The sequence below is a fragment of the Mirounga angustirostris genome, unplaced genomic scaffold (genome assembly GCF_029215605.1).
Source record: "Mirounga angustirostris isolate CCGP_5_RB_7025 unplaced genomic scaffold, mMirAng1.0.hap1 SCAF_10, whole genome shotgun sequence".
Taxonomy (NCBI): Eukaryota; Metazoa; Chordata; class Mammalia; order Carnivora; family Phocidae; genus Mirounga; species Mirounga angustirostris.
Window position 1 is genome coordinate 29838933 of NW_026991718.1, and position 72089 is coordinate 29911021.

Genomic DNA, 72089 nt, shown 5'->3' on the forward strand with positions numbered 1-72089 from the left:
GTTGTCAAGGGTTGGAAGGAGGAGGGAATGGAGAGTTATTATTTAACAGATTCAGAGTTTCAGTTCTGCCAGATGACAAGAGTGCTGGAGAGAGATGGTGGGGATGGTTGCACAACAGCGTGAATGTAGTTAATGTCACTGAACTGTACGCTTAAAATTGGCTAAGATGGCGAATTTTATGTTCCGTAGATTTTCCCACAACTAAAAAACACAACAACAATAGGGCAACACTAACTCAGGAACTTACACCAGCTAGTACATTAATTAAAAAATATGTAACATCAAACATGAAGGAGGAATATAAAAATAAATATTAAATACAATTGCCTTGTTGACAAAACAGATTTTTCTTAATTTTCTCATTTTGTCACAGACTAAATAAGGATAGTCATGGACAAGTGTTAATAGGGAACTAGCATTTGGGAACTAATGGTGTTAATTACGTTAAAAATAGAAGCTGAGGGGCGCCTGGGTGGCTCAGTCGTTGGGCATCTGCCTTCGGCTCAGGTCATGATCTCAGGGTCCTGGGATCGAGCCCCGCATGGGGCTCCCTGCTCAGCGGGAAGGCTGCTTCACCCCCTCCCACTCCCCCTGCTTGTGTTCCTGCTCTCACTGTCTCTCTCTCTGTGTCAAATAAATAAATAAGATCTTTAAAAAAAAAAAAAATAGAAGCTGAGGGAAGAAGGGCAATAATTAAAGAAGGTAGCGTGCCAAAGCAAGATCATTGTCTGCCTGTTGTTATTGGGAGGCTGTGCTATTATATGCACTATGACAAGTCAAGTATTTCCTCGTATTTTTGGCAGGTCCTACTCTGAATAATCATAAGATATTTGTTTTCAGACATTCAATATTTTATTGAGAATTTCGTATGCTTCCAGGTCCCTGCTCTTGTAAGGATTATATTATCCAAACGTTTTGCACATGTAAAGTATATGCTAAAGATGCGTGTGTACTATAAAATAATAGTACTATGTAACTAGCTGCAGAATATAATAAACATGTGAAATACTAGCACACAGAGATGTGTGTAAGAAGGGTATTAGGTAGCCAGCATACCAAGTTTCCTTCATATTTTCAGTCTCTAAAAACCCTGAATAATAATTTTTCCTGTATCCTATGTATAGGGCATGGTCCTGAATGTCACGTATTTCCTGTCTGAGCCATTAGCTTGTTTTCTGATCGGTGTTTATTTTCTCTAATCTAAGAGTAGAGTTGAAAGAAAGGGGACCACTTGCCTCAGACTGCAATGAAGATGCACAATTCTTCTTTGGTCACTTCCTTTGCTTGCAAAATTTCCTCCCCGTCTGCTTCCTAAAATTGCAACTTTGTTTCTTCCTAATTTGTAATACAGGTTTAACCCTAGACTGTTGGAAAGATTTTCTTGGAAGACTAGATAAACATCATGAAAGACAATTATTCGATCTCTTTCACTTTCTTATGGATCTCTAAATTCAAACTTTAGTGTTGCCCATAATAGGCATGTGACTTAACGCAGTGAGAATCAGAAAAAAATCAAGGTTTGGCCAGGGACAGAAGGGGATTAGTCTTACTAAAATTGTATGCTGGGTAATTTAAGCTTCTTTTAAAGGGAAATTCAGGTATATTCTCGGCCTGGTGTTAATGACAACTCTGTTGAAATGCTTTTTCAAACATTAAAATTGAAGGTGGATTAGCTCATCTAATTTATTACGGTCTGAACAACGTTGTATATATAAACCGTAGGGTTGGAAAGGATTTTTTGTGACCTCAATCTGGGCTGTTTTAGAATTACTGAAACACTTGAAATACTTTGCTAATGTTTTCAGATATATAAATAAAACAAACATCATAAATTCATCCTAACTTTAAACCTAAATTTAAGCAAAACTAAAGATATATATAGGAGCATATGTGGTTTAAGGCAGAATTTAGGTTATGGTATCATGTTGCAGCTTTCTATCATTATTATTAATAGCTATGGTGGCATAGTCAATGTGTTGTTTTTTTTTTAAATGAGTGTTGCTATTTTCTGTATATTTGTGTCATATTTATTTGCTTTCTTAACATTTTATTTTGGAATCCTGCGGCAAGAGATTTTAGAGCCTTCCTTCTTCTTTCATTTGAGACTCCTGGGCCTAACCTGAATCTTAAAACAAGTTTTTGTTTGTTTGTTTCTTTGTTTATGACTTGAAAATGACTCTTGGAATTATTGTCCTTTCATGAAAAGTCAGAAAGGGCCTAATTAACAACCACAGTTAATACTGCTTTAGGATCACAAAACTGAGAGAAAGGGTGCTTTTACAGTTAACTCTGATTACAGACTGTGTAGCGTGATCAGTAGAAAATCCTCACAATTTCATACCATTAGAACAAAGATAAATAGAATAGAATACCTTAGAAAATCTGTAAGCGACCCCAAAGCAAAAGACAACCAAGTGCCTTAGCCTTGACTTCGGATTGTATTAGTTTATGTTGTGGTATTTCATTTTTTTTGAAAAAAGAGTCACGTTTCCCCTTCTAATAGGTATGGTGTTAGACATCTGATGAAGAGAGACAGCAACACAAAATGAGTATTCTGCTTAACACTTGTAAATAAAATAATTTCAAAGGTGTCTGGTTTTACCTTCAGGAAAAGCCTACCTTAATATATTAAAAATTTTATAACTACTTAAATTTTCTCCTTGGAAACTGGCAAAGCCTGTAGGTTACAGTGAACATACACTGCCTGCTGTTGAGTCGGCTTTGTGTGTGTCCAGGCAGGTTACTCGACCTCCCTGTGCTTTTATTTTCTTATCACTAACAAACAATGAGGATAATAGTAATATCTTTCATCATACTAATATATAGAATCAGAGGATCTTAAGAAACATATCATTGACATACCTACTATCTTTGATCATATTTTTACCTTGATCAAAATATTTAGTTAGTAACTTTGAATGGAAACAAGTTCTTACGCTAATAGCTTTTTGTCTTTCACATATTATCATTGACATTTTCCAGAAATTGGTGCCTTGTCACCTACTTAATCCTTAAAATGCAAAAAAAAAAAAAAAAAAAAGGAGACAGAATCTTTTAAGTAAAAAATCAAAATGAATCTACAAATACACAAACATACACTATTATGGATACATATTCTTCATAACAATTGGTTTATTGAAACTATATAGTCAATTTTGGTATCATACAGATCAGAGCTATCTATTCTGTGAGCAGTAAAGAGATGAACTTTTTGGGAGGGGGTTCTTCATCTTTTGATTCTCTCTACCCTCATCTCCTTGAGTAGATTAAAATTCCTTTTTAAGTGTATATGTGTATTTTTTTGGATCTTGAAAGCTTTTGGTTTTTAGAGCCTGCAGAGAAAAATTGATTCAAAAGCAGGATAAAATTAGTGAAGGAGTAAGAGGAATTTTGTTTGGAGGCAAGATGAGTGTCAGTGAAAGGAATCAGGGTTTTTGGGGAATGTTGCCCTCCTTTTCTTTGAGAGGAGAGTGAACTGTTATTCTAAAGGGCTGGGAAGGGAGAGGGCCACAAAACCAGAGGAAAGGAGATTTTTTTTCCCCTAACTTTTATTGCCACCTTTACTTGACCTCTGATAAGGTGAAAGGAGCTGGGAAGATTTACAGGAAATCTGGATTCCTGAGATTTCTGAGGAACAGCAAAGGTCTGACTCTGTACAGCGGAAGCAAACATTTTAGTTTTTCATTCCATTATTGAAAGCTGCAGTGGACAGATTTGGGCTGGGATATAAAGTGGGCGTCTTTATAGTCTCTGTGGCTACTCAAGGTACAAAGGGCAAGGTGTTTTGGCATGAGGCTTGTACACTGACAAAAAGTGAGGGGAGGGGCGCCTGGGTGGCTCAGTCAGTTGGGCGTCTGCCTTCGGCTCAGGTCATGATCCCACGGTCCTGGGATCGAGCCCTGGATCAGGCTCCCTGCTTGGCGGGAAGCCTGCTTCTCCCTTTCCCGCTCCGCCTGCTTGTGTTCCCTCTCTTGCTGTCTCTCTGTCAAATAAGTAAATAAAATCCTAAAAATAAATAAATAAATAAATAAAATGCAAATTTCCTTTAAAAAAAAAAGTGAGGGGGAAAGCAGAGAGTTTTGGATCTAATCTTGTCTACTTCATAATTTGTCTGGGACAGGCCCACTTTACCAATCTTTTTTTTTTTTTTTTTTTTTTACCATTGTCCTCAGGGCTTTCACAAAATGATTATTAATGTTATCATTAATCTGATTATATGGTTTTTACTCATGTGTTTCTCAGAGTGTGGGATTAATGCAATGGTTCTTAGCCCTGCTAGAATCACCTGGCAAGTTTTAAAGACATTGGATGTCCAGGCCACACACCGGACTAATCATATCAAAACCTGCAGGGGTGGCACTCAGGCATCATTATTTAAAAAAAAAAAAAGGGCTTTCTACATGATTTCACTATGTAAAGTTAAAACCATTGGCTTAATGTATTATCTTTCCCAGGTAAAATAATGTTAACACAGTGGTTCTCAAATGCTTTGGTCTCAGAACTCCTTTATTTCACTAACAATTATTGAGGAACACAAATAGCTTTTGTTCGTGTGAATTATGTCTATCAATGTCGCCTGTATTGAAAATTAAAATGGGCATTTTATAAATGTTTAATCATGACTAATTTAAAAATAACAGAAGCATTGCATGTTAAATGACACATTTTTATGGAAAATTTCTGTGTTTCTAAAAACAAAAATAATTTTGTGAAAAGACTGACATTTTTGAATATTTGAAAATTTTCTTTAAGGTCTGACTTATTAGAAAATAACTGGATTTGTTTATACAATCAGTCTGCTGAGATATGTTAATTTGGTTGAAGTATATGAAGAAAATTTGGCCTCACGCTGACATGTAGTAGGAAAAGAAAGAAGTATTTTAATAGCCTCTTCAGATAATTGTGGAAAATCTTCTTTGTTATTCAATCAAAGCATGATAGATGGTAATGTCATAAAAGTTAGCTACAATGCAGAATCTAAGACCATATGAATAAAATTTTTTACTTCATTATATTAAAATCCATTGGTCTCTCTCACACTTTGAATGGATCTTTTCTCTGTGATTTGGGCACTGAGCATGTGGAAAATATTGGTTCTTTGAGTTACACAGATACTCTAAATGTTGAACATTTTATTATGTTATTAAAAAATTACATTTGTTAAAATAACTGACTTTGTCAGAAAAGTTGTTACAGGTAAGGAAACTGTCAGGCTTGTAGTAGCTTATACCAGTTTTTCAAAATTCCAGTTTTTACCTGAAAGATCTAGTTTTATCATTGGTGATAAATACTGCCAGTTAGTTTCCTTGAAGGCATAGGCACACTTTATTTTTTAACAAATGTCTGCCAAATATCCAACTCTGAATAATCATATGTGATCAGTCACTTATTATTCTATCAGTAAAAGTAGAATCTTAGGAAAAAAGAAGATAGTTCACTACACATCTCAAACAGTAGTACGAGTACTTCTCCGTGAGACAGTTGTCCTTCAGTATGCAGGATGAGTACTTTATTTGTACTTCCCATTTTTTAAAAAGACTTTATTTATTTATTTGAGAGAGAGCAAGAGTGAGAGAGAGAGCACACGAGCAGAGCAGGGGGGAGGAGAGAGGGAGAGGAGAAGCAGACTCCCCCCCTGAGCAGGGAGCCCGATGTGGGACTCTATCCCAGGACCCTGGGATCGTGACCTGAGCTCAAGGCAGACGCCCATCTGCCCAACCCACTGAGTCACCCAGGCACCCATGTACCTCCTATTTTGTCATGCAGAATATAAAAAGATTCATACTCTCAACTTCTGCTTCTAGTCAAGATGGAGTAACAGAGACTAGATTTATCATCCCATCTTGAAAAAAAAATCAAACAACAATGTTCAAATATTGGGAAACAAGTATCACAAAAGATGGATGGCAGAAGGGAAGTAAGTGACATGAGCTAGATGCTTTCCCCATTTGCCATCTTGAGGAGTTTCCAGGATGCAGTGTGGATAGGAGGAATCCCAACAGAGGCAGGTGGTCTCTGTGAGATGAAAGAACAGAGTTGAGAACATGGGAAGGTGGCTAGAATTTGCAGGACAGAGTGGAGGAGAGAGAGATCATTTAAGGTTTCTCCATAAGTCTTCATCTGAGTATGGATCAACATGTGCAGGTGAGGAAATTCACCAAGGTGGAGGAAAGAGCTAACAAAAAGGAGCAGGCATAACAAGCTCCAGGGCACAGATAGGGTCAGGTATCTTTTGTGTTTCTACTAGTCAAAGTGGAGGGGCACCGGAGTGGCTCAGTCGGTTAAGTGTCAGCCTTCGGCTCAGGTCATGATCCCAGGATCCTGGGATAGAGTCCCGCATTGGGCTCCATTCTCAGCGCGGGGCCTTCTTCTCCCTCTCATTCTCCCTCTGTGCTCACTCTCTCTGTCTCTCTCTCTCAAATAAATAAATAAAATCTAAAAAAAAAAAAGGAAAAAGGAAAAAAAAAGTGGAAAAATCTCAACATACAAGAGGCAAGGGACAGGGGTGCCTGGGTGGTGCGGTCGGTTAAGCGTCTGCCTTCGGCTCAGGTCATGATCCCACGGTCCTGGGATCAAGCCCCATGTCAGGCTCCCTGCTCAGCGGAGAGTCTGCTTCTCCCTCTCCCTCTGCCTGCCGCTTCTCCTGCTTGTGCGCTCTCTCTCTCTCTCTCTCTCTCTCTGTGTCAAATAAATAAATAAAAATCTTAAAAAAAAAAAAGGCAAGGGGCAAAGTAAATGCCCAGAGAGTATTGCTTCAGCTAGGGGTCAAATTATACCTGGAATATAAATTGCTCTGCTTCAGCCTAACAAAATTAAAAGCAAGCCTCCAAAGGATCAAACTATTTTCACATCAACTGTGTTTCAAAGATTAAAAATCTTTAAAGGAAAACAAATATGCCCAGCACCCAAAAAAGTAAAATTCACAACATCTGATATCTAATAAAAAATTACCAGGCATGCAAAGAAGTGGCAATATACAGCCATAATGAAGGGGAAAAAAATCGATCAATAGAAATGACACAGATGATAAATTAGCAGATAAGGATATTAGAAACAGTTGTCATAACTATATTCCATATGTTCAAGAAGGTAAAGGAAAGGTTGAACATATTAAGGATGGGTGTAAAGAAAATCTAAATTAAACCTCTAGAGAAGGAAAACAACAATGTCTGGGATGAAAAGTAACCGGATGGAATCAATAACAGATTAGGTACCATAAAAAAATTAGTGAACTTGCAGACATAGAAATAGAAACTATAGATACAAGTGAAATAGACAAAGGAAAAAAAAACAGAAAAAAATATCAGAGCCCTGGTGAACTGTGGGAAAACCTGAAACAACTTAATATGTGTATAAGTGGGGCTCCAATGGAGGAGGGCAGATAAAAATACTTGAAGAAGTAATAGCTAAATATTTTCCAAATTTAACGAAAACTTAAAGCCCACTGATCCAAGAAACTCTGTGAACCCCAAGCATGAGAACATAAAATTCCACCAAGGCACATCATAATCAAATTGCTTAAGAATTGTGATAAAGAGAAAATATTTTTTTGTTTGTTTGTAAAGATTCTATTTATTTATTTGACAGAGAGAGACACAGCGAGAGAGGGAACGCAAGCAGGGGGAGTGGGAGAGGGAGAAAGCGGGCAGGGGGAGTGGGAGAGGGAGAAGCGGGCAGGGGGAGTGGGAGAGGGAGAAGCGGGCAGGGGGAGTGGGAGAGGGAGAAGCGGGCTTCCCGCCGAGCAGGGAGCCAGCCTGATGCGGGGCTCGATCCCAGGACCCTGGGATCATGACCTGAGCAGAAGGCAGATACCCAACGACTGAGCCACCCAGGCGCCCCTGTGATAAAGAGAAAATCTTAAGACAGACTGAATTGCATTACGTGCAGAGGAACAAAGATTAGGATGACAGTCAATTTCTCGGAAACCAAGCAAGAAGGCATTGGAGAACTATCTTTAAAGTACTGAAAGAGGGGCACTCCCTGTAGAGCAGGGAGCCAGACTTAGGGCCTGCTTCACCCTCTCCTTTTGCCCCTACCCCTGCTCACGTTCGCTCATGCACTCTCTCTCTCTCTCAAATAAGATAAATAAATAAAATCTTTATTAAAAGAAGTACTGAAAGAAAAAAGCTGTCACCATAGAATTCTGTACTCAGTGAAAATGTCTTTCAAAAATGAAGGGAAAATAAATTTTTTTCAGCATACAAAAATTGCTACTATACCTGTGCTACAAGAAATGTTAAAGGATGTCCTTTAGGCAGAAAGAAAATGATACCAGATGGACCTATGTATCTATACAAAGGAAGGAAGCGTATCAGAAATGGTAAATATCTGGGTAAATGAAAAAGACTTTTAAAGACCTTATTTTAACAATTTCTTTGAAAAGTAATTGTTTAATGCAAAGATAATCAAGTAAAATATATATAAAATATGTAAGTAAAATAGCACAAAGACTAAGAAGGGAAATAGAAGTATGCTACTGTAAGATTCTTTTTTTTTAAAATTTATATGGGGGGGAGGGGCAGGGAGGGAGGGAGAGAAGCAAACCCTGCTGAGTGGGAAGCCCAGCATGGGGCTCAGTCCCACAACTCTGAGATCATGACCTGAACTGAAATCAAGAGTCAGATGCTTAACTGACTGACCCACCCAGGCGCCCCATAAGATTCATGTAATATACATTGATATAATAAATTCTTGATGGTAGACAGTAATACATTAAAGATATATATTATAAATCCTAAAACAGCTACTAAAAACAGAGGTATAGCTGACAGCCTAACAAAGGAGATAAAATGAAATAATAAAAGTAATAAATTAATCCAAGATAAATCAGAAAAAGTGGTAAAAATGACCAAAGAACAGATGGAACAAATAGAAAAAAAACAATAGAGCGGTACATTTAAATTTGACCATGTCAATAATCACATCAGATATAAATAATCTAAGTACTCCATTTAAAAACCAGAGATTGTCCAATTGGATAAAAAGAGCAGGACCTCACTATACGCTGCCTACAAGAAACCTACTTTATATGTAAATAAGAAAATAGTTCAAAAGTAAAAAGAATGGGAAAGATATACCATTTTAACACTAATCAAAAGGAAGTTGGAGTGGCTACATTAATATTAGAAAAAAAGTAAATTTCAGAGCAAAGAATATTACCAAGTATAAAGAAGGTTGTTTTGTAATGATAAGGGTGTCAATTTGTCAAAAGGACATTGCAATTCTAAATATTTATGTACTCAATAAGAAAGCTTAGAAATACATGATATAAAAATTAATAGAACTATAAGAAGTAGGAAAATCCACAATTAGTCAGAGATTTCAGCCTCACTCCCTCAGTAATCAATAGACTGTACAGATGGAAAACCAGTTATTAACTGGAAGATTTGGAGAACATTATCAATGACCTTACCTAGTTGATGTTTATAGAACATTCTACCCAATAACAGCAAAATACATATTTTTTTAATGTCAAGAAGGAAAAATTTGCTAAGATAGATCAGATTCTGGGCTATAAAACAATTCTCAAAAATTTTTAAAGGATTCATCCATATCAAGTCTCTTCCCTGACCATGGACGGAATTAAATTTGAAATCAATAACAAAAAGATATCAGAGAAATCCTCAACTATTTGGAAACTAAATAACAGAATTTAAATAACCCGGGGTAAAAGCTGGACATTTTCATTTTCTTGATGGTGGCGATCATTTCAGAGGTGTAAACATATGTCAAAACTCATCCAATTATATACTTTAAATTTGTATGGTTTAATGTATTTTAATTATATCTCAGTAAAGCTGTTAAAAACCAGACATGTACTCAATCAAGGGTTGAGATTTGATAATAACCACAATTTTTATTGCTTCATTGTGATATTCTTAAGTGAGATTGGCTCTTTTGTTTTCTTTTGTCTGTTCTTTTCCTTTCCTTTTTTTTTTACTGTGCATATCAGTGAATAATACAATGACTTCTAAGTAAACAGTTTTTTTAATAGTACAGTTTTGTGTCCTGTCCTAGTAAGTGCTAAGGTACCAGCAGTTTTGCATCATCCGTGTAAAGTTAACACAGTAAAATAAGCTAATTTTGCTTTAGTATCATTATAAATATTGATTCAACCTTGCAGACATTCCAAAGGGTCTTGGAGAATCCCTAGGGATCCATGGGTCACATTTTGAGAACTACTGTCTTTTTTTTTTTTTTTTAAGATTTTATTTATTTATTTGAGAGAGAGACAGAAAGAGAGAGAGCACGAGCAGGGGAGAGGGGCAGAAGGAGAGGGAGAAGCAGGCTCCCCACTGAGCAGGGAGCCCAACGCAGGGCTCTAATCCAGGACCCTGGGATCATGACCTGAGCCGAAGGCAGACACTTAACTGACTGAGCCACCCAGGTGCCCTGAGAATTACTGTTTTAACAAACTTTCTGGTTATGACTGCATTAGTCTAATGGTGGGACTAGCTGTGGGAAAATCCTGCCATGGCAACTGCACGGGGATGATCTTTTATAGCAGTTGGGTCCTTAATATGTATCACAGTATAGAATCTATTCTCTAATAAAGATGATAACCACTCCACTCGTGATTAGTGTTGTCACTGCATACACAACTGATTTTTTTCCAGGATGAGAAATGGGGCCTGAAATTCTTTAATTGGATATAATAGTCATGGGAAGAGTGTGAAGAAGGGACAAGTTGCAGCAGGGGAAAAAAAAATAGCAGATCTAAGGGATTTCTGACAATTTCCAGAACGAAAGAGGGGAGAAAAGTAGAATGAGTAAAGCAAAAGGGAAGAAGGATATTTATTTAGTGTATCAGGCACAAGAAAAGATACTAATAAAGAAGGTAGTAGGGACACATAGAGGCCTGTGTCGGATTTGTAGTTTTATGGAGAGTTGTCAGAAGACCTCGCGTGTAAAAAACAGTTTACTAACTAAACTAAATTTACTTACTTACTAAAATCAGCGTCACTTATTTGCACGAGATGCACCCTGTGGATGCATTTGTGGTGGATGCGGAGAGGCACCACTCAGATGGCCCTTCAGGGAAGGACTCCTCTCCAGCTGGTGGAGTGCTTTTGGCAGACAGCCTCTAGCTGTCAGCTCCTTTGGCAGCAGAGCGCTGCTTGCAGGAAGTCAGTCCACTGTGGTGGGGGTAGAAAGCCCTAGACATTTTGGCTCACCCGTGTGACAGCTCCGATAGGGCTTTCAGCTCAAGGGCGCCCCACAGGATTAGGTGCGGCTGTGGAGGGGGACCCACTTCCCTGTTAGCCTTTCCCTCTGCCCAGTCCCTTTCCTCCCTCTACCCTCCTCAGGGGTTTGTCCCAAGGGCACTCCCTGAGACACACCCTGAATGCTAAACTCTGTCTCAGAGTTGGCTTCCTGTAGCTCCCAAACTACAGGAGCATCTATTGACTAAAATTGGAGAACGCTAGGCGATGGAAAATCATCATGAAATTCTGTGTTAACACTTTAACTCAAGTGTTTCCTTATTTCTCATTTCGATCTGCTTATACTTAGCGTGATACTACCTTTAACATTTTGTTTCATATCAGTTTGCTCTTCCTACCTTCCCTTTCTTTTTTCTTTTTTTTTTTTTTTAAGATTTTTAAATTTATTTATTTGACAGAGAGAGAGATAGCGAGAGCAGGAGCACAAGCAAGGGGAGTGGGAGAGGGAGAAGCAGGCTTCCCGCTGAGCAGGGATTCTGAGATCATGACCTGAGCCGAAGGCAGGCTCAGCCTAATGACTGAGCCACCCAGGCGCCCCCCTACCTTTCCTTTCTTACAGGAATCCTATTGTGGAAAGATAAAAAGGTAACAGGGTAAGAAAAACAATTAGGTGGTTTCTTCCCCAGCCACTCAGGAAATCCACTATTTCAAGGTTGGCTTAAGCAGCAAGAGAGGAAACATACTGGGAGATGTGGCAGTGGTTTTGTTCTCAATATTATACTAACAGAAAGTTCTGAAGTGGTCTGATTATTAGAAGAACTGCCCCTGAAGGTAATAAAGAATTTATTTTTAAGCCTGAAGATTTTAATTGTCACTCAGAATTCTGAGACATGAATAGGATTAGTGATTTTGAACATAAACAGGAAAGTAGGTACTCCATCCTGTCTTCCCCTGTAGCTCCAGAGGAGGGCAGAACAGTGGATTCCCAGGCCTGCCCTGTCTTTGAAACTCACTCTTAAGAGTTTAGGAGACAGAGTGGGTGAGTCTTTTGGCCAACTCCATTACCTTCAGACCTTCCATCTCTGGGAAATAAGTCTGTTTCAGTTTCCTTGCTTTGATTTTTCTAGGATCTAATATGTTACTAGGAGATGACTCAGGCAGACCATACCCTGATCCTCACTGTCTGGAAGAAAAAGAGGATGGTGAGGTAATTGAGGTATGTGACCACATACCTACAGACAAAATTGAGATATTGTTGTATTTTTTTCTAGGATTATCTTGAGAAAACTGATCTTCGATGTTACAAAGTAAATACAATTGTGCTTAGGTTTTCTTTTGGGAGGTATGCACTGGAGAAGAGGACTATCTAAAGAGCCACTGCGAACATTTTCAGATAATCACTTCGACCATCCCTCGCGGTTGGGGAGTATGATGTGCATACGGCAGGCAAGGCAATTATTTGTGAGAAAAAGAAAAGATATGCTGGGCTGTTATAAAGGAAATACTTTGAGGGTTTCTAGTTCAGGCTTCGTGCAGGGGGAGTCTCAGTTTGCTTGTCTGTGAAGTGGGGTTAATACGTACCCCACGTGGTTATGAAGATTACAGAAGGGACATCAGAAGAGCCAGGCACCTAGGACAGGGCCTGGTACAGAAGTATTCAGTAAACGTCGATTCCCTATGGGAAAACACTTCATAACCACACAGGGTCTGATGAACCCTCTCTCTCCCCTTTCAATTAATTCCCAGTTACACGGCCCTGGGGATCATAAAAAATGCCTCTTCCCTGTCTCTCCTCTCCAGGACAAGGCAGTGGCCCGCTCCCGTCCCTCCGTTCCGAAGCTTCTGCCTCCCAGGACAGCCCAGCCCCCCGGGGTGCGAAGGTCGAGGGTGGGCGGAGGAGAGCTGCGTCCTCGGCCTGCGCAGCGCAGTGGGGAGGGGACCCGGAGGCGATGGGGAGGCGGGCGCAGTCGTCCCAAGGGTGGAGAGGGGGGACGGCGAAGGACGCGCGTTCCCGGGCTCGTGACCGCCGGGGCCAGAGGAGCCGGCGCGCAGACAGTCTCGGAGATGGCAGGCGGCGGGGACCGGCGCGTCATGGACACCCTCCACCTGCTGCTGCTGGTGGCCGCCCTGCCCCTGGCGGCCCGGGGGCTCAGACACCGAGGCTCGTTGGACTGGATCCAGGAGAAGGTGAGCGGCTGCCGCTGCGTGACCGTACCTGCGCGGCTGGTGCGGCGTGCGGGCACGCGGGGCCGGGAGACCCCACCTTGGCAGGGTGGGAGGCGCGCAGAGCCGCGCTCGCCGGCCCAGGCAGCCGTGCCCGCAAAGGGCACCCGGAGGAATCGGGGCCCTGAGTCCTCGTCGGGCTGCCCCACTGGCCCCGGGGCTGCTTTGGAGACGCCACGGGAGCAGAGTGATGTCACCAGCCTCCCCTCGGCTGCGGTCTGATGCGGGCGGCGATAGGCACAGGAAGTGTGTCTAGCCGGCGGCGGCCGAGCGCGGAGGTGGGGGCGCTTCGCCGCGCCGCCGCCCACTCGGGACCCCGGAGGCCGGCGGCCGCGGGGGTGCCGGGCGCGCCTGGGGTGTGCTCAGCGCCCCCCCACCGCGGCATCCGCGGACGCCCTTGGGACGTTGGAGTTTCCGTGCAGTCTCCGGACAGATGTGTGTTACCGTTTGTTTTAGGTATTTAAGCGCAGCTGCTCTAACTGGAGACCAGCTTCACTTTAAAAAATATATATATATACACATATATATTTTTTTCTTAAAAGAGAATAAATGCAGTTGTCAGAGCGATGGATCTAGTTGTGGGTGAAAATTCATATAAATAACTTAGGTTGTAAGTTTCCTCTGTGTGAAGTAAATAGGTTCAAAGTTACTTCCTTTTTCTCACAGTTTTGAAATCAGGACATTGCTAGGGAATTATGCATACGTTAATGGTATTGGAGTAAAATGGTTTGCTTTTAAAAATACTAAGAAAAGGGGCGCCTGGGTGGCTCAGTCCTTAAGCGTCTGCCTTCGGCTCAGGTCATGATCCCGGGGTCCTGGGATCAAGCCCCGCATCGGGCTCCCTGCTCCGCGGGAAGCCTGCTTCTCCCTCTCCCATTCCCCCTGCTTGTGTTCCTGCTTTCGCTGTGTCTCTCCCTGTCAAATAAATAAAATCTGGGCGCCTGGGTGGCTCAGATGGTTAAGCCTCTGCCTTCGGCTCAGGTCATGATCCCAGAGTCCTGGGATCGAGTCCCACATCGGGCTCCCGGCTCAGCGGGGATCCTGCTTCTCCCTCTGACCCTCTCCCCTCTCATGCTGTTTCTCTCTCGCTCGCTCTCTAAAAAATAAATAAAATCTTTAAAATAAATAAATAAATAAATAAAATCTTTAAAAAAAATACTAAGAAAAGCAGTAAAGGGTTGTACACTTTGACAGTGTTGTGGAACAGATCTTTTAAATGCTTACGGTATGCTTGTATTTCCTGACACGGTGGGAAAACAGGGCACACTGGTGAATGCACCGGCCCTGTCTGGGTCACATGCAGACTTGCACGCAACCACCCGCATGTGTATATGAATAGCCCACTTCAGTTCTCTGTGTTGTTTCCTTTGCTTCACCGTTTAGACGGCACAGCGTGCCCCCGCTTACACATGGAGACCACCAGCCACAGGGACCCTGGAGAGGATGTGGGAAGGCAACTCAAGAATAACTGCATTAGAAGAAAAACTTTCCATGGGCGTTCAGTGGGAGTAACGTCCTTTAAGGGACATTGAGTCCCATACTTAAATCCTTTTCTTCTCCACTTCACCCTGAGTACCTTCCTGGTCAGAAATTGGGAAGGGGGCACTAATAACCAGAATATGGAGCCACACCAAATGTGTCTTTCTGATTCATCTAAATGGGTGAATAAGTAAGATGGGAACTGTTTGAATGAGCTGTTCTTTAGGAATCATTTGGAGGCAAGATGCATTTGTAGGTGGGAGAAGGTGTTGGATTCTGGACACGTTTTGAACTAATGAGAATTTAACTTTGGAGAAAAGTCTTTTAAAGCATGAATCCCTTTTATATTTATTTTAAGAAGCTTCTAATCACTGTTCTACTAGAAAGCTGGATGCTTTCAAACGGCATAAGCAAATGAAGCGAATGGCAAAATCAGCCATGACAATTCCCAATTTCTGGTCCCCTCCTCCTGTTTTCTGTAGGCCTACATAAAGTCCTGCAGGTGGCTGGTACAGTTTCAGCCTGGGAAATGAATTGGTCCATACTAAAATACACGCCTTCCTGCTATATATGGCATTTAATTATTTTAGTCATTGAGGTACACTGGTCTGCCAAAAGGTGAGGTTTAGTAAAGAAAACATTGATTCTGAAATCGTTTTCTTTGCTTTGAACTAAAGGTGTGTCTCTTTCAGTGGCATCTAGAATGTAAAAACTACTTGATGGTTGAGTTCAGAGGACTATGATTTGGTTATTTGAAATCTGCAGACATTTTCCCATTTTAATTTAATTTTAAGCCTGAAGATTTTAATTGTCACTCAGAATTCTGACACATGAATAGGATTAGTAATTTTGAACATAAACTGTTCAGTTAGTGAAGGAGAGTGGGACTGGTGGAAGGGTTGGGGGGCCAGAGGAAGAGCTTATTTCCCTTTTTCTGGGTTATAGTGGACCCTAAATAGAATTCCAAAATAGATAGTTTGTTTCTGGAAACTTCTCTCCTATTTCCCCCCTTTCCTGATCTCCCTCCTGGAGCTTAAAGGTTATTATTCTGGGGGTTGACCATATTCCCAAACTACTTCTCCGGAATCCTGTCCCAACTTTGATCCTCAACCCTGTTTCTTTGGTACAGATCCATTCTTTTGGTACAACCTTGTCAACTGGCTATTAAAAGGAATCTCATTAAATCAGTCCTCTCTTAGGTGTGAAAGACTGATGACTGTTAGGAAGTTTGCATATTTTTTTTAAAGGAAGCTATTAGTTAAAAAGTATGGCTTCTATTGAAATCTCCCAATTATAAAGTTAGCATGCTTATTTTAGAAAATTAGGAAAATAATAATAATCACCCATAATCCCACATTCAGAGATAATTGCTGTTAACCATTTTGGTATTTTTATTCCTAGTCTCTTTCTCTTTCTCTCTCTCTCTCCCCCCTTCCCTCTTTCTTTCTATACATATATATATATATATATATATATATATATCATATTCATATGAACACACATACACATGTGTATATATGATGTGTATTTTTATTTATAGAAATGGATAACAATTATACCAATCTTGTAGGTTTTTATGAGAATAGAGCTATCCATGTAAAGCATTTAGCACCTTGCTGCCCTATAGTAAATGCTCAATAAAGACTAATTGTTTATTTTTAAAATAACACACACAAATAATTCTTTCATACCAGAGATTATGCTGCATATATGGTTTTATATTTTATTAAGTCACTTAAAATTATGAGTATCTCCTTGAGCCAGTAAAATTCACTGAAATAATCACCTGATGATTGCAAAATCATCCATATTCTATAATTTATCCTCTTATTGTTGGATATTTAGGTTGTTTCCAAACTTGCTCTGTCATAAAGTTGGGAACCAATGTATTTTAATTGGTAGAATCTTCCTTTATTATAACAAAGGTGAACATCTCAAGTAATATTGGATGTGGAGGGACAGATTTTTTGAACAGAGGAACCGTATATGGGAGGGTTGGCCTCCCCTGGGGGTCCCTCTCTGGGATCATCTCTGCACACTGTTACTGCTGTCTTCAGCACTTCCCATTGTTCTGCTTCTGGAGTTACACATATTCTGAAAGTTTTTAGGGTTCCCCTCTTCCATGGTTTTAAAGTCCTTAACCATTCACTGTTTTACCTGCCATGATTCCTAGGGAAACAGCAATGGAGACTCCAAGGCAGGCACGAGGAGGGCAGTGGTAGGCGGGACATTGGTGGGGGGAGAAAGACAAAATGTGCCATTTTTGAGCTTCTACCACCTGGCGAGTAAGTACTATGACGTCCTTACAGATCATTAAGCCTTTCCTAGTCACAGCCAGTAAGTCAGGGACCTGGGATTTGACTCTGAATTGTCAGTTCAAAGCCTACAGGTGCTTTTCTTTTAGGTAGAGGACTCCTTGCATTGAAAGAAGACAGAACTTTATCTTACTCGGTTCTCAACTTTTCCACAACTGCATTTGTCATGTCAGAGGAATCGGACACACTGGAAGGATTTCTGTAAATGCTGGCTGGGTTGAATCTACCGGTACACACAGGAGTGAATCTGAGTGCTGTCTGGGAGACACTCATATGGGATGAGAACTGGAATTGAAATTGCTGGACTTCTATAATGATCTCCCTTTAATTCAATGGCATGGGACCTCAAATCCCCTTGCAAGTGGGGCCAACTCTACAAATTATGTAATTAAACCCCTCTTTGGCCTGGCACCATGTGATTAGTCTAGAGGAGATGTTTCAGGATATCTGGTTCACACTTCTCTAGCTAAAAGATTCTTGTCACCCAAAGCAGACTTACTGTCCTTTCTGCCTGGCTGAAAAGACAAGGCAGGGGCTGTAATAGAGACTTGTTCCTCTGAGAATGCCTATACCAAAGAAACTTGTCTATGTGCCTTTTAAGTGAAATAAGCCTAGACTAACTTGGGATTTGCATTTAACACTGGGCTTAACACTGTTTTTGCCTCATTTACTTTCCTCATGTCCAGCCCACACTTTCTTTCCAGGTTTCTCCTCTCACTCCTTCCTCTTATCTCCACATAGATTGTTATATTTCCTGGGTTCTGAGAGTGAGGCTCCATGAAAGCTGAATGGGCACCATTTTGGTCGGAAGAGTCCAGTCTTTATAACTGCTTGTACATTTAACTGATTTGATATTTTTAATGCTCATTTTACTTTATTATTATGTAGACACAGGCTTAGTGAAGACAATTTCAGAGAGACCTTTCATCTGTCAATTCCTTATTTGATGACCACACCCAGTATTGACTGAGTACTCAGTACGCCCCGGGGTGCCATGTGGCTGCAGGAGGGACTAGGATATAAAGACAGTCCTTGCCCTCGAAATCAGATGTTAAACAAGTCAACACACAGGAAAGTGGTCTCCAAGTCATAACCTGAGTAAGCAGGAGAGTCAGGTGAAGAGGGAGGAAAAAGCCTGCAAGCTGGAAGTCACCGCAGGTGCAAATGCTGTGACAGGGCAGAGTCTCCCACTGTTTTGGGACCGGGAAGGAGGCCAGGGCGACTGAAGCATGGTGAGCTGGGGTGAGTGGCCCTGCCTGGGGGCGGCGAGGCAGTAGGAAAGACCAGACAGGTTCCTGTCGGCCTGCTTAAGTAGTAATTAACCATAGATGTCATCCCACTTCTTGCCTCCAGTTCCTTCTTTGTCCTTTTCACATTTCTGTTGTTTTGTCTGTTAGAGTCAGCTTTCTTCCCAAAGTGCTGTTTGAGAGCTAACTTAAGGACTGCGATCCTGAATGTAGCAAGGAATTTAAAGGCTGCTGCGACAAATTTATGCAAGAAATATATTTAAAAATATATTATCAGTAAACAAAGACAAACCTTAAGAGGTTCAGCACAGCATCCATATTTGGGATTACCTCCAGGGTAATAAGGCAGAGAGGCAGGGAGGCAGGGAGGCAGAGCAGAAGGGCACGGGACTGGGAATCCACGAAATCCAGATATTTTCATTGACTTACCTGGAGCTCTCCTACCACCTTGGGAAAATCATCTGGTCTCTATGAACCTCAGTTTCCACTGACATAAATCCAGGAGGTTGGACTAGATCATCTCTAAGTCGTCTTTTCAGCTCTAAATTCTATACCTCTTTTGTATTTGATAGAAGGTAACAGAATGACAACTTGTTGAATGTTTACTATGACAGCTTACATCTATTAGCTCACTTAATTATAATTACTCTAGGAAGTAGGTGATATTGCCTCCATGATGATGAGAAGCATGTATGTAATTTTAGGTTTTCTAGTAGCTACATTAAAAAAGTAAAAAGCAATAGGTGAAATTAATTTTAATAATATGTTTTATGTAACTCAATATATGAAATTTCAATATGTAATCACCATAAAACTTATCAATGGGATATTTTTTCTTTTTTTTATTATTCAAAGTCTTTGAAATCTAATGTGAATATTACAGTTCAACTAGCTACATTTCAAAAGCTTAGTGGTCATATGTGGCTAGTGGCAACCATACTGGACAGTGAAGATGTAGCTCAAATTCCTTTATTAGTTTTTTTGAAGGGAATGAGAAGTTAAGGGACCTACCCAAAGTCATACAACCTATAAATGACAGCCAGACACTCCAAGACAGTGCTTCTTCTAGAATGCCACATTGCCTTTTATAAAGCCATTGTGCTAACAAAGTATAATTGTTCTGTTGGCTGCAGTTTTGTAAATGTTGGGTTTTCTTAAGAATAGGAGATCAATAATTGATATTTTAAATCTTAGTTTTACAAAGCACTTGTACTAAAATGATTAAAAGTTACACAGAAAGTGCCAAATACTAATTCTCAGGTTCAACGCATTACGTTCATTTTGTTTTTAAAATAAGCTGCCCAAACAGTGTAACTCTCTAGATCTGAGGGGCCAGTTTTAGAGTTGAGTAGTTTAATTTGCTTTATGACATAAGAGCTATCTTTTCAGTCTGACGTTCAAAGGAAATAGTTCTCTATTGCAAATGTCTCAGGGTTAAATCTTGACCATTTTATGAAATGACAGCCAGTTAAATGATGTTATTCAATCCTCAGTATTATCACCAACCAGCCATTTTGAACTCATCGTCTCTTCGACAAGTTGCAGAAGGCACCAATATTTCTGAAATGTGGGAAAACGACTTACAGCCATTGCTGATAGAGCGCTATCCCGGATCCCCTGGAAGCTATGCTGCTCGCCAGGTAAGGATGCAGCGCTCGAACGTGAAGGTTGTTGAACACTTTGCTTTCTTTTCTTTTCTTTTTTTTAAGATTTTATTTATTTATTTGAGAGAGAGAGAATGAGAGACAGAGAGCACATGAGAGGGAGGAGGGTCAGAGGGAGAAGCAGACTGCCCGCCGGGCAGGGAGCCCGATGTGGGACTCGATCCATGGACTCCAGGATCACGACTTGAGCCGAAGGCAGTCGCTTAACCGACTGAGCCACCCAGGCGCCCGAACACTTTGCTTTCACATGAGAGATATGACACATGTCCCAAGTTCTGAGTTGTCTGATACTCAGATCTGTCATCTCATCTTATTATTCACCAAAATGAGCAACCCAGACAACCAAACAACTGAGAGTGAATGCCTGTTCTGAGTGCTACCTGTTAATCTAAATCAATTTATGTGTGCAATCTCTGTCGGGGTACAGTAGGAGATAACGTACTAAGTATTCAACTCTTGGTCGTTTCTACAACACACCCCTAGGCACCCAACCACGTTTTCTTGGACCCTAACCTCCCCCTAAACAGCCCTAGGAGGTTCTTGCCTGAAAATTCTGTGCCAAGGGTGAGTTACTGTCCTATCAGGGCCTTCATTCCTCGTGGGACATTGTATTCTCCCTGGAGGGAAAGTTGAGATCAGTGATAAGCTATTTGTACCAGTGTAGTGATTCTGAAACTTCGGGCTCTAACCCTTGTTAAAAAAAAATAGTAAAAAATTTTTTAAAAATTACATTTTATACACACAAACATAAAAATGATTTAAATGACACAAAAGTCCCATGAAAAAAAAATCGGCACTCTTCCTACCTGCGTTACCTGTGATTGACTCTGATATTGTTAATTCTACTTTACTAGCTGTTTGGTTTTATTTTGTTTTTTAATGCTGGTCACGACCCAGTAAACTGATTTCAAGATCCACTGATTTTTACCATTGCAGTTTGAAAGACACTGCTATAGAGAGTAAATAAAACCATAGCTGGGCTAGACCTTGAATGTCTCTGCCTCCTTAGCGCCAGTCTGAAGTGATCTGATATCCTACCTCTGAATGTTTTTTTCAAAATAGCCCCATTTCAAGGGGCAGCTCGAGAAAGAATGGGGAGTGACTGGCCCCTCAAATCCTCCTCTGAGAGTACTCCACCTGCCTAATTCTCCAGGCAAAAGACCTTGGCACCCCACTTCTGTGCTAGAGCGATACCTGCAAGATCCAGCAACACAGCTGCTGGGCTCATCCTTTTGTGCCCAGTATATGGCTCCTGCCTTTTGTGTCTAGCCTACATAGCCATTGTCATTGCTCCATTAGGCTCCTGCCTTCCAAACGGCACCTGTTTCTCCTAAGGAATTAGACGGTGGAGACCCAAAGAGCACCTTAGTTCTTTCTAACCTTTAGGCAGAGCAAGGAATAATAATGATGATGGCTGACTTTCATGGAGCACTGTTTTTTTTTTTTTATCAAGCACTTTATGGAGTTCTTTGCATGGATTTTCTCATTCGGTCCTCACACAACAATGCTGTCATGTGGGTACTATTATTATCATAGTGCTACAGATTGAAAAGGCATGAGATTTAGGTAGATGAGTTAACTTTTTCAGAGTTATACACATAGTAGTGATGAGACCAGAATCTGGATCCAAGTCTGCTTGACTTCACTATCACTAAAGAGCAGGGGCTAGGAGGAACGAGCTCTGGAGTGTGTGTTCACAGTCTCCAGCTTTGGATCTTCTCTTGCCTGAGTTGGAGAATGAGACACATACCATTCATTTCAGTGATATTCCCTGGGCCTTAGCTCCCGAGCATTTTCTTAATGGAAGCCCAAGACGCTTATGGGGGCTTTCCAAAATCCTCAGTTCCTCATTAGAAAAAAAAAAAATTAGGTCTATAGATTCACTCATTCAATTCAACTTTTTTCATTTCCCCATACCATTTGATCAGAAGACTCTATATACCCAGAAACATTTATGAATACTTCAGACCTGAGGGTCCTTGCCTGTAGGCTTTAGAAATCCATAAACTCAACAAATATTGCTATTTGGATATGTATTTAGCTTTCGACAGAATATATAGCATAAATAATACACATAGACACTGTTGTGATTTAAAAATACATTAAATTGACTGAACCCATGACACTTTCCATGCCGTATGGGGTGGAGGCAAATGAGAAGTTTATTGACAGTATTTTGGAATGTGCTGGGACCTGTTTGCTGGGCTGCTTATGCATTTTCTAGCTCATGTGGCAGTAATCTGAACAGGATGGTTATGGTAGAAATGTCACTTGAGAGATTCAATTTTGTAATTTTTTGAGAAGAAAATCACCATGAATTTTTAGAGAGCTGTCCCCTAAGCTGTGAAAGATAAAATGTGTCCGCTTTAGAAGATGAGGTACATGATATTTAGGTTATGATGAGGGAATTATGCTAATGGATTCAATTTGACCAGGATCAGTACCTGTCACTCAGAACTAAGTTCAAACACGAATGGTGGAAAATCTACTTTTTTTCCTGAGACTTTTTTGAGCACCTGATCAGATGTTTTATCATTTATAGAGTTTCGGGTTTATAACTAGAGAAGACTCTCAAATCTAAAGATACGTGGACTTGGTATAAAGTTGATTATTGTGTTGACCTTTGCAGTTATCAATAAAGATATGCTTTGCTATAGATTCTTTTTCAGAGAATAATATGGGAACAATGTCCCGTAGTCTTCATTTTTTTAAGGGGGCGGGGGCAAAGGGAGAGGAAAAAGAGAGAATCCCAAGTAGACTCCACACTGAGTGCAGAGCCCAATGCGGGGGCTCAATCTCACAACCCTGAGCCGAAATCAAGAGTCGGATACTTAACCAACTGAGCCACCCAGGCGCCCTCCATAGTCTCCATTTTTATTGCCCCTGATCAATGAGCCTAAAGATACCTATTGGATTTTTAGAATATATATTTTTAGGAGAGATTTTATTTGTAAAATAAATAGTGAAATTTTGGGGTATTTCAGTGACTTCTCTCTGAGCTGGGAATAAAAAATGGTTTAAAAATCAGGATGATAAAATCTCACTAAGGAGCAAGCCAGAAACTTTGCCTAAAAGAGGCAAGCTAGAAACCTCAGGGCTAAACCCCCCCTATAGATGAACAGTACATCTGAGAAGCTGAAGCTGGGCTTCTTTAGCTGAAAGTATGGATATCCCTGGGTTAAGGATCTTGGGCGGAGAGTGTTCAGCGCGGAGCCGGAGAGACTTATATGTGTACCGTCCAAGAAGGAATAGGTACCCTGAAGTCCCCGGTGGCAGAATTCAGCATCCTGACAATGATCTGTTTGTAGACTTTGTGCAAATACTGTAGAATCTGCTTCCTCCAAACAAACAAACCTGGTCTACTACTATCATTGTTTCTTGGAACCTGGAAATGAGAATTTAAATGAAATTAAATTAGACCCAGAACCATTCACTAATGTTAACCTAAAATTCCCAGGCCTGCCCCCCATGCTGAAAGTAGAGTGTCCTATTTATGTCTTTCTCTCTTTTCCTCTCTCACTCTCTGTCTCTCTCCTTGTCTCTACCTTTATCTTTGTATCCTTTTTGGCTCTATGCAATGTTTGTCTATCTCTGTCTGCATCTCTCTCTGTCTGTATCTATCCATCTCTATCTCTCTTCATCTTTCTTTTTCTCCTTTCTCCACTCCAAAAAATAAATCAGTAATAATCCAAAATACAATCTGTGTCCTAAACTACATTTTGCACTCCTGGTGGGCCTGAGTTCTTGCTACCTGGCTTCAGGAAGCACTCCCTGCTTAGGGCATTCTAGAGAGCAGAACAGTAATTTTGGGAGCCTACTCTAGAGAATTGCAGTGGGAACTTGCAGATTAAGGCTGAAAGCCAAAAGCACAGCAAGGGATATTGGTGACCTAATTAGAGTATGGAGCCAATTCGATTGTTTATAAAGAAATTCGTTGCTAAGATAATTAAATATTTTTACTGCATAAAAAAGTTTGCTTCAGGGAGAACTCTTCCAGGGGCATTTGCTGATGCTTTTGTGGATTTTAGTGTCAACATAAGGTATCAGAAATTATGTCCACAACCTGTTTAGGAGTTGAGAAATGAGTTTGTGTGTGAGACCTTAGCTGAACAAAGCTAACAGATATATATATTTTTTAAATCTCAATTCATTTTTGTAAGCATACAGGCTGCTATTGGTTTTGGAGTAGTTCAGCATCTGGATACCAGATGTTTTGGAGTATAATGCCTTTTTTTTTTTAAGATGACCCTTTTTATGGAAAAAAATTTCTTTTCCTTGAAGTCTAGGAATAACTATTTTCATATTCTGTGGAAAGCTTATCTGAGGTGCACAGTGATTTCTCTCTATTCAAACTACCAATGTTTAATATCATCTACTTTTATGTATTCCCACTGAGACTAACTTATTAGTTATAATCAGCCCATATGTAGTGATAGCTTACTGTGAGCAAAGCCCCGTATTAAGAATCGTGGATGAAAAAACAAAGTGAATGAGATGTGAACGATGATTTCAAAAAGGTTAGAAACATTTCATTTTTATTACTTAAAAAAAGAACTTGTAAACTTGAAATCAAAAAGGTAAGGGACTCCACCAAAGTCCACCACACTAAAGAAAGCAGGGAGTGAGAATCAGGGGACTGTTTGCTTATTTGGCTTTTGCAGCGTTGAGTGGAGAATCACTGTTCTCTCTCTGGTTTGGTTATTTTCCTGGAAGCTTTCCTGCCACAGTTTTTCCAAAGCCTTTGCTTTTGTGTCATGTCACATTGGTTACGACAGGCCACACAAGAGTTGGCTGCGCTGGAAAATCTTGTTAATTCCTTGGGGGGGGGAGCCCCCCAAAAAACAAACAAAAAAAAGACAAAACCCTTCCATTCTTTTCCAGTTATTATGAGTTATTTATCACCTCAAAGTCCATCCCTACTGGATGTTAATTGTGGAACAAATTGCCAGTTCTGGAGATGGTTAGTTTTTCATTTGATGTTTTAAACCAATCCTTTCAGGCAAACTTACAAAGATGTATGCAATATTTCAACATAAAATAAAATAAATGAAACCTACTGAGAAAAATGAGGTGAAGGGAAAATGGAGGTGGGAAGGGACAAGGGAACAGCAGTGAGCTCACCATAGCTCCTCACACCACACATTCTAGACTCTTCAGGAAGACACTGCCAGACTCAGAAGCAGTGTTTCTTTTCCATCTGCAACCTATCAGCTACCATTTGCTGTTCTTGCCCTCAAAGAGCTGAGGGTAGGAGTTGAGACCTATAGGATCTTAGTATATCTGACTTCTCAAAATGCCTTCTTAGCCTCCTGAAATATTGCAAGTGGACTTTAATACGTACTGAATTCTACTGACATGTAGAAATGACGCTGCTTTATTGTTAAATGAGAATAGCGAGGGGCAGAATAATGTGTAATGTAGGTTCTATTCCTATAAAAGCATGTACCCCTTCGCCAATTACGTGTTTGTGTGCTAGTATATGTTCACATAAACAATAAGAATAGTGTGGAAAGATATACATCAGACTAATGGGGCGCCTGGGTGGCTCAGTTGGTTAAGCGTCTGCCTTCAGCTCAGGTCATGGTCTCATGGTCTCAGGGTCCTGGGATTGAGCCCCGATGTCAGGCTCCCTGCTCAGCGGGGAGCCTGCTTCTCCCTCTCCCTCTGCCCCTCCTCACTCTCTTTCTCTCTCTCTCAAATAAACAAATAAAGTCTTAAAAAAAGAGAAAGATACACATCAGACTATTAACATTGGTTAATACTAACAATTGATTGGGATTGCTTTGCAGGGTGACGATTAGGGGAAAGGGAGAGGGATAACTTTTCCTTTAATCATCCTTGCTATTAATTCTGTAACTATGTATTGTGCTTTTAACTTGAAAGGCATCACATAAAATTAAAAAAAATATATATTTATATAGTTAACCAATGGAAACTGTCCAGATCTGAAATTTTGGTTTTTCTTTTGATCAGCACATCATGGAGAGAATTCAGAGACTTCAAGCTGACTGGGTCTTGGAAGTAGACACCTTCTTGAGCCAGACACCCTATGGGTACCGGTCTTTCTCAAATATCATCAGCACCCTCAATCCCAGTGCTAAGCGACACCTGGTCCTCGCCTGTCACTACGACTCCAAGTATTTTCACCCTTGGGACAACCAGGTGTTTGTGGGAGCCACTGATTCAGCCGTGCCATGCGCAATGATGCTGGAACTTGCACGTGCCTTAGACAAGCAACTCCTTTCCTTGGAGGTATTTGTTTCCTCCTCGTAGATTCTTGGATAAAACACATTAGAAGAACTCAGAGTGAATTCTAGAATCCTTGGGGGGCAGTAAGAAGGCCATTTAGAAATGTAGACTTTCAGGACATTTTGTACTAATTTGTTGCAAAACGATGTGAGGTTGAATGAATATTAATTGGAAGATTACACTATGACACACGAAAGTGAATTTATTCACTGGCACTTGATTGCTTAATTTGGCATACATATTAAATGAAATGCCACATTTCTTTGCCATAAATGAAGCAGGTGGACGTTTGGTACAGGCGTATATATGAGAAGTATGTTTTTTTCTTCTTGTTTCTGTAGCCGTGAAACATCACAACCTTCTAATCTGAGAGATGTGGCTCTTGAGTTGGGGGAGGGGGCCGCTGTAAAGTGGTGCTGAGAGTGGGTAATTCAGACATATCAAGATGAAAAGCATGGAGCAGAAATGCATTATTGTTATTATCTGTGAATCTCGGCTCAATTTTATGTAGCATAGTAGAGCTTTTGTTATGTTCTCAGTTCAAAATACTTCTGGGACTCTCAGATGTTATTTCAGTCCCTGTTCTTAAGGGTATATTGGAAAAAAGTGCTAAGCTAGATGAAGACATTTTGTTCAGATATCACCCATAACCAAGTAAATACAACAAAGCAAAAACAAAAATCTTGGTTCGCAGGCAACAAATACCTCTTTTTCTCCCTCAGAGCTTTATGAAGGGGCCAGCCTTTGCTACAATGGGGGTAAAGAAGTAAAAGGTTTATCTTGTAATGGAAGTAATAGAGATATTGGATCTATTTTTGCTGGATATGCTGAACTTGAAGAAAGCAAGAATTGTTTGTAACCTCTCCGCATCCTTTTCACCATTTTTTGTTTTGTTTTGTTTTGTTTTGTTTTGTTTCTTGAACCTTCTATAATGTCTTTGTCTCATTCTCTGCTCTGCTTTCAACTAGTACCTTTCCCCAGCAATTGGGTGAGAGAGTTCAGAAGCTGATATAAAAGTTTAATTTTTCATGTTTGCATTCTAGGGTAAGGACTTTAAGTGAAAGGCATAGTCTGTATAGTGGGTGCGTTTTCTCTGGGTGAGCTCCTTTGCCTTTTTCTATGTAGTTCATACCTGCTTTTCGTGACTTGAAACAGAAAGGGCTGAGTGAGTTGTTGGTTGGACATCCCCATTTTAAAAAATACACATGCATTCTCTTAATTATCCTTTCTCATAGAAGTAGCAGTGATGTGGACAATTAAAAAAAAAAGGACTAGTTTTAATTGAAATGTGAAGAGTACCAGATTCATTTTTCCAGTCGTATTTTAACTAAACTTGTATTAAGGAGTTGTTTTAGTTCTTCAGCTGTCATGGATTGGGTAGGTGGTAGTGGAATGTGACGTGGGAGAGGACAGGAGAATAGACTGGATTATGGCTCCAACTCTGTGCAACCCTCCAGTGGTAAGATTACAGTTAGACATTCCCATCTTTTGCCTTCCCAGTGTAGCAGGTTCTAGGTTCTCATTCCTTGACTCTGGACTTGGTTGTTTGATTGTCTTGGCCAATGGGATGCTAGTAGATGTGACAAAAACAAGAGACTGGAGATGAGCTTGTGTAATGGGGCTTGATCTCTCGTGTCTTTGCCATAAGGGCATGCCCTGGTTGGCCTGCTGATCCTCTGGGGAGGATAAGACATGTGGAGCAGAGCCAACCTTAATGATGGCATGGTGAGGCAGAGCTCCTCCAACTAAACCCAGCCTAGATCAGTTGTCCCCCAGCTGATCTACAGACCCAGGAGGACACATGAGTGTTGCTTTAAGCCCCTGAGTTTGGGGTGGGTTTTTATACCTTATTATTGCGGCATTAGCCTTGGATGGGGAAAGACCACGATAATTCACCTACTTGTTGACCCTGGCAACTAGACATTTATCACAGTACCATGAAGGACTGAAGGACCTTCACAAATCAGGCTACACAGATTTTCCCAGCTCCAAGACTGTGTTACCAGAAATCGAGGGCCACAGTTATTTTCCTGCTAATCCTGAACAAAACAAAAAGAGCAGGGTGCCTCATAGGACTCAGGATCATTGTCTACACAGTCTACTCTTGTCTTAATGATTGGAACAGAAAGTAAACCATTGTACTGACCACTGGAGTCACTCAGCTGTTGAAATTTCAGTGAGGCACCTGAACATTTAAGCCTACAAAGTATGAAAGCTACCTGCTTTTGCTTCTGCCCTGGGCATAGCGGAATGTCTCTGGTCCCAGGCAATTTATTCTGCTCTGGTATTTCATTATTATGCTCTCTGGTTTGGAGCTAGAACTTTGGAACCAGTCAAGGCCCTTTAAACAACTGGAAACTTAGCATGTCTCCATTGAAGTATGTACCTTACACCTTTTGCCGATGAGAAAATCTGTTTAATTACTTAGTAGTTATTAAAACCTGAATACGTATGTATTGTACAGACAAATACATCCTGTGCTTAATGCTGTCAGGAGTTATGGAGAGACTCAGAGTGTAGTAAATTATCCTTTTCTTGTCGTCTAATTAAGGAGCAATATTAAAACAATTGCAATGATTAACATACAAAGATAACTTAGTTTTCGGATGATAAAGACATTTTTTTCCATCTTAGGAAATCACCCTAAAACAATCAGGAAAATTCCATCTTTGAAGAAACTAGGGAACATGTGTTAATGGGAACCACAATATGAAGACAGAAGGTAAATGGAGAAATGGCAAATGACATATTTGAGTAGAGAGAAGTCATTCCCCAGAGTGAGGAGGAAATGGAGAAGTCAGTGGTCCCCTGACAAAATCCTGGAGTGGCTCAGGAATTAGTGGAGAAAGTGAGGGAAGTAGAAGTAAGGCTGGGGCGGGGGGCAGCATTTATAAGTCCGCACAAAGAGCACTGGGATATGTAGAAAAATACCAACTGGGCACCCGATTGCCCTGCAGTGAAGCCAACCAATCTGTGTCTCTAATCAGTGTTTTAGTACATTATTCTTTACTTTTTTAAAGATTTATTTATTTATTTTTAGAGAGTGGTGGGGAGAGGGGCAGAGGGAGAAAATCTCAAGCAGACTCCCCGCTGAGCACAGAGCCCAACATGGGGCTCAATCCCATGACCTTGAGATCATGACCTGAGCTGAAATCAAGAGTTGGATGCTCAACCAACTGAACCACCCAGGCGCCCCTAGTACGTTACTCTTTAATATGAATGAACACAGAGGACGACCAGACATTGGAGGAGAGTCTCCAGCATGAAAGAAAGGGAGTAAAACAGTATGAATTGAAAAATGAATTCAAAGGAAATAAAGCACAAGGAGCAGGAGATAACTTAAGGGACACTGTTTTAAATATCCTTAGAAATTAAAAAAAAAATTAAAAAATAAATATCCTTAGATAAGACGAGACATGATATCCATAACAGATTAGGGAGATCTCAGATTCCGTTCAGTCTGATGGGAGCATATCCCCAGTACTGTGCTGAGGTGGAGAGAGTGAATGGTTGTATATTTTTCTCCAGGCAGGTCTGCTGCATGCAGGCATAAAGTAGGCAGAAAGTTGGTCTAAAGGTTATATTTTTGCCATGTGAGCTTGACCAAGGCAGAGAGATGCCAGGGAGTTGAGGATGTATGCAAAGGAGTGGTTAGAATGATTGTGGAACTTAAGCTGAATATGGAGTGAAGGACTTCATGGGGTTGAAGGACTGTGAACAGGTGAAGGATTCAATAGATCAGGGATTCCAGTGGGGCTGGAGGACTGTGGAGGGTAGGGTACCAGAAGGACTCATGTGAAAGGAGAGGAGACAGTGAAAAGTATAAAATCAAATGGGAATCCTAGTAGCCCTTCGAAGTTCTGCTCAAATATTGACTCATAATGTCTTCCTTGACACCCCAAGGATTTGACCTCTCATTCTTTTTTTTTTAATTTAGCTTTGCACAGTGGCAGTATCGTAGCCAATGAGGTTTATCTGAGGTGCAATTATTGCTAATTGAAAATTTTTTTTTAATTTTATTTTTTATTTTAGTCATCATACATTACATCATTAGTTTTTGATGTAGTGTTCCATGATTCATTGTTTGCATATAACACCCCGTGCTCCATGCAATACATGCCCTCCTTAATACCCATCACCAGGCTAACCCATCCCCCTCCCCCCCTCCCCTGTAGAACCCTCAGTTTGTTTCTCAGGGTCCATAGTCTCTCATGGTTCATCTCCCCCTCCAATTTCCCCCCCTTCATTTTTCCCTTCCTACTATCTTCTTCTTCTTTTTTTTTTTTTAACATATAATGTATTATTTGTTTCAGATTGACCTCTCATTCTATCCAATTCCCAGAAAAGTTTTATGTTGCATCTGTGACCCTTGGCACACTTTGTCCTGTTCACATATTTGTTTTATCTTTCCTGACCCAATTGACGTGTAGACTCCTTCAAAGGAGAGGCTGTAATTATTATTCTTTGAGTCCCTGTTGCATTCCTAAGGCAGATCCTTGAACCTAGATTCAGTGAAAAAATTACAGACTCAAATAAAGTGGGAAGCAAGGAAGATTTGCAGTTGTTTCAGGTTGTGTTCCCTGGGACGCACACTGACGTGGAGTTTAGCATTTAGGTCCTTTCTGAGGGAGTAGCCCTGGTTTAACAGCTGCAGCAAGGAGGGGAGAGAAGTGGGATTAGGCAGAGGGAGAAGTCAATCCTCCATGCAGGTTCAACAATAGGCTCAGCCAACCCTGGGGAGCTCTGGAGGTGGAATGGTCCTATAGAACCTGTAGGACCTGCTTAGATCAGTCATTGGATATAGGACACCCCCAGGGCTGAGGCAGTCCCTAAAAGGACTAACAGCTGAAGACCTGAAGACAGTTCTTCTGGTGGCAGGGGCAACACACCCTTCTGGAAGGAAACTGGGTGTGTATCACCTTGTCCACAATGACAGTTTCACAGTTTCAAATTTCTGTAAGGAATTAGAAAACATATAAAACTTCTGTATTCAGAGAGAGTGGGGAAAAGTGAAATTTACATGGGTGAAGACTGTGGGAAATGGGATGATTTTTGGAGGTGAAGTGGTACAAAATCCATTTTGGCAATCTTCACCTGCTTTGGTATCTTCCTTTTCTTCGTGGCCTATTTGTCTTTTTGCCGGGTTAATAGGAAACCATGCTGTTTTTTTAAATCCTCACAGTGTTTTTGCTGTCTTTTTACGATTCTTTTTTACCAGAATATTCCAGACTCCAAGCCAGATCTCTCATTGCAGCTAATTTTCTTTGATGGGGAAGAGGCTTTACTTCATTGGTCTCTTCGTGATTCTCTGTATGGGTCTCGGCACTTAGCTCCCAAGATGGCATCGACCCCGCACCCACCTGGAGCGAAAGACACCAACCAACTGCACGGCATGGTGAGTCTGGGGAATTCTCATGATGCTGCAGCTGCAGGCTCTGCCTCAAAGGAAACCAAAGCTAGCGCCAATTAAAGACCTAAAAATGCCACAGCATTCTTGGAGCAGAGTGTTTATTATAGAACATTCCTTGGCAAGCATTGGGCTTTTGAGGAATCCCAGAACTAAAAGGAATGAATGTGGGTTAGAAGTTATGTTTGACTGAGCATAATTAAAATGATGTAAAAAAATCAGATTAAGAAAACATCAGATTCAGTTCGGTCCAATGGGAGCACATTCCCTAGTTCTGTATAGAGATGGTGAGAGCAAATCCCTTCTTCGAGGCCTCTGTAAAGCCTGAGGAGGCTGGGGTCTTGGGAACTGGAGTGTGAGTGAGACATGGTATAGGGCATGGGAGTGAACTTCCTTGGTGTCCTCAAAGTGTTACAATGACTCCGAGTGTGTATGTGACATTGTGTCGGATGTGTTTTGGTCTAATATTGTTGCCATAGGGATGGAAATATTTTTGATGTTGCCTTAAAATCCTGCTCTTATTATCAAGTACTGGGTGCAACACATGGTTGCATTTTAATTCGCATTTCTGGGCCCACACTCCATCCCTAGTCCCTCACCTCACCTTTGAATTCTCTCCCTGCTCTGTTTCTTTTCCCATATTTGACCTCACGCAGTCTTACATTCTCACTAACCCCAGCTTGGAACCTCATGCTACCCTTGAGACTTCATTCATCCCTGTGCCTTCATCCATCCCTACCCTCACCCTACCTGTGAACTGAAAGCCTATTCCTAACTCCCTCCACGCATCCCTTTCCTTTGCCAGATCACTGACCTTTACCCTGTGAGTCCAGATGGCCACACTATATGTCCTCTGTGGCCCTAACACATCATGCCGGCATTCTCTCCACCTTGTTGTCTTTTGGCAGCTCATAATGGGGCCAAGGAGTATGGTTGGCTCCTCATTCAGTCCTTTGGACCAAGTGGCTAAAAAGCATTCAGAGGAGGAGGAGAGACCAGGTTGATCAGGAGGAGGAACAAAGTTATTTATCCGTCCAAATATATGAATCCATAGTTATGGTTAAGACCTTTTTTATTCCCAGAAAAAAACTCTTAGTAGCTTATCCAACCTTGTAAATATAGTCTTATTTCAAACAAACTTATTTTCCCTCAATGAATACATTTAATCATCATTCATGAGCTAATAGGTATTATGTCTTTAGAACCATAGACTCTGCAGATATTTATCTACTGTGTGTCAGGATCTGTGCTACATATCTACCCACATGTAATCTCATTTATATAAATCAGGAGTTCTTAATGTGGGGGTTAGTCTTCAGGGAGTCCTCAAACCTGCTGATGTTTTATGGCTCAAACCAGAAACATTGGAGTAATTATGGAGACTTATCATCAGAAGGGGCCTTTAAAAACCAGCAAGTTTGAGCCTCTGTTTGATGGAAAAGGAAATGGAGATCCAGAGACAGTAGGTCACAGAGCCCATAGTCAAGAAATGTTTCCTTTATGCTGCTTTGAGGAATAAATGATTACTACCCAAGTGCTTTCCTGTAGGGACCTGTAACATTTATAGACTATGGAGAAAAGGACTAATTAGAATGGAATAGAGAGGATTGGAATCCCATCTGAAAATAAAAAGTAAATGTATTCTTTTTTGATCTATAAAATATTATCTAAATGTCCTCTTTCTAATTTATCCTTAGTGATACCCTTTTGGGGTTACACATACAAAAAATCTATACTTTGCCATTTGTCCACATTGCATAAGCAAGATTTTTTAAAGTTCTTCAAAATATCTCCCTCTTCTACTCCGCCTGCTTGTGTTCCCTCTCTCACTGTGTCTCTCTCTGTCAAATAAATAAATAAAGTCTTTAAAAAAAGGGGGGGGGCACCTGGATGGTTCAGTCATTAGGCGACCTAATGACTCAGGTCATGATCCCAGGGTCCTGGGATCGAGCCCTGCATCAGGCTCCCTGCTCAGTGGGAAGCCTGCTTCTCCCTCTCCCACTCCCCCTTCTTGTGTTCCCTCTCTCACTGTGTCTTTCTCTGTCAAATAAATAAATAAAATCTTTAAAAAAAAAGTTCTTCAAAATAATCAGCTTACAATGTTATTAAACCTTTTGTTCATTTATAGAGCTCCCTGGATTATTCTTAATTGTTAAAATGTGGTTAGTTTTGACTGTTTTTTTCCATTGATGAATATGAAATGTATTTTGGTGATAGGGATTAAACAATTTTTTTTCTCTCTTAGGATTTATTGGTCTTATTGGATTTAATTGGAGCTCCCAACCCAACATTTCTCAATTTTTTCCCCAAATCTGCCAGATGGTTTGATAGACTTGAAGCAATTGGTAAGCACCACTGTCACTCCAGAGTCAACTTAGTTCCTTCCTATGGACACACACTACATTTTAAAATTTAAAATTTATAACAAAAAAAAAAAAAAAGAAAAAAAGAAAATTCAAAATCTATGACTTAAATATATGATTTGAAAATATACTTTGCTGGCTTTTTTTCTTGCTTTACTGATTAGTTTATTGTTCCTATTTATCTTTTTCAGTAGGCCCACTTTATTTCCCTGCATGAGACTGCATTTGGAACTGGAAACATACAAGGCTACATTTAATATTTGCATGTCCCTAGCAATGGTTTGAAAATATTTTCTCAGAGTCCTGTGTGCAGTGTATGGAATGCATGTCTAGGGAAAACTCCACTCAGAAAAGCATGCTGGCTATTGATGACTGTTATGATCCTTATGATACCAAAAGGCATTCTTTAATTTTTCATTCTTTTTTTTATCCCTGTCTTTGTCATCTTCTATTTCCTACCTTTTTCAGACATGATTTTCCTTTAAATCTATAACCATCTCAATTTTCTAAGGAAGTAAGAGATCGGAATGTAAGAGAAAGCCAGGATCCTTCAAAAGTCATTTAAGGGACAGTGTCGTGTTAGTTAAATGACAGTAGACTAGTCTGGACCAGGTCAAGCCAGGCCAGGCAAAGAAACAAAATATCTATGGCTCAAGAGAGAGAGATGTGGTGTTTGAAGAAGGAAAGGGGAAACAGCTTCTTTCCTTCATACTTGCACTACTCCTTCCTACCTCGTAACACACACACACACACACACAAACACACAGAGCCCATTGGCATCAGGGGGAGATGAAAATGAGATAGATCTTTAATGATAAATGATGAAATCCAGGCCAGAAGATCTGCTTTTGGGGCAAGAAACTTCAGGTTAGAATTCCTTAGTAGTTACATATACTTCCTGGAGTGGGATAGAATTGTATTTTTTCTAAGCAGCGGGGAAGAACACTACCCTCTCAATTCATACTTTTGCCATGAGTTTAGAATTTGCCAATATCCAAATCTAGAATATTATAAGAGAAACTTTTACCTGAGTCTCAGGCAAACCTGTGTCCCTCCCCCCCCCCTTTTCCTGTGGTTTCCTCATTCTCCATCTCTCCATTGTCCTACCCACTATCTACCTCTAAGGAGGTGCTTATGTGTAAAGCTAGAGCCCATGTGTGGTTTTTCTCTCCATGTATGTACCCAAGTTCAGCCCAGATGCTTATTGTCAGGGGTGTAGTTGGGCTCATGGCTGCATATTGTTTAAAAAGTGATGGCCACATGTGCTGAGAGTTCAAATTCCTTCTGCATTCTGAGCATTGTTCAGGTAAGAATTGATAATCATCTACTGTCTAATTGTCATCTGCAGAACACGAACTCCACAGATTAGGTTTGCTCAAGGATCACTCTTCGGAGAGGTGGTATTTCCAGAATTATGGTTATGGAGGTGTGATTCAGGATGACCATATTCCATTTTTAAGAAGAGGTAATGTGTGTGTATGTGCGGGCACATAGGCATTTTTTACTTACTGTATTTTGTGTATTTGCAACAATCTAGAAGAGTGAGGAGCCATTACATTTAATTACTCGATAGATTAAATCATCCACTAATCATCTCATGACTTCTATTTTTTCATGAAAGTCATTCCAAATCCTTAAGCCCCCACCCCCATTCCAGAATATTCATAAAATCTCATATTCTACTGACCTTGCTTTCTTATTCATAGAGTAAGATTATAGTCTTACATTTTATGTAACTCTGGTGTTTTTTGATTAATAGGGAAGCAATACCCTTGATGTCAATGGTGGAAGTCTAAATCAACTCAAGGGCTCTTGTAGTAGCCTCCCAATTGGTCTCTAGCTTTTGCTGTTGCTTCCCTATTCTTTACATAGAAGCTAGAGTTATCTTTTAAAAATGTAAATCAAATTATGTTTCTTCTGGAGGCCTGGGTGGCTCAGTCCATTAAGCATCTGCCTTTGGCTCAGGTCATGATCCCAAGGTCCTGGGATTGAGTCCCGCATCGGACTCCCTGCTCAGTGGGAATCCTGCTTTTTCCTCTGCCTGCCTCTCCCCCTGCTGTGCTTTCTCTCTCTCTTTCCCTTCCTCCCTCTCTGACAAATAAAGAAATAAAATCTTTTAAAAAATAATGTTTCTTCCCTGTTTTAAAGCTCTGGTGGCTTGCCATCATGTTGAATAAGACCCAAAGTCTTTACCATGACCTACAAATGCCTCCTTTTTCTGACTCTGTTCCTCGCCAACATCTCCTCCTGTCTTTCTCTCTAATTACTGCTCTGATCCAGCTACATTGTCCTCCTGCTGTTCCTCAAGCAGGCCAAACATACTCCTACCCCAGGACCTTTGCACTTACTAATCCTGCTGCCTGGAATGCTCATCCCCAGATCTTTGCCCAGCCTGCTTTCTCCTTTGTTGCATGTCTCTAACTAAATGTGAGATTCTCAAAGAGGACTTCCCTGACTTTAAATACATCTTTCTTGGCCCAGCTGTCTGCCCCTCATTCTCTATTCCCCTGCCTTGTTTTATTATTCTTTAGAATGCTTATCATTCTCTAGAATTACTTTTATATTTGTTTACTTGTTTCTTTCTTTACTGGAATGTAAGCTCTGTATGAGTAGGGCTTTGCCTTTTCACTGGTGAAATCTCAACATCTCGAATAGTGACCGTTACGTAGTAGGCACTTTAAAATTATTTACTGAATTAATAGACATTTGTTTAATGAATGAGTGGCTTTGGAGTAAAAGGGTAAAATACAAGGAAGTACATAGAAAATGCTGAATTATCAGCTGTCTTTATATGGTACCAAGCTCCCACTCAGACTTGTGCTTGAAGAACGATACTTTCTACTTTACTCTGTGGAAACACGCATTTAATTACCAGTTGGTTCTTTCTTATTAGGTGTTCCAGTTTTGCATCTGATCCCATTTCCTTTCCCTGAAGTCTGGCACACCATGGATGACAACGAAGAAAATTTGGATGAAACAGCCATTAACAATCTAAACAAAATCCTACAAGTCTTTGTGTTAGAGTACCTTCATTTGTAATATTCTGTCTTAGTTTATGGTAATTGTATCTAGTTTCACATTCAGATGTCAAGGCACAACTTAAAATAATCTCACTCCAGACAAATGTCATGTGGAACTTCCATCCTATAGATTCATTCTGTAGGTGTCTTTGAATATGTGATCAATAAATCCCTAGATTTACATCATGTCCTAAATTGCTCATTAATTTTCATCTAGAGATGAGGAAAGAAAAATGTTTAGGAAAGCAGAAAATAAGTATCTTTAGATAAGAAACTATGAAACTAAATCAGATTCATAGATACAGTATCATGGTCTTCCAAATAGTACTTAGATATGATGGCGATGTGCAATATGTAGCCTTGGTTTTATGGGTTTTTTTTTTTTTTTTTTTTTTTTACTTGAGAATCTCTCACTTATAATACAAAACAGAGATGTAGTTTGAGGACCTTCAAATTTCTTTGAGAAATCTTTGTAGGGTTTATTTCATAAAAATTAAATCAGAATTAAATGCCATGCCAACTTTTTTTACACATAAATGAAAAATTGTATAATTTATAGTTCTTTTGTAAAGATTTTATTTTGAGGGTGCCTGGGTGACTCAGTCGGTTGGCTCAGGTCATGATCTCAGGGTCCTGGGATCGAGCCCTGTGTCGAGCTCCTTGATCAGCAGGGAGTCTGATTTTCTCTCTCACTCTTGCTCTCGCTCTCACTCTCTCTCAGTAAATAAATAAAATCTTTAAAAAAAAAGAATAAAAGATTTTATTTTTAAGTAATCTCTACACCCAACATGGGGCTCAAACTTACAACCCCAAGATCAAGAGTTGCATGCTCTACTGACTGAGCCAGCCAGGCACCCTTTTAGTTCGATTTTGATAGAGTTTTATAAATTTAACATCTTTTTCTTAATTTTTTTTTAAAGATTTTATTTATTTATCTGAGAGAGAGAATGGGAGACAGAGAGCATGAGAGGGGGAGGATCAGAGGGAGAAGCAGACTCCCCGCTGAGCAGGGAGCCCGATGCGGGACTCGATCCCGGGACTCCAGGATCATGACCTGAGCCGAAGGCAGTCGCTTAACCAACTGAGCCACCCAGGCGCCCAAATTTAACATCTTTATTGTAAAAATAATATAGTCAGTAAGAAAAAACTGAAAATGGAGAAAATTATAAACTCATTATACTAACAGGATCGCCATTCAATCTTTAGCTTTTCCTCACATATTTTCAATGTAGGTTAAAAAAAACCCAGCATTATAATCAAACTGTATTTATAATATTCCAGCCTTTTTTTCCTGTTAAATTATATAATTACCAGACATTTATCTGCCATTCTGATCTTGGGTTGAAATGAATACGAGTGTGGCCTCCAGGGTTAATATTAAGGCAACCGTGGTAGTACAGTAATTTATGACAATTTTTGTGTAGTTAAGTTATATGATATTCACATTTGATTAATTATAGTATATTTCTTTCCAGAGATTCATGGAAGCAAAATTGTTTGGCTGGAAACATAGGAATTCATAGATTTTTTTCTTTAGCTATAGGAAACAATTATCTAGAAAACAAACTTGATCAGTTGAACATTTAGGAAATTGATCCTGCCATGTAGATGCAGTTAGTTGGGGATGCCGTTCCTCATGGGCTCCCTCTTCTGAGCAGACATTTACTGCATACTCACTGAACGAACGCGCTGGGGCCAGGTCTGCCAGGTCGGAGGTGAGACAGACCGGCCGAGTGGGGGAGCAATGACAGCTTTAGTTCAGCGACAAAGGAAGTCATAGGGAAAGGAATTGACTTTTTAAAGCCTTTTTTTCCATGTAAAAAAAAAAAGGATAAATATTTTTATCTATTGACTATATAAAATTATAGCCAGAATTTAATTAAATCATATATATCACATGTCTGTAATTTCATGTTGGTAAATTTCAAAGAATTGGATTTTTCTAGGATTTCTTTTTATTTTACAAATCTGCTTCTAAAGCTATATAAAGGGAAGTTGTGCCTTGTGAGTTGAATAATATGATGAGTTAACACTTACTAGGTACTATGTGTCGGATGGTGTCGTAAGTGCTTTATGTGTTTTTACCAGCCTGAATCTTCACAACAATCCTAAGGGGCAGGTGATATTATTAACCCTATTTTATGATGCTCAAGGTGGCTAAGTGTCTTTTTCAAGATCACACAGCTAGTAAGTGGCAACAATGGGATTTGAACCTAAGCAGTCTGGCTCTAAAGCTCATGCTGTGAACCACTGTAGGGTACTGCCTCTTCACATGAAAAGAATATTGTAGAATATTCTAAATGCCAAATGCGAAGCAACAATTGTATCTTGGAATTTTTATAGGTCGTTCGCTCAGTCCAGAGAAGCATTCTTACATCACCCTTGCCATAATTCACCTGACAGTGCTATAGGCTTCAGAGGCATGCCATCTGCATGCAGAATGATTTCTCTGCCATAGCAAAGGTTTTTACATCAGCATAGATATAACAGAAATCAACACAAATGCTTCTAGGGCTAAAGAATCTAAGCCACAAAGCAGGATTAAAGGAGGCTCTTTTCTGGATTAACTTTTGGATGAGATAAAACTTTTGAAAGGGGCTTAGGGAAAACACACACACACACATATATATGTTTTAACACCAGAAAAGAAATGATTTCACTGATTATATTAACACTGAATGAAAAGAAGTTTTAATAAGGAACCTAAACATTAGTTGACAGTACTATACATATGACTATAAGCCTCAGTAATAACTTCCTTTTGAGGCAGAATGAAATTAAGAGATCTGCTATAATCTGTTATGTTGGCATTAGTTGAATTATTCTTAGAGGAGGAAGTTGGAGGACATGTTGAAATGAGATAAAAGGAAAAATAAAACATAAGCAGCTTAATCCAATGAAGGTTTCCTTCCTTCCAAATGGCACATCCTAAAATACTATTCACTAACCGTTTGCCGTGATACGGGAAAAAGCAAGCATGATGCTGTGAAGGGAGACATTTTAAGGTATTAATCTTGATATTAATCTCTGAAATATGTTCTATATAATACATGCCAGTCAGAAATATTACTTTTTTAAAAATTATGGCTGCAAAGGCGGTGCTCCCTAAACATTATGTTGTATTTGGAATTTTTCTATGTGCATCTCGGAGTATTTTACTGCCCCTAAGAGAACAATTTGTGTGTTTTGTCTATTACCATCAGCCCTGCAATACATAGGGCTATTTTTCTTCCTCGAGAAAAATGAGTTCAAAGGAAAATGTTCATAAAAGAGTATTCATAACCTTGGCATCAAAAAAAATCATGAGTCTGTTGTTGTAGCTTGAGGGTTGTGGCTGGAAGAGAAAAGACAGAGCCTTCAACAGGGGAGGATGTTTTAGATGGTGAAGCAGTTGTCCGAAGAACAAAGCAGCCCATGTTTCAGCTCCAGCTCCAAATCCTTGAACTGTTTATTTCATGGACCTTCTTTATCTCATCAAAGAGGTGCATTCATTATGGTGCTGCAGCAAAATCATGTGAAAATTGAATATTTGTTCAATCAACTTGGCCCAGCTGGAGGTAATTACTTCTTGTAAAGGAGGGATGGACAAGACACAAGACACTTCCATTTCTCTAATGTACAGAGGGCCCTGCATGAGGCTTGCTCACGGTATGTTCTGCTGAAAATGAAATCTCAGTTTCCTTGCAAGCCCCAAATGTGAGGAATGAAGGGCAGAGAGGGAAAGTGAGGGACGGCAGTATTTACAGCAGCCATAGTAATCTAAAGCAATACTGCTGTAGGAAATTTGGGGAAATTGCTTAAATTTGCTGTTCATGAAGGGATGGGGTTGTGTTTTCATAGCCAGCCTTCCCACCAGCTTTTGGCTTCGAAGATGAATATGCAAAAGATTGAGGTTTCATTCTGAGTTTCAGGGCCACTTTCAATGCAGTCTGAAAGTCAAAGAGTAGTTTTGAAGTGGTTTAACTGCCTCCCCTTACTTCTCCTTCTCTCTCACTTCTCTGACTTCTATGAGACATCTCTCTTAGCCTTCAGATAGCTAAACTCTTGCTTTGTCTCAAGGGGCAGGGACCATTGTGTCAAGTCGCCGCCATGTTTCATGGAAGGGCTGAGGTGGAGAGGAGAGGTCGTTAGCTAGTTGAGCCAGCAGGGGTGGTATAGGATACCCCTCAAATCCTCCTAAACTTGAAAATTGGCCCCAGGATCCTGGCAGTACTTTCAGCAGCAATAATTTCTGGCAGTTTTGAAGAGAGCTGAGATGAAAGCGCTGTCTGTCGTGGCTGTAACCCTCAGCCTGGATTTGGTTGGCTGTGGTCACGCAATGTGAGGTCATCTTACTGTGCTCAGATTTCAAAGGCAGCCCATGGAACGAAGCCCACTCTCCCGACATATCCAAATTTGCCCTTGGAGAGTTTAGACCATTTGTTTGAGGATAAATATTAAGAGCGCAAAATTGCCAAGAAGAGAAAAAAGAAAAGATTACAAAGGTACCATAAAAAAATCAATTTACAAACCGAAGACTTATAGAAGGCACTGAAAACTTTATTCTCTTGTATTTACAGAGCACTATGGGGTACAAGAAGTCCTTGGCATTCAAGGATTTAATGTTTGTGGTTTGCAGTAACAAAGAATGACATGCAGTAAATTATCTGAGCTAAGAGATGGGTGCGGAGAAGTGAGTGAGTTTTGTTGACTGACAGCCATCAACTTCGTGGTGTTCTATAGTGATCCTTGGAGTAACACTCAAGAAGTAATGAAACCCATTTGTTTATTAGAAATGACCCCTCCCCACCTCCTAAGCCAATCTCTCTTGCTAGAGATGCAATTAAAGAGGTCTAGGAAAATGAGGGTGACACAGGGTAGCTGTGATTTTAACTCTTTACTGATAGATGAATTAGGAGTATGAAAAGATCACTGTAAAATTTCAGGGTCTAAAAAATTATCTTTTTATGGGACAAATTATAAGCTACAATGGTGTTCAAAAGTATTTAGACCCCTTGGTATTTACCCAAAGCAGTTAAATGCTTATGTCCACATGAAAACCTGCGCACAGATCTTTTTTTAAAGATTTTATTTATTTATTTATTTGAGAGAGAGAGAGAGAGAGAGCGCGCGCACAAGCAGGGGGGAGGGGGAGAGGGAGAGGGAGAAGTATGCTCCTGGCTAAGCAGGGAACTGGATGCGGGATTCGATCCCAGGACCCCGGGATCATGACCTGAGCTGAAGGCAGCCACTTAACCGACTGAGCCACCCAGGTGCCCCCCTGCACACAGATCTTATAGCAGCTTTACTCATAATTGCCAAAACTTGGAAGCAACCGGAGTGTCCTTCAGTAAGTGAATGGATAAATAAAGTGTGGTGCATAAAGACTTGGGAAAAAAGAAGTGTTTGGGTTATTTCCCTTGGGTATGATATGGATCCATTTAGGTTATGCTAGGATTACTTCATTTGAGTAATTTATCACAATGATCCTTTGATAGGTTACTCATATAGCTGTATATTAGTATTCTCATTTTTAAAATAAGCGAACACAGAAACTAAGTTATTTTCAGTTGGTGCTAAGACTAGACTCTAGTGAACTTGATTTCTGGTACATGATATGGCTAATTTCAGTTGAGGGGGGCCTTAGAGATGTTCTAGTTTATTTGTTCTCAACTTGGGAAACACTTGCCCATAGGGGCCATTTGGAAATGTGTGTATGTGTTTCTAGTGGGCTAGATGGTGGGTTTTTGGTTGTCGTAATAACTGAAGGGTGCTTCTGGCATTTTGTGGGCAGTGGCAAAAATGAATGTTCAGAATAGTTTGCACGATAAAGAATTGTCCCACCAAATGCAATTAGTGCCTCCACTAAGAAATACTGACTAGTTTTAAGCATTCTCATTCTAAAGGCTCAGGTATCAAGATCTGGAGAAGATGGATAATTTATGATTCTTTTGTTTACAAGTGACAGAAAATCCATTTCAAACTTACCTAACCCAAAACAAAATTTATTTCATGCCTCTGTTCAGACACAGCTGAATCCAGAATCCTCTATCTTCTTATCCCCTTGCTCTGCCCTCCTCTGAATAGGCTCCAAACTTAAGTTAGCTTTCCATCCTGGGGTAAGATAGATGCTGGTCGCCCCAGGCTCATATCCCCTTAACTTTACTTTTTATAGTGGAAGTCTCCATATGCTTTCTCATTTTGCTTTTTTTAAAGAGATGTACTCATTTGTTTATTTTTAAAAAGATTTTTTACATTATTTCTAAGTAATCTCTACACCCAATGTGGGGCTCGAACTCACAACCCCAAGATCAAGAGTTGCATACTCCACCAACTAAGCCAGCCAGGTACCCACCCCTTAACTTGACTTTTAATGGGAGAAGAGTATTCATCTCCTTATCTAACACTACCACGAAGTCATAGGCTTGACTGCCATTTCCCCAAGTTGGGTTCTGGGTCCATTCCTGACTTAGTCTCTGGGTTGGGGAATGGAATGCACTGATTGAATCTGGCCTGTGGCTCAATCCCCCTCCTATAGATAGAAGAAGAAGTTAGCCTAAACAAACCACAGGGATGAAGGTGAGGCAGGGGTGGTTCCCCAAAGGAAAGTCTAGAGGAAAGATGCTGTATGGACAAGACCAAAAAATGTTCACCACAGTAAGTGATGTGGGAAACAAGGGCAGAGAAAAATTATTGAATTTCCTTAATACCTACAGCCCATTGACAAGTTCTTGAAACAGTCATCTAGGAACTCAGCTGCCTCAATATTTATACATTGCTAAGGACAAAAGCCAATCTTAGCCCAACCCCAGGATCCTGTAAGTCTACTTTAACATATAACAATTCCTTTGGAAACTTTCATTATCTCTACCTCCCAAGATATATGTTGGCAATCATCCCCCAAGCATATGGACCACCGATATACATCTGAAGGGTCTCATGACTCAGGTTTTATTAGACAGTAATAAATGATCTTTTCCAAACAATAGCTAGCCCCCTCAAGGTCCTGGAAACTTTGTTTCTAAAATTCTTTAGAGACTTATGTTATCCCTAACCCCCTCCCAACTTGAAAGTATATAATGGGGTACTCTCGTGACTCCAGTGCAGCTCTTTCTGCCCATGGGTCCTGTCCCTGTGCTTTAATAAAACCACCTTTTTGCACCAAAGATGTCTCAGGAATTCTTTCTTGGCTGCTGGCTCCGGACCTCACCTACATTCAAAACTACATCAATAAGTAAGTGAGTTAGGTGGCTTACTCGCAATCCTAAGGCATGGTACCATGCTGTCATTATTCATATCTTGCACAGGATGTGGCATTACATAATCTCTTAGGATGCAGACACACTTGATCCTCCATCAAAGTTCTTAAAATATAGGGTCAAAATCTTGGAAGAGGGGGCACCTAGGTGGCTCAGTCCATTAAGCATCCGACTCTTGATTTCAGCTCAGGTCATGATCTCAGGATCATGAAATGGAGCCCCATGTCCGGCTCCGAGCTTGGAGGGGAATCTTCTGGAGATTCTCTCTCTCCTTCTGCCCCTCCCCCCACTCACGTGCACAAGCGCTTTCTCTCTCTCAACTAAATAAATTAATTAAAACAAATCTTGGAAGAGAAGCACAAGAGTTATAAGAGTAGATTATGCCAGGGTGCCTGGGTGGCTCAGTCGGTTAAGCGTCTGCCTTCGGCTCAGGTCATGATCTCAGTCAGGGTCCTGGGATTGAGTCCCGCGTTGGGCTCCCTGCTCAACTGAGAGCCTGCTTCTCCCTCTCTCTCTGCTGCTCCCCCAGCTTGTGCTCTCTCTCTGTCAAATAAATAAATAAATAAATAAATAAATAAATAAATAAATAAAATCTTAAAAAAAAAAAAAAAGAGTAGATTATGCCTCAGGCTTTAAGTCTGGATGAGAAGTTTCCTAAATTCAGCTGCTCATGCTTCATTTCCTTGTAGTTGGATCCTGGTGTTGGAAATGAAAGTCTGTCCAAGGAAAGCCAAGTTGTTTCCCCTAAGCTTAGATTTTCTTCAGGATTGTTTCATTTCTTCCCTAGATCTATATTGCAAGTTGACAGAGTTAGAAAATTACATCTAAAGGTGTAATGGGTACCTGAACTTGTTAGCATTTCATTTTGGCAGAAGACAGAGAGGCTACAGTATCTGAGAAACCAAGAAAAATAGATAATACTTAAAAATTGACCAGGAAAGGTATAATACTTTTAATACTTAAAAATTGACCAGCCAGTCTCCTCTGTTCTAGGAGGCTGGCAGTCATGGGTGAGACCTTGTCCAGACACTGCCTGATTCCAGACAGACTGTGAGGTTGATTCAGATCAGGGAGGCAGGTGGAGGCAGGGTGTTTAGTCCAGCAGTTCTCCTGAAGATCAGAGTTCAAAGCAGCACTTGGATCAAATAGATGTTTCTTATACCGTTCCTCAAAGGCCCCCAAGTGTTATCAAGCCCATGTAGGAGGGCCAGCCAGGTCCTATGTCTTCATCAAGGTCATTATCAGACCAGAGCATGGGTGGAGTCAAGTGAGATTGTTGTCCAGGGGCTGGAACCAAGAGAGGGGAACTCACGTGTTTTAGAACTGAAAAAGGCCTTAGAAGTCATCAGCTCTATGGTATTCACCCTCAGTTTTAGATTTTTCCCTGGGGGTGGCACTACAGAGTAAGTCCCTCTCCACATTCTTGCCCCTTTCCCAATGGTAGAAGGTGCTCCAATGGTTTCCAAAGCTTTGTGTTTTAAAGAGCTTTCTTCAGAAGAAATCTCACATGGAACCCCAAAACCAACAGAGGAGCAGACATGGTTGAAATAGGGAAAAAGGCCTGGAACCCTGTTGGCTAAGACCCCACAGGGGCTCCTTGAAACCCAGGGCTGCAGAGTATCTCTGGGGACTCTGATTTCCTTCTCAGCCATTTCTTTACTCAGTTCTCAAGAAAATGACTTGTCTGATCATTCTCTCACTTCTGACTTCTGGGTCACCACTTCCTCTTGATTCTCCCACCTCATCAATCTCTTTGTTCCGTCTCCTTTGTTGCGTGGTCTTTGTTTTCCTGACTCTTAAATATTGGAATATTCTGGAGCTTAGTTTTTGGACCTCTTCTCCCGCTGTATTCACTCTCCAGGAGATCTCATCCAGCCCCCACCAGCTCTAATGTCATGTGCAGATGACTCTCAAATTTATATCTCCAGTCCCAATCTCTTCACTAACTCCAGACATCTCCACTGGGATGGGCCAAGAGCACCTCAAATGAAGATATGTGAAACTCAACTCATGGTTCCATGCAATTCCTCAAATCTTTTCCTTCCCATCTCAGTTAATGGAAATTTTTGGCCCAGTCGCTGACTCCTCTCTCTCAGTTCAGAACACTAGCAAATCCTGTTTGCTTTTGTACTATGTCCTGAATCTGACCACTTCTGAGCACTGCTTCCATTCTGGGTCAAGACACACCATTATCTCTCACCTGACTCCCCTGCTCCATCCTTGCTTCCTTAGATTCCTATCTACACAGGAACCAGAGCCATCCTTTTACATTATAATCTTGTCATATTACTGCTCAATCAAAACCCTCCAATAGCCCCTCATTTCACTTGAAATAGAATCTAGTGCCTCCACCATGGCTGGCCAGGCCCCATGTGATCTGGCCTCTGGACCTCTCTGATCTCACCTCCCCCCACTCTTTTTCTCATTCACTTCACCCTGGTCACACTGACCTCCTGGCTTTTCCAAAATAAGTTGAGCATGTTCCTGAGTCACCCAGGGAGCAGATGTAGCAATAAACCACAACTCATGAGCTAGGAACCTGATGGCAGGCTCTGGGCTCAAGGTTGACACCTGGCCGTCAGTTTCCAGCAGGTTCTGAGACCACTGCCCTCAGAGAAGTGGCTGATTTGGAACCAGAACAGCAACAAGCTTCAATGGGTCCAGAGAACTCTGTATCCCTCTTGCCTCCTCTCACCTTTCTCCTTCTAAAGAAGGATGTTTGAGGAGAGCTCAGGGAAGGGAGATGAGAAATATGGGATATGAAATAAAGTGGAATGAAGAATCACAGTATTGGGTATTTTTCAGCACAGGGTAGAGTTCTAGGGTGAGATATAGATTCAGGTGGGGGGCAAAAGGCCAGAAGAAGTTGACAGAGGCAGGAGGACAGCAGCGAGAGCTGAGGTTCCTTAGGCTTTGAGCGAGAAGACTGCCCACAACCCCTCAGAATAGTCACACGCGATCTCCTGTGCGCTAGCAAGGCCTTTGGGTTTAGGGTGTTTACTCCGTGGTAGCACAGAAGGCCTGAGAAGATTTGCATAGGCAGCTCTAAAGCATCAACTAAAGAGTTTCTGACTCATCCCAGTGACTCCCTCCCACATCTTTCAACAGGGGAAATGCCAGATGGTGAGGTTCCTCCATTTTCTGCCCCCCTGTTCTGGACTATCTTCCTTTCTGGGAGGTGGTAGAAGTGGTGGTGGCCGGGGGTGGGGTGGGGGGTAGGGGAGGGCACTTTTGGGGGGTGTTCTCCATCCTCCTGGTCCCCTGCTCCCTTCCTTCTTCCTGTTCCTCTCTATTAAACTCTATGTTTCCATTTTGAGCTGAAAGTGATAGATAGCAGGGTTTATGAAAAACATTTTTTAATCAAGAGATTCAACTCTGATAATGGTGGGATTTCAAACATGGGGCTGTATAAATCAGACTGTAGAGTTAAAGCTTTGAAGATATTTCTGTGTTCTCAGAAATGCAGATATTAATTCCTGGACATTGTTTCCTCCTAGGGCCACTATAGCACGTTGTCCTCAAGGTCTTAGGGCAAGAGCCTTGCAGGGGCAATTGGCTTCGAACCCCAAGTTGTAGGATGCTCCAGGTCCCTGAGTCTGTTCTTTTACCCTGGGTTCAGTGCATCATCTACATGCTGCTGAGCTCCCACAAGCTGCACAATATACCTTGACAGTTTTCCCAGACAGTTGGCTTGAGATTTCTCTTGTTCTGTGTTTTGATAGTGTTGGGTAGGGCACAATCTGTAGGATCTGTTTGGATTGGCAGTTCTCCCTCTGGATGTGGAGCATATCAAAGCAGCACACAGGCTGCCTGACTGAGCCATTTTCCTGACATCAGTGCTACTGCTCTGGCGGCTACCAGCCCTACACAGTAATCATGGGGAGAGGGCTGGGAATGGTTGGGCATCAAGTACAAAGTAGAAAAGCACTCGGAGGTTTAGAATTTTTTCACACTGATTCAGGGAACCAAATAAAATTATTGGAGAATAGAATATTCCTGGCTTGTGTGCCCATTGAAATTAGAATCTGTTTTATTGCACTTTCCTGTTCTCTTCCAGTTCACTGGTGGCTCTTTCTCAGGCTTTCTTGCTGATTTCTCTGTCTCTAGACTGGCTAACGTTGAAGGCATGGCTCAGTCCTTGGTCTCTCTCATCTTCTCTATCTCACTTAATCCATTGTGGACCTCATCTAGCTTCAAGTCTTTAAGCACCTCAAGTTTGTTGATGACTCCCAGAGCTCTCAACTGCCCTCCAGTCTCATGTATCCAACTGCCTACTGAACAGCTCCACTGGGAGGTCACACTCAACATCCCTCCGCTGACTCCCGATCTTCTCCTCACACAGCTGCTCCACTCGATCTTCTCCTTCTCAGTGGACGGTAGCTTCATTCTTCCTGTAACTCAGCCACAAACACTGGAGCCATTCCTGACTTCACACTTTTTTTTGCATCCCATATCCCATATCCAATTAGTCAGGAAATAGCTAGACCAGGTCTATTCTGTTCAAACTGCATCCAAAGTCCAATTGCGTTTTACCACCTCCATTGCTACCACGATGGTCCAAGTCATCGTTACCCTGCCTTGAAGAGTGTAAGACCTCCTTATCCTCTTACCAGGTCTTACCAAGTCTTCCTGCTTTTACCTTAGCTCTTCAGTCTATTCTTAATACAGCAGCAAGAATAATCCTTTAAGAAAGTAGGTCAGTTTGTGTACCTCTTCTGCTCAAACCCTTACCTACACTAGTTTCTTATTTCACTCAGAATAAATACCAACATCTTTACAGTGGCCTGTTTGACCCCCTGTGATCTTTCTCCTAATACCACTCTGACTTCATCTCTGACCAGGCTCCCCCTTTGCTCACTCTGCTTTAGCAACATTAGCCTCTTTGCTGCTTCTGGAACGTGTCAGACTTGATCTTACTTCTGGACTTTCACACAGATTGTTCCCTCTGCCTGGAGTACTTTCCCCCAAACTAAATTTGTGAGTCAACGGGGTTCAAATCCAAATATTAAATGTGGATATTTGTAGTGATTTTGTGGGAGTACACTTTCCCCAGAAGTTCAAAGCTTCACTCAGTTTAGAATATGTTATTTGGCCACTGAATAATAGGGTGGACCCAAGAGTTTCTGGTTTCCAGCAATAGAGAAGTGGAGCTGAGACGAGAAACCCCAGCCCACTCCCTGGGCTTGAGTAACTAGAAACCACATTGGATGGCAGATTATGCAGAAGCTCATAGTGTTCTGTGAAGTGAAATTTGTAGCATTTCTTGTTGGTTGTATGGGCAGGTCATGTCCCTTCTCTGGATCTTGGTGTCCTCATCCTCAAACTACAGAGATCCAACTTAATGACTTGTTGGGTCCCTTTGAGCACTAAGATTATATGCGGTCATAAAGCATAATATTCAAGAACCTGGCCTTTGGAGATCAAACTGAGTTCAAATCCTGGCTCTGCAATGGCAAAATATTCAACTCTGAGCCGGTTTTCTCATTTCTACTCACTCACAGGCTTTTTATGATGATAAAATGAAATAATATGTAAGAAAACACCTTGTGTCTGGCATGTAATCATTCAATGAAGGATATTGGCTTCTATGACCTTGCATATGATTCCCATGGCATTGTTTTCAAAACACATTATCTCGTGCAAAACTCACAACTGTGGGAGGTCAGCTGGGGAGCTGTTATCACCATTATTTTACCAATGAGAAGAGGGAAGCTCAGAGAAGTCGGGTGATTCACAGAGCTGGTGTGTGATAGAGCAGCAGCCTTGCCAGATACGGTGGGGGGAGCAAGAGGTGCATCAGTCAGACATTCAGTGAGGAGATTTACATGTACTCACTTGCCCAGCAGGGCAGAACTTGACTCACAGTCGTTATGGGAGAAAACTCTCTAGAGATAATACAAAAGGAAAGCCAGTTGCAAGAGGGATGATTTGGCTGGGGAAGACAAAATGCTTTCTCTTTCTTAGTCGGTGAAGTGGCTTCAGCCTTTTGTTCTGTTGTTCTGTGGTCCTGTGGCATTGTAGTTTCAGATGCTGTTAATGTCACCACGGGATTCTCACTATCCCATCAATACCTGTTTTGGGTCTCCTGTTCTCCCTCAGGATGCTATTTTCTTTTTTAAGAAATATATATTTTTAAAGATTTTATTTATTTATTTGACAGAGAGAGATACAGCGAGAGAGGGAACATAAGCAGGGGGAGTGGGGGAGGGAGAAGCAGGCTTCCCGCCAAGCAGGGAGCCCGATGTGGGACTCGATCCCAGGATCCTGGGATCATGACCTGAGCCTAAGGCAGATGCTTAATGACTGAGCCACCCAGGCGCCCAAGAAATAATTTTTTAACAGAGTATATCTTAAATGTTCTTAACACACACACACACACACACACATTTTATTATGTGAGGTGATGGAAGTGTTAGCTAACCTTACTGTGGTAATCATGTAACTATATATATATGTATCTAACCCTCAGGTTGTATACCTTAAATTTGTGTGCCAATTATATCTCAATGAAGCTGGAAAACAGTTAAAAAATATAAAAAAAATTTATTCCTGTGCTTTCTATTCGATAAGGTAATACCTGCTTATTGCAGAAATGTTGCAAAATACAGAACTGTACAAAGAAGAAAACGTTAATCTCAGAAATGATCACTATTAACATTTTCTACATTTCATTCCAGATTCCTTTCTAGGGGCATATACAGACATCAATTTTATTTAATCATTATCCTAAAATGTTTTGTTTTAAAGCCCTCATTTTGCACTTAAAAATCTTTTAAGGGGCGCCTGGGTGGCTCAGTGGGTTAAGCGTCTGCCTTTGGCTCAGGTCATGATCCTGGAGGCCCCAGGATCGAGTCCCAAGTCAGGTTCCCTGCTCACCGAGGAGTCTACTTCTCCCTCTGCCCTTCCCCCTGCTCCTTCTCTCTCTCTTGCTCACTCTCTCAAATAAATAAACAAATAAAATCTTTAAAAGATTGTTATATGAGCATTTCTTTGTGTTATTAAAATGGTTTGAAAACATAGCTTCACATGGATGATCGATAGTTCATTATACACAAGTACCAAAATTTATTTAACCCATGTCGCAGGGTTGGACACTAAGTCTTTCCAATATTTCACCTCCATAAGTGATACTTGATGAAAACTTTCACATGTAAACCTTTGTCCATATCTCTGATTATTTCCTTGACACAATGTTTCCTGTGTCAGAAGGTAGCAAGGATTAATCCATGTTGGAAGCCGCCGAGCAACAGAAATGCCCTTTGCAGGGGCCTGATGCTGCCAGTAGGTGTCAGCTTTGCCTCGTGTTTTCTCCTCTTACCGGTTTTCCGCAGGAGTGTTTTTGAAGGCTAGGGATAGAATAAATTTGTGAGTCAATGGAGTTCAAATTTAGATATTAAAATCTCCCACAAGAGACACAAATCAACAGTGCCTGAGGGCTGCAGGCCTGGCTATATTGCTTCCTCTCTCAGGCTGATTTCATCCAACCCGGCAGCGTCTTTGTTGCTGACCCGATTCTGAGAGTGTTCAATCTGGATTGCTGGCAAAAGTCCATCCTTTCCGACTCTCTAGGAAAAAAAAACACAAATAAATGTTCAAAAAAACCTACTGTTTATTGAGTGCTTTCTTAAAGCATAGAGTAATGAAAAATTCACAACAATTTTAGGAGATAAGTATTATTAACATCCTTATCTAGGTAAGGAAACTGAGGCTCAGAGATGCTAAGTTGGCCAAGGTGCCACACTAGTTAATGGCTTACAGCAGCATCCAACTCAGATGCATTAATCTCTGAAGCCTGTAATTTTGACAATTTTCCTATGCTTGTTAAGAATATAGCTTCTGAGGCCCCACCCTAAGTCTATTGGACCAGAACATCTGGGCACAGGGCCCTAGAATTTGCATTTAAACAACCTTCTTGGAAGATTTAAATGTGCATTCAAGAGACACCCATTTTACCTGTTCTATGACCAACTGAACCAACTGGAGATCATGACTAGAGAGTCTGGACTGACCTTGGTGGTCTGAGTCGGCAGTCACTTGTCCGATTCCCACTTTATGCCAGCAGCAAAGGTCTTGAAATACTCTAGGGTTCACTTGGCCCAGAACATACAATATGTTTTGAAATTGAGAGCTTTGTTGCTTCGGCAACCACTTTCTTTCTTTTGCCAAAAAAAGATTCTCTGAAACTCTTTTCATTCCTTCGCAGAGGGGCAGTGTGGCTTGTGGACTCTGGGCCTGTGCTTCCAAGCCAGATAGGCCTGGATTTGCATCAGCTCTGCTACTCACAATTTTGATCTTGGCCAGATGACCTAAGCTCAAAGTCTCAGTATCTTCCTCGCAAAAATGGGCATAGTCCATCTACATCAAAGAGTTGACATGAATATTAAATAAGTTATTAACGGTAAAAGTGAGATATTCAGCACTTGTCTCATAATAGGTGATTAGGAAATGATAGGAAAAAAACCCACTTGATTAAATAACAGGGAGAGAAAAAAAGTTATTTTAAACATAGAAAACTGTCTTTTTTCTAGCTACTTACAGCTTTATTGAGATATATTTACATACATATCATAAAGTTCATCCAAACTATAAGTGTACAGTTTGATGATTTTTAGTCAGTTTATGGAGTAGAACACCATTGACACAATCCAGTTTTAGAATACTCCCATCACCCCCAAAGGGTTCCTCCTGCCTGTTTGCATTTATTTATCATTTACCCCCAGACCCAGGCAACCATTGATCTGCTTTCTGTCTCCTTAGATTTTCCATGTCTGGATATTTCATATAAATGGGATCCTACAATATGTGGAACTATCTCAGTGCCTTGCACACTGTTGGTGGGAATGTAAATTTGGCCAGCCATTATAGAAAAGGGTATGGAGGTTCCTTAAAATATTAAAAATAGAGCTACCATGTGATCCAGTTATTTCACTTCTGGGCATGTATCAGAAGAAAATGAAATCACTATCTCAAAAAGATATCTTCCCCACCCCCTCATATTAATTTTGCGGCATTATTAACAATAGCCAAGACATGGAAACAACGTAAGTGTCTATCTGTGGATGAGTGGATAAAGAAAATGTGATATACAATTGTTCCTTGAACAACATGGGATTGAACGTGGATTTTTTCATATGGTACTATAAATGTATTCTCTCTTCCTTATGATTTTCTTAATAACATTTTTTTTTCTCTAGATTACTTAATTATAAGAATACAGTGTATGGTACATCTAACATATGAAATATGTGTTAATCAACTGTTTCCATTGTTTGTAAGGCTTCTGGTCAACATTAAGCTATCAGCAGTTAAGTTTTTGGGGAGCCAAAAGTTACATGCTGATTTTTGACTATGCAGGGACTGGTGCCCTTAACCCCCACCCATGTTGTTCAAGAGTCAACTGTATAACCATCATTCTATTCTCTGCTTCTATGAGTTTGGCTTTTTTAGATTCCACATATAAGTGAAATAATAGAATATTTGGCTTTCTCTTCTGACTTATTTCACTTAGTATAATGCTCTCAAAGTCCACCCATGTTGTTGCAAATGGCAATATTTCCCTCTTTTTTATGGCTGAATAATATTCATATATATATATCCCACACCTTCTTTAACCATTCATCAGTCAGTGGACACTTAGGTTGTTTCCATGTCTTGGCTGTTGTGAATAATGCTGCAATGAACTTGGGAGTGCAGATATCTTTTTGATATCCTGTTTTCATTTTCATTTCCTTGGCTAGATATCCAGCAGCGAGATTGCTGGGTCATATAGTAATTCTATGTTAATTTTTTAAGGACTCTCCATACCATTTTCCATAGTGTTAGTATACTGATTTACATTCCCACCAACAAGAAAAGGGTTCCTTTTTCTCTGCATACTTGCCCACGTTAGTTATCTCTTGTCTTTTAGATAATAGTCATTTTATTTTCAAGCCTGCTTAAACTTTTTTTCCTTTATCATAACTTCAGAATTGTTCATTAAACATATTTAACATAATTTATATTTGATATTTGATAATTCTAATACCTGCATTAATTGTGGATATGAATCAGTGTTTTTTTTTCTATCAACTCTCAATCATATTGGCTTGTTTTCCTATTTTTTTAATTTTTATATTTTTTGGTGATTTTTAAGTATGAGCTCATGTCCCTGAGAACTTTTTGTTGTACAAATTCTTTAGGGATGAGATTATGCTGCATTCCTTCAGGGAGGATTTATACCTGGTTCTTCTGTGTGACTGGTGGCACTACCAGTTTGGGATGACTTTAAATTTGCAACTTGGATGTTTTTTGGCAACATGCATACTATAAATTCCAGTCCAAGCCCAACTGGGGGTCAGTTCATGGATATAAATTCTCAGAGAATATACTTTTTCCCCTTTAGATCCATAACTAAGAGTCAAGGTTCTTTATGGTCTATCTCTATGAGTTACTGCTTTTCTTTCTCAGAGGATATCATATTATAGGGGCCCATCCTTTATCAGGACTCCTTCATCTGGCATCTCATTTTTGCTCAGGACATAAGCTGAGGTCTCACTGAAACTCAAGTTCTAGGTTACCAGAGATCAGTAGATCCCAGGGGGCAGCTGTTGGCTTTAATGTCTAGTTATTTTGCTGGATTTGTAATTTTTTTAAAAAGCAACTTTGACCATGAAGGGTTTCCATCACTTTCTTGCCAGCGTAGCTGCTAGGCATTTAAGGAAATGCTTTGTATATTTTTTCAGCATTATTAAGTGCCTTTTATTGGGGGAAGTTTTCATGATAACTGGTCCTATATTGCCAGAAAGAGAGATTTTGGAGGGTGTGACTTTTCAATATATAGAAGAAAGTGAATTTGATTTTAGACTTGAATCCTTTTGGAATTTTCTTTTTTTAAGACTTAAATTTATAAAGGGACTTAATTTGAGGATTTTAATTTCTCTCTAGAAACCTTATAGTAAGCAGGCTTAAATTTATACATAGGGCATTTAGCATATAACCATTGGAGTGTTATTATGATGTTATTTTTATTTTTTGCAGAACTGCTGATAAGATATTTTTGGACAGTGTGGATGGACTAATTTGAAATGGAAAATAGAATAGGGAGTGAATGTTAAACCTAGGATGAAGAGTGGCATTGGGATCAATTTAATTGATGGAACTTCTAGGGCCTGTTTTAGAGCCTTCTGGGACAAAGCTGTCACTGTTGAACACAGTCTCTATTAATAATAGAGGTGCTAATATGCTCTCCATCTGCTTTACTCCTTTGTCACTCTCCATAAATTCAAAACTCTGGCAGAAGAGAAAGTGGGTTACTGGGGCTTTCAAACCCCAATAATTTTTTCATAAGTGTATTGCCCAACAATATAATAACATTGGATAAAAATAAGTCCCCTTTTATTATTCAGTTGGTACCCAATGCCCAGGATGTTGGAAATGACTTCCTCTTCACCTCACACCCCCATTTCCCAACCTCAGGTTTAAATCATTAAACTGAGAGAAAATCTTTAGCACTCCAAATCAATGGCTCATTCCTTCCAGAAACTGTCTAATAGTATCTTTCTAATAAAATAAAATAAGATCAACATATAATCAGTTTGGAGAGTGATGTCAGCAATAACCAGGTCAGTCTTGAACTTATAGCAAAGGAATTCAAGGATGTCTCTTTTGATAGCACTTAAGATTCTGGATGCCCCTCTTCTCATAAACTCCTCTTAAATACTCCTTCCAGCAAGCGCGTCCTTATCTGAGGCTCATAAGGATAAAAACAAGAATGGGTAACACATTGCTTAATGATATTTTGCCCTATCTGACTTGCCGAGAAGGAAAGAAGATTTAATGGAGTAATTAGCCTTGCTGAGAAGACAGTTTGATGTCTTTTCTGTGATCAAGTGGAATGAAGCAGTCTTTCTTCCTGAGAGTATAAGAGTGGTGAAGCCCATTGGCATTCACCTGCCCTGGCCTGGAATCCTGTCCTTGGGACCTAATTGCTGTATGAAAATGCTGGAGGAGTTACTTGTGCAGATGGTTATTACTGTTTGTAGATGAGAAAACAGACCCTAAGAAGTTGGGTGGGATAAAACCTGAAAGGTACTTATCAATCACTCAATAAATCAGAGCTGCTATAAAAACTTTTTACTTCAGTAAGTAACCTCTCATCAAGTGAGCCCATTACCAATAGTCTTATTGGTATCTGGAAAAGATCCATACCAAATCCAGAAAGAGGTACAGAAAGACATTTACATAGGGTTTTGTGTGTCCTGTTCCAAGTCATATGAATTCACTGTTTGTGGGTGTATTAAGAAATTAAAATTAAGAAATGACTTAGCATTCTTGACTCATCTCCTCTCCACCTGGTCTGTCTAACACCAGAACCTTAAATATTATATATTGCCTCCCAATTGATGGCTATTTTACTATTATTTCATTTGGTGTACATCCATTTGATTCTGAAACTTAAGGTTTGCTCTTGTTCAATTTATCATTGGCTGCAAATATGTATTATCTGTTGGCGAAGCATCTGTTCTGACCATTTCTGTGCTTTGCTAACCCGCTAACTTGTGCTGTGAAGGGTTGGGAAGGGTTTTGTGGAAGTGAGAGAAGAGTAATAGGGCCTGAAAAGGATTCCCCATAGCCCAGGGCTGTGATACTTCTCGAATACCTCCAGGCATCCTTACATTACTGCTGATTTCATAGTTTACTGATATCATATACACACTACTATGTAAGCTAGTGGTGTTCAAAGTGAGGGTCTCAAGATGGTCTATGTGAAAACAAAATAAAAACCCCTATTATTTATATTTAGTTGTTAATTTTAACTTTTAAAAATTCAAAGTTTAGTATGTTTTAATGTACAGTATACATGTTTATATCTTATAAGTAATATACATATACAGTGAGGGCCTACAAAAGTTTTTTTTTTCCCCTAAACTGATGGGAGAGTAATTAAAACAATTTGGAGACCATTGTATTGATTATATTTGCAAATTTAATATTTATCAACTCTAGTATACTGTTGATAAAGGCAAAACTAACCTTTAGTAATAAGGTTCTCAGAGTTTATATATCATCTATAGCCACTAATACCTGAACTTCTACTACTTAAATTTGTAAATTTTGTTTTTTTGTAAAATCATGTCCAGAACATGTCTAAATTATTTGGTGGGAATACTGAGTGACACATAAGTAGAAATGAGCTAGGATGAGATCTCTCCAGAAATATATATTTTTTTTAAGATTTTTTTTTTTTTTTATTCATGAGAGACAGAGCGAGAGAGAAAGGCAGAGGGAGAAGCAGGCTCCCAAGGAGCAGGGAGCCCGATGCGGGACTCGATCCCAGGACCCTGAGATCATGACCTGAGCCGAAGGCAGACGCTTAACCATCTGAGCCACCCAGGCGCCCTCTCCAGAAATATTAGTTAGCTAAGTTTCTAGGGCAGAAGTACATTTGGCTTGTTCCCTCAAATAAAGCACCCCAGGCTGGGATGAAATGTGCTTCTAAGAAGTTCACAAAAAGCTTTCAAATTTGTCACCTCCTAATTCAAAAATAGACTTTCATATTAACATCTACCTTGGTTTTTAATATGCAAAAGGAGGAATCCCCCAGACAGCTTTTGGGTGAGAAGGGGAGGCCCCAAGGGAGACTGAAGAAAGTGATTTCCTTTGGAGAGAAAAATTCATAGGATTTGGGGGAAGAAGCCAGCCACAAAAAGGAAGCAGAAGAACCGAGGTGTGACATTTTAAAGGGCTCTGCAAGCAGTGTGACCTGTGTGAGAGAATTCAAGACGGTTGCTCGAGAGGTGTCCAGGGCTGCTATAGCAAGAACCACAGCTGAGTAACTTACCCCAACAGAGATTCGTTCTCTCAAAGTCCTGGAGGCTTGCAAGTCTGAAACCAAAGTGCTGGCAGAGTCACGATCCCTCTGAAGCTTCCAGGGAGAGATCCTTTGTTGCTTCTTTTATTTTTAAAAATATTTCATTTATTTATTTGTTTGTCTGTTTGTTTGTTTATGGTGGGGGGAGGGGCAGAGGGAGAAGGAGAGAGAGAATCTCAAGCAGACTCCCCGCTAAGTGCGGAGGCAGATGCGGGGCTTGATTTCAGGACCCTGAGATCACGACCTGAGCTGAAGCCAAGTGTCGACTGCTTAACTGACTGAGCCCCCCCAGATGCCCCCTTTGATGCTTCTTGAAGCTTCTGGTAGCTCCAAGTGTTCCTTGGTTTATGGCAGCGTCACTACAATCTCTGTCTCTGTCACCATCTTCCGCCAGTGTCTCTGTTCAAATTTCGCTGTTCTTATAAAGACAGCAGTCATGGTGGATTAGGGGCCCACTCTGCTCCACTATGACTTCATTTTAGTTAGTTATATCTACAATGACCCTATTTCCAAGGAAGGTCATTCTGAGGTACAGGGGATTAAGACTTCAACGTATCTTTTGCGGGGATGGGGGGCAAGAGTCAACACATAAAAGCTGTTGAAGGTCCTGCAGTTTCTTAGGAGGAGAAGGGGAGAAGTCACCTGTGATTCCTGATTTCCAGGCTGTGGGTGGGAGGTGGACTATAAAGCATGAGAATGGAGTGGGTATTAGATATTCCAAGTCAGGTTATAAACTTGAAGACCTGGAAAATTAGACCTGTGAGCAATTAGGGAAGAGACAATGGGCCCACATCTGATAGTAACTATCACATTGGTATTAAATTGAGGATTTTTGTTAATTAAACTTGTAGAGTCCTAGAAGTTTTGTTGGCAAGTGGGTGAGTGGGTGTTGCTGGTTAGGGGTGCTAACCCCCAGAGCCACACTGGCTCTCCATGGCTGCTGTCCAGTCTGGTGTGAGCTCCGTTCTGATGGAGGCCATTTCAGTTGTTAAATCTTTTAAACACCACCCCCTAAGAATCTCTACTTAAATATACCATCACTCTAAGCAGTGAGGAAGAGTCAGCATAGACAAATTTTTGAAAAAATTGGTGGTAAAGGAAGGTTACAATAGCTTGATGGGAGAACAAGGTTAATTTAATTAATTTTATTTGTAAAGTTTATTAACTTTTTAGTTTAATTTTTAAATGATGTCATTTGAATGTATTGTGCATCCGGAGGGCTTGAGGCACTGCTCTTAGAAGGAGAGTTTGGGATCAGGCACACCCATGCTGGGTTAACACCAAAAGGGAGCTAAGTATTTCTGTTCAGAAAATCATTTTACCCCAGGACTGACCTTTCCCAGAGTGTCCTCCAGGCTCTGAGTCATGGTAGCTGGGATGAGTACCCTAGTTTATGGATGCTCTCTGAGTTTGGAATCCATTCTGGCCATCTGGCAGGCAAGGATATGGCTGTTTTCTCCTCATGGGGGCTATGGCACGTGGGCAAGCACACATATCCCGTTGCCAGAGGCAAGCAACTTGGGAGAGGCCAGGGCCATTCTTAATTTCCTTCCTTTTCTTCTATCCTTTAATGGCCAACTGACCCAGTTTCCAATGGGAATAACGATCCACTGACTTGTTTTAATAATATTTTTACCAGTGTATCTTCATCTAAGAGCTTTATGCTTCTGGGTTAATGAAACTTATTTTAAAATTACACCTATTACACCTTTTACTAACTTTGGGCTTAGTTTCTTCTTTCTCTGGTTCTTTGAGATGTAAAGTTTGGTTGTTTATTTGAGACCTTTCTTTTTTTCTTAATGTAGGCATTTATTGCTATAAAATTCCCTCTTAGAAATGCTTTCGCTGCATCTTGTAAGTTTTGGCATGCTGTGCTTTCATTTTCATTTGAATCAAGATGTATATATATATATATATATATATATATATATATATATATATTTTTTTTTTTTTTTTTTTTTTTTTTTTTAAGCTCCATGCCTAGCATGGAGCCCAAGGTGGAGCTTGAACTCATGACCCCGAGATTAAGACCTGAGCTGAGATCAAGAGTCAGATGCTGGGCGCCTGGGTGGCTCAGTTGGTTGGGCGACTGCCTTCGGCTCAGGTCATGATCCTGGAGTCCCGGGATCGAGTCCCGCATCGGGCTCCCTGCTCAGCGGGGGGTCTGCTTCCCCCTCTGCCCTCTTCCCTCTCGTGCTCTCTGTCTCTCATTCTCTCTCAAATAAATAAATAAAATGTAAAAAAAAAAAAAAGAGTCAGATGCTTAACTGACTGAGCCACCCAGGCGCCCTGGAATCAAGATATTTTTTGATATCCCTGTTAATTTCTTTTTTTGACCTACTGATTGTTCAGGAACATGTTGTCTAGTCTCTACATATTTGTGAATTTTCCAGTTTTCTTCTTAGAATTAATTTCTGGTTTCACACTATTGCTATTTTCCGGACTTCTCTTAGGGGGAATATGTCTGTGGGAGGAAGGAAGTTCAGCAGTCATTTTGGTTCCTGTTAACTTCTGAATCTATCTTATTATTTTTTTATTGTGAAATGAATGCATTGCAATTAGAAAAAAATTTGAAGATTAAAAAGTAGAAAATAATTACTCCAAGTATTACTACCCAGAGAAAACTTTGATACACAGTTTGGTGTATTTCTTGCCAGACTCCTCTCTTTGCATTGTTAACATAGTTGTGATTATACTGCATACACAAATGTTCTTCCTGCCTCACAAACTTTGTTATAATATAAACACTTTCCATGTTATAGCAAGTTCTTTATAAACACTTAAATAGCTGCATAATATTCCATCATGTGAGTGCATGGAGGTTTACGTATTTTTGCCATCAGACAAAGTTGGGAACTCTGCCAAGGACATCTTTGTGCAGTGGGGATGAGATAGAGAACTTGACAGCAATATATACATCTGTGTTGAGAGGCAATATTCTCTAAGGGATATACCAATTTGGGGTTGGAGCCCACATGTTGAAGGCCAGTTTCTTAGCTCCTTTTGAGTTAATGTCTCATAGGGCTCTGATCATGCCTGGGAAAGGATCTGGGGATGAATTAAAGTGGGAGACAGCAAAGGGGCACTAAAGACTGCTAGCTAGTTTTCTTTGGGGCCACACAAACACTGTGTCTTGTGGCTCCTGCACCCACAAACCTGGAGGTGAGATTTCACTAGCCTTCGATTTCCTTGACGCCTTTTTATAGAGAAGCTTGACTTACTATTTGGCCCCTTAGCAGTGAAGTGTCTTGGATTGATGAAAGAAATTGAAGAAGACACAAATAAATGGAAAGGTACTCCATATTTATGGATCAAGTTAATATTGTTAAGATATCCATACTTCCCAGTGCCATCTACAGATTCCATGCAATCCCTATCAAAATTCCAAGGGCATTTTTCATAGAAATAGAAAAAAAAAATGTCCTAAAGTTTGTATGGAACTAGAAAAGACCTAGAGTTGCTAAACCAAACTTGAGAAAGAAGTACAAAGCTAGAGGCATCACACTTCCTGATTTCAAACTATATTACAAAGCTACAGTAATCAGAAAAGTATGGTACTGGTGTAAAGACAGACACACAGGCCAGTGGAACATAACAGAGAGCCCAGAAATAAACCCGTGCATATATGGTTAACTAATATTTGACAGAGGAGCCAAGAATACTCAACGAGGAAAGCATAGTGTTCAATAAATGGTGCTGGGAAAACTGGATAGTCTCATACAAAAGGATGAAACTGGACTGCTACATTATACCATACACAAAAAATCAACTCAGAATGGATTAAAGACTTGATATAAGACCTGAAACCATAAAACTCCTGGAACGAAACATAAGGAAGAAGCTCCTTGACATTGCAGTGTTATTTACAATAGCCAGGATATGGAAGCAACCTAAGTGCTCACTGATAAATGATAAAGAAGATATATATATATATATATAATGGAATATTATTCAGCCATCAAAAGAAGGAAATCTTGACATTTGTGACAACATCATGGACCTTGAAGGCATTATGTTAAGTGAAATAAGCCAGGCAGAAAAAGCAAATAATGTACCATCTCATTTACATATGGAGTCTAAAAGCATTGGGCTCACAAAAACAGAGAGTAGAATGGTGGTTTCATGGTGCAGAGGGGTGGGGTAAATGGGGAGATGTTGGTCAGGGTGTACAAACTTTCAGTTATGAGATGAATAAGTTCTAGGGATCTAATGTACAACGTGGTGACTGTAGTTAATGACACTGTATTATATACTTGAAAGCTGCTATGAGCGTAGAGCTTTAATGTCACCATAACAACCACCACAAAACAATGGTAACTATGTGAGATGAAGGATGTGTTAACTAACCTGATTGTGGTCAATATTTTGCAATACATAGGTGCATCAAATCATTACATTGTACACCTTAAACTTACACAATGTTATATGTCAATTATATCTCAATAAAGCTGGAAAAAAACCCCAACCAACCTGTGAAATGTCCGGTGTGTTGCCCAGACAACCCTAGAAGCCTGAGTTAACTCCTGTCGTTTCTTTACTCCAACTGAAGGATGAGCTTGCAGGGTTATTCTAAGAGATCACCACTAGGAGATGCACAAGATTCAAAGAAATTAGAAAGCCGAGCTCTGTGGTTTTTGTTCCACATTCATCAGAGCTTTGCAGGTTTCTTTTGTTCTAAATCCATTGAGAATTGGGGGCAAAATGTTCGTTTCTCAGATCCCATTAGCTCACCAAAGAGAAAAGAGGGCGGTTTTCCCCTAAAACAGACTGACGGAGCTGGCCATTGAAACCCCCTCTGGTAAGTTAACAATAATCCGTGTAGCCTTTTGTTCCTTTCAGGGAGACCTGAAACTACCTTCACCATCCTCTTTCCCTAAAGGAGGTGATGAGGGCATTGCGAATGGTTAGCATTTATTGTGTTTTTACTTAGCACCATGCTAACAACTTTATACTCTTTATCAAATGGAATTCTCACGTACCTTTTTTCAGCTCATTAACACAACAGTGTGATGATCCCAGTTGTGCCAATGATGAAGCTGAAGCACAGAGAGGTCAAGGGACTTCTCCGAGGTTGACCTGCCTAGCAAGTGGCTGAGCTGAGACTCAGACTCAAAGCCTGCAACACCAGAGCTGCATGTCCAACCCCTTTCACTATAAATGGGTTAAACTGTAAACTATGCTCTCTGGTTGTTACCCCAACTTGACAGATAAGGATCCTTCTGGAAGAGGTCAGCCCAGTTAAAGGGACTCGTCCGGGTCCTAGCTGGCTCAGGAAGAAGTCTAGACTAGGTGTTCCTTCTCCTGGTCCAGAGTGTCTCCTTTCTTTATCTGGCAGCTTGAGCATCTGTAAAAGGCCCTGAGGAAGAAAGAGGAAGAGCACTTACTGGAAACTAGCAGAGGGGATCTTAACACAGGAAACAGTAGAAGGCTGCTGGGTGGCAGACTCTCTTTTACCCCCAGGCCCTTGTAGGCTGTGGCCACCTTGACGGTGGCTTGGGTCATGGGGGTGACTAGAGATTGCCTGTGTTCCGGGTGCTGGGTAGAACAAGCTGGGATGGATGGGGCAGATGCCACCCTCTCTGAGTCCCCTGGCTTTGGAACTGCTTGGTCAGCTCTGTCAACAGTGGGAGGCAGCATTCCCTCCCTGGCAGGAACAGGTACTTTGGGCTCCTTTCTGCCACTCTTGCGTCGTTTTGTCCAGAGCAGTGTTGAAATACAAAGCTATAGGATCTTACAATCATATTTCTGTGCTTGTATGGCTTTGTTTTTTGCTCTGTTCAAGTTTTTATGCCTTAGCCACTTGTATTCAAGGGAGAGGTTCAGAGCTATTGCTCAGGCAACCTTTCCACTCTTCCACACCCGGCCCATCCTTGTCATTATCAGCAGCTGTCTTTGCATGGATCCAGGACTTCCGAACTTGGCAGGGCAGTGGAGGCCTCCTCCTGCTGTGGGTTTAAGTCACTGTCCCCAGGAGTCTCTTTCTGCAATACACGGCGCCAAACCACAAGGAGACACTGCACAGTTACCTACCCAGGAGGGGCCGAGGGGCCGGACCAGCTAGTTGACATCCTCGGAAACTGGGGATGAATGGGTACTCTCCGACAGATAGGAGTGCGTTCTCAGGGGACAAGGGGGGAACCCCCAGGACTTCTATCCCAAAGACACGCTATAAATGATAAATGAGAAATCCAGGCTCTAAATCTTCTCCTTTCTTTCCTTTTTATTTTTTTCACTTAAGAACCCCATAGTTATACAGATAGGTAAGGCAGTTGAGTCAGTGGTTTTGTGGTCCCTTTCAGTAACCTAGGCTAAAAGAATATTGGACTGTGAGTTGGTAGTAAAGCTAGACTTAGAATAGAGCTGGCTTGACTAGTGTATGAACACTTCTGGTCATCAGTGTCCTTTTCTGACAAGAGAGGACAAGAGAAGCTTTTGGAAGTTTTACGACTCTCATTAATTCTAATATTTTCTATTTGGGGGAAAAAAAAGTTGGAATTTCAAATGGACACTTGGAGTAAGACAATGATAACAGTGGTTTTTTTTAAGATGATTTATTTTAGAGAGAGTGAGAGAGCATGTGCACGAGTTGGGGGAGGGGCAAAGGGAGAGAATCTTCAAGCAGACTTCCCATGAGTGTGGAGCCAGAAATGGGACATGGGGCCCGATCTCATGCCTCTGAGATCAAGACCTGAGCTGAAACCAAAAACGGATGCTCAACTGACTGAGCCACCCAGGTGTTCCAATGATAACAATCTTTAAAAACACAACGTGAAGGAAGGTGTTGGGTGGGTCCTTAATCTCCTGGGTTGTCATGGATGCAAATAGTGAGACTCTTGTCAAGGCCACCTATGTGGTGTGACCCACTGTAGGGTTTTTAAACTGAATCCACATAGAATATTCTTCAGACTTGTGTGGTAATTGCACAAAGCTGACCATTTATAACCTGCTGGGGCTTGCTTGTGTGTCTTAAACACTCTCAAGACAAATAAATTGTCCCAGTGGTCTATATTAGGTGCCCCCCTTTTTTTTCATCCCTGTGTACAGAGCTGAACTGAACTGGCTGCTGGCTTTTGGTGCAAACATAATGGTCTAATTGTCCCCTCATGCCAGGGGCGGGCTATGGAGCACACCCAGAGCCCTGTGGGAACCCACAGAATGGAGGTGGCTATTTCGACATTTAGTCTGTAGTGGAGACAAGTTAACGACCCTGCCTGGGGCATTCCAGAGTTTATTTAATGATAAAACTGGCCCTGAATTCTCCACCGGGGCTTGTAAGTTCTGTGCAGTGCACGATGGGGTGAGAATGTAGTTAAACACACATCCTAAAGGCATCTGAGCTTGTGAGGAAATGGCAAATCCCCTCTGTGATTTGAAAATACCATTTACAAAATTGTGCCAAAAGAGTTTTTTCCTAACCCAGCTTCTATAAAACAGAAAAACAAAATGGTAGCTTCATCTATGACTATACTTGTCAAAACAACTGATTAGAGAGTGACAAATTCATCGCTGGTGTCATGTGGATAAAGAAAATGCAGTTACCCAATCGAATTATACACACACACATTTTACTGAATTCAGTCAAACTGATTCATTAGTGACGTAGCCTAAATGTTCCATTGGCTTGAAACTCAAATTGGATGTGAAAGTCTTTCATAAAGCAATATGCAGTCCTCAAATACCAACTTCCTAACATTATGACTCCAGCAGCTATTGAGTTTCTAGTTTTGTTGGAGTTGGTGAAAAACCCAAGTCAAAGTGTTGCCAAGGGGATGGGGCTATTGCTAGGAGGACATCTCTAAGCCTGAGGACAGACTCCTGGGGTGTTAATAAGCACAGATGACAGGGAAATTGAGAAGAATGGGGATGTCACCTTTTGGTGACAGCACCACCACTAACATCTTATATTGATGGGCTTTTCCTTTCAAGCCTAGGGCGTTTTGCAGATGTTCTCTCATTAACTAATTAGTTAAGTTAATTAAGGGGCTTTGGGAAGGAAGGAAGGTGGGGGCCAGAGGCTGTTGGTATTCATTTCATTTTCTGTTCCTTTTGGTTTGATATGGACAGGAGAGATGATGAGTGTGGCCAGAGAGAGCACGTATCAGAGTGGGAAAGGCTGTGTCTTTTACCCTCCCTTGAGGATTTTTCCCTTGGTCAGACTCGTACAAAAAGCAAGTGTGGGTGGGCTGACTCTGAAAACCCAGGGTGGGCTCTGCAGAGGAAAGATTCACTCTGAGAGGTGATGAGAGTATTGGCTGGGATAAGGAAGTCTTGTGTGAAACGGGTATGTGAGGACCCAGCTATTTTGAAATGTGGAAAGACACTGCATTGAGAACATAGGTTGGTTTATGAAGCTAGCAGGGATTGGGCAAAGGCATTAGGGACTCGGAGGTAGTTCGGGCAAATGATGGAGCAGGGCAGGGCCTGCAGAGAAAAGGGAAACTAGGACAAGAAGTAGAAAGATCACAGAAAGGGTGGGGGGAGAAAAGGTGAGAGAAGAATGTATACACCAAGAGTGAACCCCATTGTAAACCATGGGCTTTGGTTAATAATAATGTATCAATATTGGCTTATCAGTTGTGACAAATGTGCCACATTAATGCAACATGTCCGTAACCGGAAATGGGGGAGACGGGTGTATGGGAACTCTCTGTACTTTCCTTCATTTTTCTGTAAACCTAAGACTTCCCCCCCAAAATAAAGTCTATTAATTAAAAAAAAGAGAGAGAGAGAGAAGAGAGGAGAGAAGAATGTCATGGGAAAGCTGAGCAAAGGGACCCAGTGCTGGAGCTAGTAAGTTAAGTCTCTAGTTGAGGCAAAGGTAGAAAGAGGGAGAGAAGTTTCAGAATGCACTGAAAAGCTCAGGGAGTAACTTGTCTAGGGTTACACACCTCACAAGTGTCAGGGCCAGGATTTGGAAGCAAGATGGCTAATGCTACAGGCTGGCTTTTAACCACTGGGCTTTATTTCCTGAGAGTGGCTCTCTGAATAGTTTCCTGCTTCAGAAGCAGTACTTTAAAACTCCTTATTAAGGGGCGCCTGGGTGGCTCAGTCGTTAGGCGTCTGCCTTCGGCTCAGGTCATGATCCCAGGGTCCTGGGATCGAGCCCCGCATTGGGCTCCCTGCTCAGTGGGGAGCCTGCTTCTCCTTCTGACCCTCTCCCTTCTCATGCTGTTTCTCTCTCTCTCTCAAATAAATAAATAAATAAAATCTTAAACAAAATACAAAATCCATCTCTGTTGTAACTAATTTAGAAATGATAAGCACAAAGAATATATGCATGGTTATTATTTCTGACTTCAAAGGGACGATAGGAATCCTTCCAGAAGTATGGGCAGTTGAGTGTAGTGCAACAGATATCCTGAGCCATGCCATGTGCCAGGCGTAGGTGCAGGTGCCGAGGAAGGAAAGATAAACCAGACCCAGTCCCTGTTTTAAAGAAGGTCATGACTGGGGTGCCTGGGTGGTGCAGTCAGTTAAGTGTCCAACTCTTGGTTTCGGCTCAGGTCGTGATCTCAGAATTGTGAGATCGAGCCCTGCATTGGACTCAGCAGGGAGTCTGCTTGAGATTCTCTCTCCCTCTCCCTCTGCCCCTCCTGCTTGTGTTATTTCTCTCTCAAATAAATAAAAAAAAAGTAAAGGAGGTCATGATCATGGCAGCTATGTGAAATCAAAGAGCTCTACTGTGTGTGAGAAATAAACTTGAAACTGTTTAATACCCATAACCATCCAGTTCATACCACCTCTGGCTCCAAAGACCTCATAGGGCTGGACGCACTACCTCTTCTAGAAGACATTGTAATACTGAATCTCAGCTGCTGAGTCTTCATCCTGAGCCAATATCCTGTTGGTGTTTACACTGTGTGAAAATGGCCCAGATGAGGAAATCAAAGCTGCGTGCAAAACCAAACCAACACACACTCTCAGAATCACGCAAGGCTCGCACCACATTCTTGGCTGCCTCCAGCCTTGGAGAGACATAGGGAAAGAAGCTACTTAAGCACTGATGGATTCAACCTCAAATAACTCTGGATCCAGAGTCCCTGTTCTGTGCCAGATATGATGATGACAGGCTGGGGCCTTGGGGAGCCAGCAGGGCTTGGCTCACCCAGCTATGGTGTTCCTAGATGAGCTGGGCTCAGCTTATCTCCACGCTTTCCATCGAGGCCCAAATGAATGGTCATGCACCTATGGTGACTCAAGGAGTAGCATCCTTCAAAAACTTAGTGACGTGAATGTCATCTTTCCTTCAGAGTTCACAGGGATCACTGACTGGACAGATCTGCTAGGCGCGAGCGGCAGCCGCTCACCCAGCTGTCAGTCACAGGGGTGTGCAAACAAGACGACTTGTAAGTACACACTGCACAGGTATAGTGTTATCAGAGACGGGTGGTTGCTAACTTCTCCCAAGTCTTTACCTGCAGTTGAAAAGTATGATGCACATCTCAAGTAATCCATTTAGCAAATGTTATGCACCTACTATGTGTCAGACCCAGTTCTAGGTACTAGCGATACAGCAATGCACAGAACTGTAAGCCATTGCATATGTCAATCATATTTTGGTAAAGCGATTTCTTTTTTAAATGTAAGTCATTGTGGAGCTTACATTTGTGTGTGTGAGAGACTGAGAGAGCGGAGTGAGATGGAGAAAATTAAAGAAAGGCAAGAGGGGAATAGGATTGCTGTGGGTAGGTAGGGATGAGGTTGCAATTTTCAACAGGGAGGCACGGATAGAGGGGATGGAGTCAGTCATGTGATTCCTTGGGGAGGCGCATAATGGGCCGAGGGCAGAGTAAAGTGCAAAGGCTCGGAGGCAGGGCACTTTTAGCAAAGCCAAGAAATATCCAGGAGGACATTGCATGCGGGTAGAACAAGGAAGGGGCAGATGGAGGGAGATGAGCTCAGAGAGGTCCCACAAAGCCAATGCAATGGGAGAAGGGAACCAATGGCAAGGTTTGGGCAGAGGGAACAACAGAGTCTGACTTTCATTTTAGGAGGATGATTCTGGATGCTCTGCTGAGAAGAGACTCTAGGTGGCCAAGGGTAGAAGTAAGGAGATTAGTTAGAGGCTATTTCAACCACCCAAATGCAGATGATGGTGGTTTGGATGAAGGCAGTGGTAGTGGAGGTGGTAAAAAATAGTTGGATTCTGGATAAATTTTGTAAGTTGTGTCAACATGATTTCACAAGAGAGCAAATGTAGGACATTAGCGAAAGGAGTCAAGCATGTGTGCTCCAGGAAGGGTGAAATTGCCATGGACTGAGATGGGCAAGATCGGGGAAGAGCACATTCCAGAAGCTTCATTCAGGACATGTGCATTTGAGCTGTTTTTTAAACATGCAAGGGGAGATGGTTATTTTATACAGGTCTGGAGTTCAGGGGACAGGTCTGGGCTAGAACTAAGTTGTCTTTTTTCAGAGACAGGGGGTATTTACAGCCTCAAGCCTGGGTGAGCTCACCACGGTGGTGAGTGTAAATAGAGAGAAGACAGAGTGGCGTTCTGGGGCTCGCTCCTCACTCCAGCCGGTGGGGGCAGGGGGAGGGGGGTAGGGCTGTCACACAGCTGTGGAGTTGTTCCGCAGGAATGAGAACATTCAGCTTTTATCATCTTGAAAAAATGGTTATTTCAGCCCAGAATGTCAGAATCAGCTGGGGCATTAGAGATCATTTCAAGTGGAACTACTTTATTTTAGATATGAAGAAACTGAGCCCTAGAGCAGAGAAGTGAAATTCTTCCCGTAGATAAGGTCTTCTGTGGTTCCTAGCTGTAGAGGTGATGCGTGTATGCATGCATGCGTGTGTGCATGTGTGTGTGTGTGTGTCATGGTAAGGATGGAGGTGTTCCTCATGTGTTGGGTGCCTTCTCCCATTTGCTGAGCCAGTAAGTGAGCCCGCCTTTCCTCAGATGTGGACCCCTCCAAGAGCCATGGGATCTGAGAAATGGAGGTGAGGTTATGGAGAAGCTAAGATGGGATAACGCCCCCTTCTTTACTTTTTCTTTCTGTGTATGTATGTATGTGTGTGTTTAAACTTAAACCTAAATAGGCAGGTTCTGAGAAGTCATGCATGAGCAGCATCACCCTTTTTCAGAGACCAGAGGGCCAGGCTGGTGGCAGATAGAAGAGGAAGTTACCCTTGTGTCCTGGGACCACAGTGCTGGGGGGTGGGGAGGAGGGTGGTGCTGGAGGGCAGGCAGGGACGACAGGGCAGACAGGTCACCAGCTTGCTTTCATCCCTTCCTCTCTTTGGAAGAACTTGTGCTCTTAGATCTTATAACAAGTTCCCTTTAGAAGATGATTAGGTCTCCTATCTTAAATACTTGTGTGGGATTATTATATTCCTGTGTTGGTTCTTCCAGAAGCATGTGCACTTGCGGCCTTGTATCTTCCACAGCAGAATGAAAGTCTTTGTAATGGTGAGGGTGTGGTGGAAGGGGGTGGTTGGTAGGGTTAGATACCATGGAGATTAATAAGAGCACGGGCTACCGACACAAAACAGTTAGTTTTAGATTTTGGCTCTGCCCTTTATTAGCTGTGAGATCTTGGGCAAGTCATGTACCCTTGAGCCTGGATTTCCTGTGAAGGGCTGCTGGGAAGATGAAATGAGATAATGTATGTTTCAGACATAGCATGGTGCCTGGTGCATTACACATAATGAATTAATGATGGAAATAACGAAGTTTCTGGCTGCCTAGGTGCTGGGGTTGTAGCCTGATCTTTAGCTAGCGTGCACACTGGTTATTGATTGCTGGCCCCCGTATGGACTGGTTGTTGCTCATGGTCTGGAGGATTCAGGAAAAACATGAATCTTAACTAGGGCCTTCAAAGATGGGTAGAATGAATTTTTTTCAACCAGAATCAGAAACCCACCAAAACAATCCGAAGTCATTAATTTTTTTTAGCCACCAATTCATTTTGAAAAATGCATATTAGCAAGAAATTAGACGTTTCTTGTTTGAACTGGTTAGCTATCTATTTTGAAGACTCTTTAAATAGAAAATATTTGGATCACATTTTTAACAGAAGCCCTAAAAGTATAAGCCATTAATTTAGTTCTGACTTTCACTGCCTGAGAGATTCAGGAAAAGAGAAGAAGATTTATTGTTTTGAATATTTTAGTCAGGACAAAAAAAAACGGGCTTTTGATATTTTTAGTGGTCTCTTTAGAATTTCTGGTGCAGAAGATTTTCAAGAGGAATTTATTTCCCCAATTTTATCAATCGGTTGTAAAACAAAAATCCTTAAAATAGTGAAAGGGTTCCTGAACTCCGTAAACCCATCAGCTGCTAGAGCAGTGACAATGACATTGGAGTTAAATATATCAAAACCATTGCAACACAAAGTGAATTTTGTCCCCTGGGGAGCTCGCAGCTGGTTTGTTTCAAGTTTACTGAGGTTTGAAACATTCTGTTGAAGTCAGTTTAAATCGCCCTTGTTCGTTTTCCTAAGCATACGTGTTTGCACGTTTGTCTTTGTGGTTGCTGTTAGAGCTAAGATTCATAGCTGATCCCTCTGCCAGTGTCAGGGGAGGCCTCAGCTCTGTGTCTGTGAGGTAACCATAATAGCTGAGTTTGCATCTGTGATGTTAATGGACTAACCATCCCAATGAAGAGGTAGGAATTGCGGAATGGATCAAAGGGCAAGACCCAACTCCATGACTAGGAGAGATGAACTTGAAATGTTACGGTGCAGATAACTTGAAAAGAAATGATGGAACAAGATGTGCCTTAACATCAGCATGTGAAGGGTGAGGCGGCTGTATTAATAGCAGATAGAATAGACTTAAAAAAACAAAGAGTATTGCCAGAGATAAAAAGGAATAATAAGGAAAACAGAACAAACATAAGAGTGCATGTGCCTAAAAACAGACCCTCAA

At 41.0% G+C, this 72089-nt stretch overlaps 1 protein-coding gene and 1 non-coding gene across 2 annotated transcripts; both read left to right on the top strand.

Moving 5' to 3' along the window:
* Positions 1 to 13114: 13114 nt before the first annotated feature.
* On the top strand, positions 13115 to 37315 carry QPCT (glutaminyl-peptide cyclotransferase). The gene is made up of 7 exons (XM_045884432.3): positions 13115 to 13349; positions 19920 to 20066; positions 26064 to 26342; positions 31558 to 31734; positions 33992 to 34091; positions 35458 to 35574; positions 37003 to 37315. Exons 1-7 carry the CDS (start codon positions 13227 to 13229, stop codon positions 37146 to 37148), a joined length of 1089 nt encoding a protein of 362 aa, XP_045740388.1. The 5' UTR covers positions 13115 to 13226; the 3' UTR covers positions 37149 to 37315.
* LOC123852267 (U4 spliceosomal RNA) lies at positions 30275 to 30421 on the top strand. Its single transcript, XR_008506962.1, has one exon. It is a non-coding gene; the product is annotated as a U4 spliceosomal RNA (small nuclear RNA).
* Positions 37316 to 72089: the final 34774 nt, after the last annotated feature.

Bases quoted from the DNA above. Each gene is read 5' to 3' on its own strand.
- QPCT (XM_045884432.3), top strand. From the start codon at position 13,227: ATGGCAGGCGGCGGGGACCGGCGCGTCATGGACACCCTCCACCTGCTG. The intron at 13,350-19,919 runs GTGAGCGGCTGC...TTCAATCCTCAG, and splicing joins TGGACTGGATCCAGGAGAAG to TATTATCACCAACCAGCCAT. The intron at 20,067-26,063 runs GTAAGGATGCAG...TCTTTTGATCAG, and splicing joins GAAGCTATGCTGCTCGCCAG to CACATCATGGAGAGAATTCA.